This window comes from Astatotilapia calliptera, chromosome 7, assembly GCF_900246225.1.
Source record: "Astatotilapia calliptera chromosome 7, fAstCal1.2, whole genome shotgun sequence".
In the NCBI taxonomy this organism is placed as follows: Eukaryota; Metazoa; Chordata; class Actinopteri; order Cichliformes; family Cichlidae; genus Astatotilapia; species Astatotilapia calliptera.
The window spans coordinates 19,571,268-19,638,423 of record NC_039308.1 but is presented as its reverse complement, the minus strand read 5'-3'; the positions used below and the strand labels follow the sequence as shown (position 1 = coordinate 19,638,423).

Below are 67,156 nucleotides of genomic sequence, written 5' to 3'. Positions count from 1 at the left end.
AAAGATCTGTTGAAGCTCTTATTAAATTAAAAATGTGTTTTCCTAAGAGTTGCCAAAATCTATACTGAAACTACAAAACATCAATAAATACTTGGTAATACTTTAAAAACCAAACAAAATAAGGTGCTAAATGATTTTAGAGTTGGGCAAAGAAGGGACAATGTGCAGCAGACAATCATGTTTTCTGACACTGTTGTCATCTATAATGTATCAGGCCACATCTGGCACTCAGGGCTATATGGCTGATGGTTGACCACACGGATGACTTTGCACACTTGGGGACTAACTGACAAGACACTTCCCTGTCACGTATGCCACGTTCTATCTCAGCCTCGAGAAACAGAGCAGGTCTTTTACACTGTGGTTTTACGTAGCACGTTAGAAATGCGAAACATCAGGAAGACGAATTCTGCAAACAATACCTAGGAAAACAAAACGCAAGATAGGTGATCTAAGGTGACAAATACAAAAAAAATCCCCTGATGATAAATCATTCAGACTTGTGTCCATTTTAATAATTCAGCTGAGCGTAACTTTTGCCCCGTGGGATTTGAAGAGATGACAGTGGGAAACTGCTCGCTTAAAACCTGTCTCTCCAAGAGATCGCATTACTGCATTTAGACGATGAGAGCACCTGCTCCCCTTTATAGCTATTATCAGACACTGAGTGGAGGTCGGTGTTTATGATGCTAAATTAAAATGTGATGATTAATAATTACGTGTGCTGATGGAGGAAGAGCGTGAGATGAAGCTCTGACAGCAGATTGGAGGATATAAATCATTACAGTCTTACATTCTCTAATGACTGCAGCTACCAAAACAGCATCAATTTTCTCCCCTTGTAAAGATGAGTGAGTGAACCCTCCATGGTGTAAGTATATGTTAGGAGGGCTTTTGCATTCCTGCTGAGAGCTAGGAGGGATATTATTCTCATGCGTGTTAAATATGATGCTACAGAACATAGTGATGTGAAAATAACTGCATGCTATAACATTTGGTAATGTTCGTAGTGCTTATAGGGTGAATTATATGAACTCTATACTATACTAACTCTGAATTATAGCTGCTGCACTTTGTTTCTGCCGCATTTGTGAGGACAGAAACTGAGATACTAACCCTACACACCATTCGTTTGCATGTAAACATTACCATTGTACAAGGAATGCTACAATTCCTGTTCATTAACTATTTTTTTTTCTTTTGAAGGTTGATCTGTTGTTTGGCCTTTGTGATTTGGGTTTTTTTCTAGGTTTATTATGTAGTTTCTTTCTAGTTGCGTGTATCTAGCTTTTCCTTGTGCTTCCTAGTTTATTCATTTGTATTTCTAGCTCTTAGTTACTTGTTCATTTAGTCGGTTCCCTTTCGTATCCCGGCATTCTCGGTCTTGTCTGTGTTTTCCATCGCTTTGTGTCTCTGTGTTGTGTTTCCTGTTTTATTTTGGTAGTCTGTGTCTCACGTGCATTGTGTTCAGTTTTGCTTCGCTAGTCTCGTTATGCCTGATTTGTTCCTCTTGCTGCTCATCCTCTTGTTATCCTGTGTGAGTAAGTCCTCAGTCGCCCTCTGCGTGTTGTCCCCGTTTCCTGTGTTTTCATGTTTCCCTCGTCTCCCTCGTTAAGTTCTAGTGGTAAATTCCTGTTTGTTTTTTGCTTCAAGTTTCTTGTTTCTGAGTTTTGGTTTGTCAGTGCTCTTATGTTTAAGTAGTCACAAAAATAACACTGTTTCTTTCAGTTTATCCTTTTGTGTCTGAGTCCTGCGTTCGGGTCCTGCCTTGCCTGTCATACAGTTATACTTGACAGTGTAAACTTTACTCACTTCCTTAATCGGGTTCATAGCTTTCACACTAGTTTTCTGATTCCATACACATGCACTGACCCATGCCAAAGTAGGAATTAATGAGTTACAGTAACCATCCAACCAAGCTTAATGAGGTCTTTAAAGTCACACAAACTTTCTTCTGAAGGAGAGTCATAAAGTAGTGCCCGCCCACAAGTAATGCAACAGACACATGAAAAATGCAAAAAGTGGTCTACAGTTTGGGCAGCTGTCATGTCCGATCCATCACTGCACCAATGCCTGCTGCTCATATAAAGAGAGGGAAAAAAACAAAACAGCTTGACCACAAAGTTCCCATCAACCCACACAGGGAATGCTGTCCCAGCTCCCACACCATCTAGCCGATCCTTGATTCATAAAGAACATACCACTCTACATCCATACTCACCACAAGAAACCCTGGAGCACTTTGGCATCACATATCAAACAACTTCCAGATTAAGAGCAGGGTTAGGAAAGCCACAACAAGCGCGAGAATATTAAAAGCAGAGCTCGCTTCAGAGTGCCACACTCAGCAGAACCGACGATCGTCCAGAGTCACTATCACTGAGAATGGGAGACGCCCGCTCATGAAAAACAAAACAGTGACAAAACAGAGGTTTTATAATGCCTTATAAATAAGGAGAGAGAGGGCACAGAGTAACAAAACAAGTCTCTAATCTGTTTTCAATAGCTTTATTAATTATATGGATTTCCTGTCTGTCTGGGAATTCCAAAACAGGTTCCCAGGAAGCTGACAAAGCCCAGGTTTTATCTGCGTTAATCTAGTAAATAGAAAATCGTTGCTTATTTATCCTAAACAGAGCTCTGAAGGGTTCACAAAACAAGCAGCTGACAAACTGCGGAGGGGAATTTGGCACATTGTCCCACTTTTAGTTACTCGGAAGAACGAAAAACAAGGCATCGGTCCTGAGGATGGTGGGTGGCCTGGATAAAATCTCCATCTCACTCTCTGTGTTGCATTTTCTCTCACATTCAGGCTCTTGACCTCAGTTAAATAGGCCACGAAAAGGATAAGAAAGAAGGGCTTTGCTGTCTTGCTAAGCACCTGTCTTAGAGAGACCAGAAATTCCTGTCTGGTTTTTGTGTGTCTGGTAAGCCCCATCACAACAGGGATCACTGATTACTTGTCATTTGTTGATGTAACAGCCACAGGTGCAGGTTTTTCCTGCTCTATTACTCTTTTCAGAGGGGGCTCAGTGGAGGATTTGGGCCTTGAGTCTAACCAGTGACTGCAGTCAAGTCATCTCTTTCTCTCCTCAGTCTTCAGCTCATTTCCTCACACTCATTTGTGGGATGATTCAGGAATTTAATATATGGACAAATGGCAACTTTGGGTTTGGCAGTGTCATGTTGAAGAAACATAGCAATCTTTCTGTGGGGATTTTGTGAGACATTCCAGATGCACTGTTGGTTTTCTTTTATATTACACAGGACTGGGTCATAATTGGGCTGATATTCTGCACAACGAGCCCACCGCTGGTGGTTACTGGTTTGGAGTTATGCTCATTCATCACTGGATGATTAGCATTTCCATCTTCAAACGTTAGATAAATTAAAAACAGAGAGTAAACTTACATTTATATGTTTGAATGCATGTATTCTCCCTCTTACAAGATCAAAGTCCATTTCCCAAATTGAGAAAGTAGTTTTAATCAAGCGTTGCGACTGTGGTGTGTTAGAAGTTAATCGAAATGCTACAGCGGTTCATCAGCTCGCCCACAGAGCCATTACAAATGGGCCTTTATGCAAAACCTTCCAATCAATCTGCTTTGGCTTTGGAATTAAAATAAATAAATGGGCAAATGGCCGCATGTGTGCTAATGTTTTAGACATGATTATTATTTTTTAAAAAGTAAAGAAACCATGATATAAGATATAAGATGCAAATATGATGGAATACATGTCCAGTTCCATTTTAATAAATGCAAAAAATCAGGTTGAGGGTGATTAATGGGATCTTTATTGTTTCAAATAAGAGACGATCCTGAGTGATGAGACAAGAGACTTCTAAATCTTCCTATTGTGCAAACCTCAGCAGCGGATGAGGAGGAGGAAGATGACCCCGGTGGGCTGCAGACAGCATGATTAGGCAAGATGGAGAAAAACTTGTCCCTGATGCGGCCTTGGAGCATAACCGCCCATCGTTCCGTGTTTCACTTCACATCATCTGAAATAAGACGAAGTGAGCGCAGCAATAAACTGGATCGCTGTGGGACAGTTCTGATTGCTGTTCTAACACCGGGGAAACGCTGAATCAGAAAATGGGCTCTGTGCAATTATGCTGGCCTGCAGCAGTAATAGATGATATGAAGACTCAGAGACTGACTCTGCCGCTGGGAAGAGAGGGGTAAAAAATATCTCCTTAGTTGATTTTACACGTCGTGGATAAGGAAACACGCTGATGTTTTCATTATTTATTTCTAAACAAGGCTTTACTTTATTTAGTAGCAGCATGTGAATGACCCTGTAAATGGCTGAACAGATGTGATCCTTGTTTATTTATAATTAATTATATTTAAAAAATGCTTTGAATTTCAGCACCTAATTCTGAGGTTCTGCTGAAAAGTGCGATCTTGATGCCAGCACTGAGCAGTCACCCTGCATTCTTGCATGCTGCATCTGTGTCAGTGTTTATTATTATTTCACCCAGCCCTTCTGGGGTTGTTCTGTTTGGTCTGCAGTCCTCTTTTATACTTGACAACCTCACCCTCACACTTTAGAGCAGCAACTTAATGGGCTGTTTAAAAAGAACCTTGCAGTAAGGCAAAGTTTCCTCTAATGCACATGAGGCCAAGAGTGTTTTAATTGCTTAAATATTCAGTCTTAGAGCAGTGTGGACTTTGTATCATAAACATTTTGATGCATTGCAAAGTAATAAACTTGATTAACACCAAGTTCAGAATCCTTGGCAGCGAAAGGCTCGACATATGCACAGTGCACCTCAGACTAAACACTCAGATGGAAGGGTAAGCTAACGCTAGCATTCGTGAGTTTGGCAAAAACATAACTTAAAGCTGCTTTTTAGTATTTGTGACGCAGCATGGGAAAAGCAATCCACAGAAACAGACAAAGAATCCTGGCAGCTCAGTAAAGCACCCAAGCAATCATGCTGTCGTATGCAGCATTCTTATCTGAGCTTTATTGTCTACAATATCACTCAAAACTGTTGCCAAAAATTTAGTTTACTGATCATTTTCTGATATGCGAAACAGCAGAGAAAAACGCACTACTTTGCTCTGGATCCTCTTCCAGCAAACCTCGGGGCTTATGAGGGAAAACACTCCCGCTCAGTTTTTGTGAGTGTTTCTTTTTGTGACCGGTTCAAGTACTGCACAACAAAGAAGTATAACAGGAATGACTACTCGGCCATGGTGTCTCCAGCTGTCCGTGTCCATAACAGAGGATAATCGAAGCTTAGTGATGTTGGCGGCTTTTCTGTCTTTGGCATGTGGATTGTGATTGGTTGCTGGTTTCTTGTCAGCTTAATGCAGTTTTTAATTAGAAAATTATATCTTTATCTATTTTCATGGTTACTACACTAAATTAAATTAAGAAACAGGGTGGCGGTAGTCAGATGTTTGAGCCCCTGCTACTTTAGTTTGCATGCTGAATTATCCCTGCTGGTTTCCCCGAATTAAAGTTAGAGACAAGGTGCTTAGGTATATTAATGGGACTTTGTACTAAAAAGAATTTTAAGCGATCAGTTATAGTAGAAATTCACATTGGGCGTCACAGTGTATCCCTTCAAAAATGTGGCATTTTTGTGTAGTCACTGTTGTGGGACACATTACTATGGCAACCGTGGAAATGGAAGAGAAGCTTTGTTGCAGATGGGAAATGTTAGCTTTGTAACCCCCAAACTCAAAGGATGTAGTTTCGAAACTTAACAAAGTAGTTCATAGAAGTCATATCACACAATTCACACTCTGACTCTTGTTGTTTTCCATCAAATTCACAAATTTTACTTGGAAGTACCTCACATACTGGAAAAATATGCTGAAGAGATAAAGTTGTAATGTGACAAGAAGGAGTTCAGAGCTGTTGATTTAGCAGTGACCGTGTGCTGACTGCTATTTTTTTCTTTTATGGACAGATTTTCAGGATGAAATACTTAATGGGATGAACCTGTTGTGCAGTCCTTTCTGGTAGTATTAATTTACATTCTGATCACCCAGTCCTCACTGGTATAAAGACTAGACTCCTTTGTGCAATTAAAGGCCATTCAGCATGATGCAATGCAAGCTATTAAAGACAGGTCCAGTGATTGCATTGCTTATTTCAAATGCTGAAATCCGGCATTCATCTAATCACCCACAGATCAGTGTTTGCTCAGTTGCCGGAGGCTATATTACATGGAGAGCACCTATCAAACATCGTCGTCACTGTTTACTAGCTCATCAGGTATTGAATTCTGGCAAGTGGAGTTATCCTACACATGCAAAAACACCTTGTAAGACACATGCCATAAACTACCCTTTTCTTTGCAGATAGCTCTGTGTAGCAAGCTATCTGTCAGACGGTGGGGCAGCACACTCTCCCTTTCTCTGTGTCTAAATGGAAAGTGTAATGACTACTTTGTCGTGGACCATTTCCTTCAGTGGGAACGATGAGACCCACATTCCTTATTGATGCTGTCACCATCAAAGAGGAGAGACACATCAATCCAGCGAGTCCTTAAGGGTTGTAACCTTTGTTCCTTGATCCTGCTCTGAACAGGGAGGAAACAGATGCATCACCCCCCCACCCCCCCAATCCATCTCGCATGAAAAACAAGAATCAGGACATCTCCGGTTTTTGAGCTTTACATGTGATCCACATAACATGATCATGTGATCGCTTGAACACACGCACGCTTCAGCATTTGCCAGATGTTTTTATTCACTTTGCAGAGTCACATGAGAGAGAAGATGACCACAAGAGGCAAAATATGGTTAGCTTAGCACATCACAAAGGTCAGAAAGGGTGAGCAGAAATTCTGGTTTGCCATGCCAAGATTTTTGTTTCCCTTTTTAACAGATAGTTGTATTAGCTTTGCTAATATCCAGAAAAATCTTTATTGCTTGAAAGACGAACAACCTTCTGAACCATCTCACAGCTCTTATATAGTCATGCAGTTCAGACTTTTAAATCTCACAGGTTTGACCCTGAATGCTTTTGGAGGGCAACACCGGTGAATGTACTAGTTGTGTGTGTTTGTGCCTTTGTGTGTGTGTGTGTGTGTGTGTGTGTGTGTGTGCCTGTGTGTGTGTGTGTGTGTGTGTGTGTGTGTGTGTGTGTGAAGATGAATTATTCAGTTCTATAAGGACTTGTATAGATCATTTTGGAGCAGTGGGTGTAATGGAATCAAAACAAGTGTCTTCATTTGTATGCTTGTCAGTGTCTCTGTTTGCATGCGTGCTGTCTTCTATGTATGGATTTTGTGAGCTGGCAGGTGTTCATCGAGTGGCTCTTAGGGCTCCGCACACTGCATCTGTTTTCAGCTTGACTCTGTATTTGCAGCATTTTATCTAAGTGCCATCTGCGTTGTCAGATTAGTGAAGGTGTGCTCTTTATTCAGTGGTGCTTTGTTTTTGCTGAGGCACACTAACATCTCAGGGCCAACATAACTTAGAAATCAAACATAAAAAGGGAAAGGAAAAAGGAAAAGGTGAAATGTCCTATAATGCAGTAAATGTACATTTGCTACAATTTTTGCTGCTGCTATACTCAGAAGATAATTCCTGTGCTATACTTTATATACAAGAACTCCCACAAGATATGAATTTATAAAGCTATGCACTTCACGCTTGTCTTTTCTGTGTTTCCTTTACAACAGTGCAAAATATGGCAAGTTATTATCAGAGTAGACACTGTATCATTCAACTATTGTCTGTCTAAATGAGCCAAGATGTGCCCACTTCTCTGTCCCGACTCTCTTTTCTTACTGTTTTCCTTTTCTTTGTCTCGTAGTGATTCTTTTTCTGCCTGAACAGTGATTATTATTCTCTTCTTTTTTGCTGAAGGGTCAGTCTTTGTCCCACCAGTCCTCCCCCCCCCCCCCGCCACTCAATCTCCTGCATTTTTTCTCTCTTTTTCTCTTTCACCATCGGCTTTCTCCCCACTACAGTGTATTTTCCTCCATTTCTGGCCACAGTTTTCAAAGTTTCCATTTTTCCCTTTGTTTTAAATGATAGAAATGTTAGATTTGCCTAAAGCATTGCTCGAATACACAGGAAAACCTTCAGGATGTATGATGAACGTCTTTTTACAAGCTGCAGTTCTCCAAACAGTTCTCCAAATAGATTTTAATGTGATGTATTGTGAAGATATAGAAAAGTGCAATGCGTGTGAATCACACTTGTTGATGCTTGCTGGCCACATTGTAAAGCACGCATGGTTAATCTTTTCCCATACATTCAACCAGTGTGTGTCACTTTGAGGCAGCTATACAAAAGCCTTTTGTGTGCTTCCAGTAACCCCAAGCTTTGCTGGTCATCTTACTTAATTGGCTATGCTCTGTTTGTGGTATTGAGGGAAATGTGTCTGTGTGTGTGTCTGTGTGTTTGAATGGGGGTAAAGGATGTGCATCGGATTAGAGATTAGACATGTAAACAATGCTGTATGCTGGTCAGGAATATTTTAACAACGAAGATGCCCTTTATTCAGGACCAGACAACTTTTTGCACACAAATGTCTTCACAAACAAATTATTCAAACATTAATGTGGATTTTACCATCAAAATTTGGGGTAATGGACGGCACAGTGGTGCAGTGGCTGGCACCGCTGACTCACAGCAAGAAGGTCCTGGATTCGTATCCAGTCTGAGGCCTTTCTGTGTTTGCATGTTCTCCTTATGTCCGCATGGGTACTCTGGCTAGCATCTGCTAGCAACCTAACAACTCACAATAAGGTTTTTAGGAGAACCATCTGGTGAGACCCAGGAACCTCCAGCAACTATTCACCAAAGCATTTCTCCCTCGTGAGTGGATTTTACCAGTGGGTCAATGATCAATCTCAAGGCCTGTGTGATTGAGGCCTAATGTGCTGAACGATATTGCAATGAAAGAGTCAACATCATCATTGTATACTCTGTGTAAACAACATGCAAATAAAAAATCAGCTGAGGTTAGCTCTATGCATAATCATGATTTACACACTATTCTATCTCTAATTCTATCTCTAATTGTAAGACTACACAGTGGATGTGCTAGTTATGAAAAATGACTTTTTTTTATGTTAAACAGCACACAAAAAAACAACAACATGTAACCCAGGATATATAATCACATGCTCTTGGGACATTGAGGGTAATGCTGTGGATGTAAAAATAGACTGTAAAAAGAAATAGACAGTTTAAAAACCTACTGCTACTATACCCCTAACTATCCTCGTGTGTCTAAGTCCTAACACAGTAAATGTTGAAATGTGCATTTGTTTAACTCTACACGCAAACTTGAGCATGACAGATCTGCTACTTCAGGTTCTGTTTGCTGCTGTAGTGAGTGTATAATTACTGTGTAGAAAAAAAGGGTTATGCTAATCATCAGTTACTTTTAACCTCATTCAGCGTGGCATCTAGAACATCTCACACACACACACACACACACACACACACACACACACACACACACACACACACACACACACACACACACACACACACACACACACACCCACACACACACAAATCCTCATCTCCGGATGACAAAAATACCACTGTGTGACAGCCTTTCCATCTCTTTTCCTTAAGGAAGCATCACTACCAGCAGGACATCCTTAACTGCGAGTCTGCAGGTCCCTTCACTGATGAACTCACAGAACCGAAACATGCAGTTTCTCATTGCTTGGACAGCAGCCAGCCTGCCGCATGTGATTAATTCTTTCTCTAATTCACACAGACACACAGTGTAGCACTTTTCCTGGTGCTGATTAATCTTTGAATTATCTGAATGTGTGCCTGTGTGCATTATTATTTCCAAACTGCGACGCTGCACTTGCTGATTCCATTTGCGAGCTCGGAGCGCAGTCCTTTGTTTCCATCAGGCCTTTTTCTTTTTTTTGATGAGAAAAAACTTTTTGTGGGAAATATGATGAATTTTGGTCATAGCAGGGGGAAACTGCCAAGTCTTTTTCTGCAGATAGTGAAACAGTAAGCTCATTTAGAGTAGCGCACAAAAAGGGAAACAAAGCAAGCACTTCTTTGGTCATGAATCATGTTTCGCAATCATCAACTCACTCTCAGGTCAGTCAACTGATGCATATAGGCCTGTGACCATGCACTAATTTTGTGGTATTGTATTTTACAGTTGGTCCTTGTCTGTGGTCACTCTTGCTTATCGGTCTGACTTCCTGCTTTTGAGTTGGCAGTGGGAAGTGAAACAAAATCAGTAAGTGACCAACTTCCTGTCCATGTGACTCTGGCAGGTGACAGCTACTTCTCTCTCAGGTCGAGCCACATCACGATCTGAAGTCACACACTTCCCTCACTGTTTAAGAGTTTTCCAGTGATGTGGTGCCAGTGATCAATGCTTTACAGGAATGTGGAAGTGATAAGAAGGCAAATGACTGACACAGCAGACTCACCGGCAAGACATAAAGCCATAAAAGTCTATTGTGTATGAGCTGATTCACACGAATACTGACTTTTTTCTTCAGTGTTACTCATGACTTATACTGTATATGAGTAATCACATTTACAGCAAATTACTGTGAAAAATATTCCCAGGTACATTAATCTCAGAAGGAAAACACCCTAAAATCAACAAAAGTCACTTAGTATGTTGATTGTCAATTTATGCACTCAAATGAATGCAGTCAGAAAAGAATCTGTAAATCTACCGATTAAAAGGAGATTGTTGCAAGACTCAGAGTCAGCAGAAAGATGCACAGACAATGATTAAGAGGTCAGATGAAAAAAATGATGCATTTTGAGCTAATGCAATGTCAGCAAAAGTCCATCCATCCTCTTCCGCTTATCCAGTTCAGGGTCAAATGGGAGCTGGAGCCTATCCCAGCTGTCTTTGGGTGAGAGGCCTTGTACACCCTGAACAGGTCACCAGTCTGTTGCAGGGCTAACACATGGAGACAGACAACCATTTGCACTGACATTCACAGCTATGGGCAATTTGGAATCATCAGTTAACTGAACCTCACTAACTGCATGTCTTAGGACTATGGGAAGGCGCCAGAGTGCCAGGAGAGAACCACGCAAAAAGGGAAGAACACACAAACTCCAGACAGAAAGACTCCGGCCTGATGGTGTAATTGAAATCAGATCAGCTAAAGTCAAATGAACAAAAAGTCATTTTTGCAATACAGCATGTTTGGTGACCATCTACGGCAGGGGTGTCAAACTCAAATACACAGTGGGCCAAAATTCAAAACTGGAACAAAGTCGCGGGCTAACTTTAATATTTATTGAAAAAAAAATCTTCGTCCAGATATAAGAATGAATCTTTTCTTATGGACTCAAATAAGTTTTGCTGGAAAACTGAATATGGAACAAGCAAAGCTTAATACTAAACAATATATATATTAGCTGTATAATACCAGTAGGCCAGCTCTAATAGTAATTTGGTATGGCTTCGCGGGCCAAATGTAATTAGGCTGCGGGCCAAATTTGGCCCACGGGCCAGAGTTTGACACCTATGATCTACGGTATATCTCCTTATTCTGTCACTACAATGTTAATGATTTCGTCAATTTATCCCTGATTACTTTGGTTAATTTTTTTGTTTTAGTGGTTATATAAAAATATATCCATCCACCCATCTTCTTCCGCTTATCTGGGGCCGGGTCACGGGAACAGTAGCCCAAGCAGAGAAGCCCAGACCTCCCTCTCCCCAGCCACCTCCTCCAGCTTATCCGGGGGAACACTAAGGCGTTCCCAGGCCAGCCGAGAGATATAACCTCTCCAGCGTGGCCTCCTCCCGGTGGGACATGCCCGGCGCTCAGGAGGCATCCTTGTCAGATGCCCGAACAAGCTCAACTGGCTCCTTTCGATGTGGAGGAGCAGCGGCTCTACTCTGAGCCCCTCCTGGATGGCCGAACTTCTCACCGTATCTCTAAGGTCACTACCTACAGTTCGTGACCATAGGTGAGTGTAGGGACGTAGATCGACCGGTAAATTGAGAGCTTCGCTTTCACACTCATCTCTCTCTTCACCACAACAGACCGGTACAGCATCCTGCAGCTGCAGCACCAATCTGTCTGTCGATCTCCCGTCAGTCATGAGCAAGACCCCGAGATACTTAAACTCCTCCGCTTGGGGCAAGAACTCATCCCTGACCCGGAGTCGGCACGCCATCCTTTTCCGGCTGAGGACCATGGCCTCAGATTTGGAGGTGCTGATTCTCATTCCCACCGCTTCCCACTCAGCTGCAAACTGTTCCAAAGTAAACTGGAGGCCATCACTTGATGAAGCCAACAGAACCACATCATCCGTGAAAAGCAGAGATGAGATTCTGAGGCCACCCAAGTGGTTGGTATAAAAATATATTGGGATCTTAATGGTACCACTTAATAGTGCTTCATTCTACCCATCAGTTTTAACAGACGCACATCTAAGTTCACATTAGTAGGTGTAATTGGCACTGGATCAATATATAAAAATGGTGAACTTTTATTTATTTTGGCTGAGTGGATATACTGTCTTGAAGTTATGTTGTGCACGTAAGAAGAAGAAGAAGGCCAAGCAAGATAAGAAGAACTACAAGCATGCTCATGGTTGTAGTTCTTCCCAGTGTTCCATGCTGCACCCACCAGCATTCATAGTGGCCATATGATTGGTTTCAATATGTATGAATGATTTCAAATTGTGGTAAATTGCATGCTAAATGGTAAAAGAATAACGTGGATTGCACTTGATAGTGTAATGAGGTGGCTTTCAGCCCTTTGCTTGGTTGGTATTCTTTGAATGTTGAATATATAGCAGTGAGCTTATCTACCTCTCTTCTAATTGTAACTTTGTGAACCACTGTGCAATAACTAAAAGATATTTTTACTTTATTTCATCTAGGTGTTGGCTGGGCTTTGACAGGAGAAGAATGCACACGTGAGGAAAATCACTTTTGTCTTTCATACCAGTGACTTTAAGGCACAGCATGAGATTTACAGCTAACACTCTCCTGGATGAAGGCATGACTTGACACGTATACTTGTGCAGTAAACTACCACTGAAACCCGAGTGAAAAAACCCCATACACGCACTCATGAAAGGAATGGTTTCCCCTGAGACAAGCGCACATCTACACAAACATGCGCAGAAAAATGCAGCGCCCACTGAGCCGTCCTCAGCAAAGCCCAGGAGGCAACACCTGGTAAAAGTTTACGTCAAACCAGTATGACAGCCACAGCTGTCTTAGACACACACACATCCTGCCATCTGTCTCTTCATATCAGTGGTTTGATTAATAACCTCTGTGGTTTTGCTAGCTGCCTCTTTCTGTCCTGTGGCACAAAGTGCTTACATATGTCTGTGCGTGCTGTCTGTGTTGTCAACAAAGAAACAGGAAGTCCTACTGCCGCATGTTTGTGTTGCTTTAAGGTGCTGCTAGATAAGAAAACATCTTTTAGATGGCATAGAGCTGAAAGAAGATGAAGATGTGCTTGGTGTTACAGAGTGCTTTGACACTACTGAGATTCAACATCAGAATATGGAACAACATACTCATGTTACCAATCTCATCAAGTAAAAATGATTTGGCTATTTTTTTTTTCTTTTTAGATTTGTTGATTGTTTTTTATTCCCTGCATGTTTTTTTGTTGCTTCACTTCTGCATCGACCCAAGAGAAATTGATACAGAAATACAAAATGATCAGATTTCATGTCTAGACTAAATTATTTATTGCATCTGAAATAACAACACAGCCCGCTCCCTCCTGTCTTTGACCTTGCAAAGCCAGCAAATTTTGAAGGAGAGAGGCTTACCTGTTGTTTCCATTCAACCACAGACAGAGGCAGAGAAGTGAGAGAGGAATGTTCAAGGAGATGGAGAGAAAGAGCAGACAGAATAGGAGATCGAGAGGAAAGTCTGCAGATAAAAACCGAGTGGGGAATAAAAGAAGGTAGAGTGCTGATCGTGTGGAATGTGCTGTGGAGAAACAGACAGACAGTCTAAATAATTGTGTTTTTGATAAATGGATAATGAAAACATCACCAACAGGGGCAGAAGCAGTCAGTGCACTTTTCTGCACTGACTTCATATGCTCTGTGCACCAACTTTAACAGTGGATTGGTCTATTGATATTTTTTGGGAGCTGCAAATCTGCACAAAACCTGATCTCTCTATTTCTATAATACCTCTATGAATGGAGAAATAGTTAACAAAGATTATACCAGAGTCCTATTAGGGAAAACAGCAGTTGGAGACTGCCACATGACTAAAATTATTGCCGATGTGGGCAATGAACTTGCAATCTCATTGCCTTTGGTTCCTTTGAGAATGAAGACCCTGCAGTCAGTCCCCATATTCAAAGTGACTTTGGTGCATCATGACTGCAATAAAATGGCAATAAGATGGAGTCAGGCTGCTATCTGCTGTCAGTCTGTAATCGAATGGAGTTGAGTTGGCAATTACATGCAATATGTTTGTGGTAGGAGTCTCGCGGTCTTGTTTACGAGTGATGGGAGAAGGGAGCGGGAGATTGACAGACGGATTGGTGCAGCGGCTGCAGCGATGCGGACGCTGTACCGGTCTGTTGTGGTGAAGAAAGAGCTGAGCGTAAAAGCGAAGCTCTCAATTTACCGGTCGATCTACGCCCCTACCCTCACCTATGGTCACGAGCTGTGGGTAGTGACCGAAAGAACGAGATTGTGAATACAAGCGGCGGAAATGGGTTTCCTCCGAAGGGTGGCTGGCCTCTCCCTTAGAGACAGGGTGAGGAGTTCGGCCATTTGGGAGGGGCTCAGAGTAGAGCCGCTGCTCCTCCACATCGAAAGGAGCCAGTTGAGGTGGTTCGCGCATCTGACAAGGATGCCTCCTGGGTGAGGTTTTCCGGGCATGTCCCACCGGGAGGAGGCCACGGGGCAGACCCAGGACATGCTGGAGAGATTATATCTCTCGGCTGGCCTGGGAACGCCTTGGTGTTCCCCCGGATAAGCTGGAGGAGGTGGCTGGGGAGAGGGAGGTCTGGGCTTCTCTGCTTGGGCTGCTGCCCCTGCGACCCGGCCCCGGATAAGCGGAGGAAAATGGATGGATGGATGGATGGATGTGGTACTAAAATGATTAATTGGGATCACTTTCATTCAGAACCTCCGAGATTTGAAACAGTTCACAAATTCCTTTATAAAGAGTGACATAGTTGCTGCCGGATGATGATTTGACTCTAGAATGACATAGGCGCTCTGCAATCGACTTTTCTACTTTTTGTGACTGCAAAATAAATAAATAAAAATTCACTGCGATCACCACATTTTCTAGCCACAAGAAAGTTGCCTTCCTATTTTTACTCTACTAGTATAAGTGAGCCACTGGCTAGCAAGCATAACCCCTCCAGCTAGTTACATTTTGGATTTTTCGGTCACAATAAAGAGTTGTTTATGGAGCTGCAGTAAGATTAAAGAATTTTAAGGTTGTTGTCCCTTTTTTAATTTTTCCAAAGTAAAAAATACAATAGTAATGAATGGATTATATAAACACTAACACATACAGTGGCCAAGCAGAGGTTATGCATAATTACCCTAAAAGCCTTTTTAAAAGATACAGTTATGAAGTTAAAAATCAACTGTGAAAAAACAAAACCAAAACTGAAACTGTATATACAACCGAATGATGAATATGCTGAGGAGCCACGTGGGAACCTATTTTAAATTTGCTTACTACCACCTTGAAGGCTGTTACCTTGAGCACCTCTGGACTCCTTCCAGCACTCCAACGTGAAAGATTTTCTCCAATAAACTGACTCACTGACTCAGACTAGAAATGCTAGAGCCGAATAGTTAATTGGTTCGGCGATGCTCAGATACACTCGGATTATCTGGGGTGACCTCTCCGAAGGGCAGGACACACTTTACTGTCACAAACAGATAAAATAGATAAATAGATAAAAGTCCCTCTGTGATTACACTTAATCAGTGTTGCTAAGCAACAGCACCCAGACTTGAGCAAACTCATGAAATTTTCATGGTTCGCACAGCTAGCAAGCAAGGCCATATTGGGTCTTTTCAATGAACCTCACTTCCTGGTATTCATCCACTTCCTTCCTGACAGCCAATTAGAAGCGTACGTCTAAGTTTCTGGCCGGTCTGGTCCGCTCAGCTGCTTTTTAAGTGACACGGTTGACAGCCTTGACCTACTCTATGCTTCTCTCTATTGTTTAGATGCACTGAGTCGGCTGAATGTGGGAAGTAGTGTGAGGAAGAGCGAATCGAAGACGAACAGTACTGTTTTGACAGATGTGGAAAGACTTTTATTTAAGTCTATTTGACTTCATGTATATCCTCTTTGGACAGATAGAAAAAAACGCCACATGGTGACACAGCTAAAAACAACACCTGTTTACATTTCTAATCAAATTAGCTTTGTTTTTAAAGTTTAGATTCATTGTTGGACATGTGTGCAGTTATGTGGAGCCTCTGTACCATTCTAGTAATGTGATCCCTGTCACTAAGTGCTGTACAGTCCTATGAATATTGCCGTTATATAAAGAGTGCAGCCATGAGAACATAACTGCTCCCTGGGGAAACTCTGGAATAGATCTTTCTGGTAAGAGCTGATTCAGCACACTGCAAGTGACCTGACCACCCTCAATACCCCGCTACACACTCCACTGCCGTTCTTTCTTATCATCCCATCCTTTTTCCCACTATCTCTTCTAATAGTATTCCCTTTATCGAGCCTATCAGTCTGGGAACATGAAACAAGAGTAGGGCTCGGTGGTGGTGTGGCGTGAGATGGGGGGTTACGCAGGAACAGAGACTGATAGAGACCAGAAGGGAACTACAAAAAGAAAAAAAAAGCCCCAAAACCCAAGAAAATAATAAAATTAATAAAATCTTTCTTGTATATTTACAGAAGTGCAAAAACTGCCTCATCGCTTACGGTGTTATCTGAATTTGATCTTAATCTGCCTTCCAGAGAAAAGTTTGTGTGCATCTATCCACACATGCATATCAGCAGACCCACAGCATGCAATCTGTGCATCCTGTGAACCTCACAGACATGCTGGCAAAACATTCTCTGTTTTAGTTTGTTCTGGCTGCATCCTATTGCTGCAGTTTTGGACAATAAAGGAATGTATGCAGTGTAAACTATTCATGCACGCTAACTTCCCAGACATCCCTGCAATCCTCTCCAACATCCACCTGTAGGCTCCAGGGGAATCTTTACTCATCACTGCAAATTTCAGTATGTATAGAGGTTCCGAGCGCTAAACCCAAACCCACGTGGCGTTGCTGTAACAAATCGATTATTTCAAATGTGAGCTGTCTGACTGAAATGCTTTTGTGGCACTTTAAAACACTTCCTGGCATTTTCACATCAATAACAGGCCAGAGCCGAGGGCAGGCTCGCGCGCCAATATTTTCCGTCTGTGAACACATTAGTCCATTACTGAATGTTGGAAAGTGGGTCATAAAAATATAAAAGGGACACGTCACCTAGAGCAATAGTATGACTCGCTGATGTGTGAAAGTTTTACTGATGATTGCAACATTTTTGGAACTGAAATGAGCAACTGATGCACAGGAGATTGTGCTTTTTTCAAATCGAGTATTTCAAGGGGTTTGATTTTTTCATCAAACACTTGATGGCTGGGTATACTCTTGGGATGTAATAGTCTGTACATGCATCTATTCTGCATCTCTTATTAGAATGGCACATTTTGGGCACATTTTTCTTATATTTAGACATCTCTGGGGCTAGATGTGCAGTTAATTAAATTAATATGCTTTCACTTACAGAAAGGGCAGTTTCAACAGTCCAGTCCACTTAAGATCAAAATGGGTTGTGTGTGGCTCAGACATCCCAGACCTAGATGATTATCAAGGCTCTGTTTTCTTGGTTGCCTCAGCCCTACAGAGGAGTCTTTGTGGCCACACGTCTTAACATACTGTGTTAAGAAGCCTATTTTGTTTTTATTTTTTTTAAACAATTTCAGGTTTTACCTTGAAATTATGCTGGTACTGTGCTTGGATAAGCAGATGCCTCTGCACTCTAAAAATAAGTGTCTGCAGTTGTCATTTATAGACTTAAGAGTCAATTGTTACTGTTACTACAATCATAAACTCTGTGGCTGTGGACTGTATATTTATATCTTTTTATGAGAAAATATAATAAAGTCCTTTATTTTGATATACGGCCATAGATGTCTACTGCTGTGTGGCCTCTAACAAAATTTATCACGTGCTCTGTAAAGAGTCACCGGGCACATGCTAAATCAAAATGCCGTTACGGCACAGAAAGAGGCTCTTTTACAGTGCAGAATGAATTGGCTGGGCTCAAAGTGTGATGCATTCATCTCAGTGTTTTTCACTCCACAGTCTAAACTCGATGCTAAATACACTGAAGAAGTTTGCGCTGACATTACACGTGCATGGACTTGCATGCATGCATGCACGTGAATATGCCAGACACCTGCAGGGTATAAATCAGTTTCCCAGGGCACAGAGCTGCCCCTCTCTGGCAGCTGGTGCTGAGAAAGAAAGGGAGGGGATGGGTCCTTCTTCTCCTGCTCTGCTTCTTTGGCACTCCAATGTCTGGGGTGTCTGGTTTCAGCCCCCCCACCCCTCAGAAAAAACACTTCTGATATAAGCTGACAGTGGGAGCATTGGTGATGCTGCAGAGGGCCGAACGGTGCCTGTGCATGTGTGTGTGTTACGCATCAACACACAGAGCAAACCGTTGTCTTCCGTCACTACTCGTCTGGCAACAGGAGCCACATTGATAACATCTATTTTGCAGCCACACAGTTCAGGGCAGAGCTCCACGCTTGTGATTTTGGTTTAAATGGCGTCTCTAATGATAGCCAGATTATCCAGCCCCCTTTTTTAACGCATGTTGCTGCCCTCTTTGTAAATCTGCCGCCACTCTTTTAGCCTTTGTATCGAGCGGCAGCATGTTGAGTTTAGACACAACAATAAAAATACAGTGGTAACAGTGCACCATTAAATCCTCTCATCCAAATATCCTTTCTCTCACACACTCACTCACACAAAACCCATTTCCTTTCTAAACAACTTAATCTGTGAGAGAGTGTGTGAGTACGTGTGTCCGTCCCGGCATGGTCTTTAATAACATGTCTGGACATATCTCAGAGGAATGTGCGTTATGTCTCACAGCAGATAGAAAAGATATTTTCAGCAGTTCGACAACACACAGTCCAAAAGGTCTAAGGCCCTAAGCCCATCAAACTCCAGCCTTAACAGCTACCAGCACTACCCACAGCGTGGGAAAACCCCTCTGGAATGTCTTTAAGAGGCAAAAATGGCTCAAATAAACAAACTTCCTCTGCTTGCAGGTATGTACTGTGGGAGATAATGGGTGAAACTCGGCGTATCTGCATGCACACCTCTTGGCTCGCAAACACGCTTTGTGTAATATGCACATATTTGTGTTTAAGCCATTCCTCTTCGGTGAGCAGTGAGCACACACAGTAAGAGGTGGTAATCAGTACCAATTATCCTCAAACACGAGCAGAGTCAAGAGGAGCTTTCCCCCTCAGCACGACGACCGCTCAAGTCAGGCTTGATTAATCTAAGTGTCTGTCTGAAGCAGCACGGGGAATTAGAGTGTATGGAAAAAAGGAAATTAAGTTACTCTTAAAAGATGTAACTTGAAATGAAGCTGATTACACAGCTATGTTTTAATTATGTTGAGAAATATTGGAGCATGTTTTTTTTCTTTTTTTAAGGCAGGATTGCAATCAAGGGCTTATCATAAACATGTTTGTGTCAATCAAGACTGAGCTGAGGAAGTGCGGAAATGAATGAGTGCCCTTGACTGCCAGCTTTTGAGTGCTTCTGTTGGGACTTGGCTGGGATTTTAACACCGAGGGCCATATCTTTTCACTAGGTGTAAAAGATTGGTGATTTTCCCACAGCGCATCCTCGCACACACTGACACAAAAACAGCGTAGTTAAAGCTGTTTGAGGTCATCTTTGGTCTGATAAAAGCTGGTTGCTGAAGTGAAAGGGAACACTGATTACTGGATTATGGCATGCATCCCTCAAAGCGTGATGGTTGTGACAATGAATTGCTGTTACTAGAGTTCCAGGAAATCTTTGTTATTAATGATAAATTTGGCCACTAGATTTGCTTCAGATAGGACAGTGCCTTGACAAACACAAGAATTAATGTAGTTATATTTGACTACTCTAAAAAAGTTCAAGCTCTAAAAAAAGTGTGGAGATAACTCGGACTTTAAGATTGTTTGACTTTCCCCAAATATCATTTACATTCCCATTTGGCCGCACAGACCTTAGTAGCTAAGTCATGTTGTGTTTGTGTTGCACTGAGAGCTGATCAACTGTTGAGCTTGGCAGACAGGGCAATGGAAAAGAGACACTGAGACTGGTATAAACATATCATCCTGCCAGAGAGATGGCCTCCAGGCAACCAAGACAGTGCATCTCACTGTTAAATGCCATTAATTGCAGTTGTTAGTGTTCTGACTTCTTGTTTTGTGAGTAACTGTAAAATTATGAGGTGACAGATAATGAACAAAAGGTTAAGGAAAGCTAACCTATAGAAATACATTTTCAGTGGTTGTTTAAAACAAACCACAGATTCAGATTGAGATAATATTCAACTTATAAAATAGTTAATTTCATTACATGTCATTAACACTACCTGCTAACCAGCAGTGACTAAAGTTAATTATGACAACTGTATCCAGTAACTGGCTCTTATTGATGTTTAAAAATACCTTAAAGGGACTGAAAATTAAACTTGTGGTTAAAAAGTATTTAAGGAAACTTCAGTGTGCAGTCTGCTAACCCTGTTTTCCTTTATTCTGTCAGCAAACAAGAATGAAGCTTTGACAAAAAGATGTGTTTTTACAATTAACTGCATCCTTTGTGGACAGTACATTAGCTGGCATGAAAATTGAGACTTTCTAGACGATTTAGGACAATTTTATCCTTAAATAGTTATCCTTAAGGTTAACTGGGATTACTTTAAGGATCTGTCTGTCATGAGAACAACATGGCTTACATTCCTCTAGTGCAGTGTTGTGGATCATCTGCTGAACAAGTTAAAGGTCAGTGTTAGAGGTCAGCATGAGAGTCCTGGCCTGCCTAATGTCGCAGCCTCTTTCATGTCTGCTTTTGCTTTCACTCTTTTATTTATTATCAGAATTTTATGTTTTTTTGTTGGTTTTTTTGCCAAACCTGCATGAGTGGGTGTGGATAACCAAACACACAGACACACACATACACATACATGCAGATTTAGGAGAAGCCTTGTCCTACTTAATTCTATCTGACTAACACAAATAGTCATAGTTTCTGTTAACCTATTTCTCCACCCACCTCTCTAACCAGCTGTGTGGCATGTTTTTTTTTAACTAGAAGAGACAACACCCAGCTCGGTTGGTTTTCCTGAAATGATATGGTTTAATCTGGCTGCAGAGAGAAAATTGTGCATGTGCACGTTTATGATAGAGAGGAGGTTGTAGTTCACTCTCCACTCTTTTCCCTGTGGTGTATGCAGCAGTGAATTGTACTGGTGGACAAGCTAGAAAAGAAACAAAAGCTAAAGTGGACGGTCTGTTATTCTAAGTGCTGCATGGTATGGAAGATAGGAGCATTATCTTCTCTTCACTTCCTGGCTGTATGCAGATGGAACGGCTACATCCGGAGGGAGAAAGAGAAGGAAAATTGAGAAAGACTTAGCTACACTGTTTAAGCAGTCAGATCCTTCAATAAAAAGTAAAAGTACTAATACATCTACAACCAACAGTCCATAAATTGTGCTGAAAATTGTAACTCGGCAAGCAAATGCCCCATTTCACAGATATTGTGTGTATACTAGAATATATTATATGTACTGTATTATTGCGTGTTTAACAACTGGTCCAGATCAAGTGTGTTTTTGACAGTCAAACAGAAGATAAAAGGGTTTCTGCAATGAAATTATTATGAAACTATCACATCTCAAGCATGTTATGATTCAGATATTATATTGTGTTAATGGACTAAATCCAGTTGACTGACATGGCTTTTATTTCAATGTCTGTCCATCAATCGCAGATGTAACACCCTCCTCCAGCCTCATGACGAGTCTTTCCATTGTATTCTGAGGTGATCCAGTGGTGTAAGTTTTCCCCTTTAGTAATAATTTTCTCCAACTATCTTTAGTACAATAATTATTGTCAAAAATTCTTCTGTGTAATCAAAGAGGGAACTTTTAGGCAGAGTCTCGGGGTGTTTAGGCTAAGCCATCATTTGGTGCGCTCGTAATCAGAGACTAAAATCATCTGTTTATAACATGACTACTAATTTACCACAGAATGACGCCAGCCACACGACTCACTGCATCGTTGTGTGGTCAGGCTGACACAGATGGACACACACACAAGCACACCCACGTGCTTGGGGATGCTTTAGATAGAATTCAGTGCAATCGTGTGTGTGTGTGTGTGTGTGTGTGTGTGTGTATGTGTGTGTATTTGGCAGTGGAGAGCACTGTGGAAAGGTCTTGAGGGTGAGAGGTTTTTCCAACCAGACCCAGAGGCAGCCAATGTCCCACATACATCTAGTTCCCTAAGGCAGAAAGCAACAAGCTGACTCACTGATCCTATATGTACATTCAGTGTGCTGGAGACCACACACTCCTGTTGGTCATGGTTATCTGGATAATTTTAAGCACTTTTCAGTTAAAAACAAAACTCTCAAACTGGTTTCTTGAACATGGCAATGAGTTCGCTGTTCTCAGATGGCCTCCACAGTCAAGAGATCTCAATCAAATCAAGCACCTTTGGGATGTGAAATGCAGGATTCACTTCACTGATGTGCAGTCGACAAATCTGCTGCAACCGCCTGATGCTATCATTTATGGACCAAAATCTTAGAGAAATGTTTCCAGGACTTGTTGAAATGGCCGTTGTGTCTACATGTACAAACGGGTAGTTTTGTGGGAGAAATTCCTGCTTTCTTTAAACCATTTCTTCATTTTGGAAGAACTCTGACTGTGTCCCAGTTTATCCTAAAGGACATAAATTGAAGTGAGATGCTTAGACTGCACATATTATGGCTTCACTTTATGTTGCGTTCATAAGCTGCGGCTTACTAACTTGTCTATTTGCTGTTTGGTGTTTGAGAGACAAAGTACACTGGGTTTTCCCAAAACACCTGAAACCAGTGCTGATGAAAGTGATGAGTTAAATGGTGATTGTCTGTGGGTTTGTCACGAATCACTCTCACACTTTACATTATAACTTGACATGCAGCTTAACAGGAAGGGAAACAAAAACAGACCAAGGTTTAGCTGCTGTACAAGCAGGTGTAAAATACAAATTAGGTATTGAACTATTTTTAGAGGAATAACAGAATAAGACCTGCGGGTTAAAAAATGTTAACATTTGCCATGAACTGTACAAAGTGCAATCTATAAGTTTCCATAAGACCCAAACTATACCTAACATAAAAACAAAGAATATGTAAATCAGTGCACCTCTGGATTGTTCCGACAAAAGACCAAAAGAGAAATTTAGTCGATACAGGGCAAAATGGATGTTGCATTGCTGTAGCTCGTGGGGATTCCACTGAACCAAAGCTAGAAGTAAAAAGCAGTCTACATTTAAAAACGCTACCATATTTTAGAAAAACACATTTATCATGTTTCCTTAGATCTGTTACAAGCTGTAAAGTACAAAAGCTAGTTTTAAATCCTGTCTGTAAACATATTGTATCATGTCTCATTCAGTGATAAAGTACATTTCTAATATGAAGCCATTTAATTTTTAAAAGAAGTCCAAAACATATGTTTTACGAGTTCAAGCAAAAGGATTAAATCACTGTTAGTGTCTCATGGCTCTTGAGCAGTGTTTGCTTATAGTAAACTAAGTCATTTAGATCAATTATTGGATATAATTGCAAAAAAAGTGTTTCTATTCAGCTGATGAGGAGAAGGAGGAGAAGGAACGGTTTGGTATTACTTGCTGGAACAGATCCTGAACACCTCCTGACCTTTTTAGTCCTTCTGTTTTTATACAAACAGGGTGTTAAGGAGGAAGACAAGCCAGTCTTTGTGTAATCAGCTTCTTTGTGTCTGCCGAGGAACCTTGATCATGAGACTCATGGGAGTGAACGCGAGCTCCACAGTTTGTGACACGGCTGAAATAAATAAAGCATCCTCATGCGGCGCTGTGGCTGCTGCTTTGTGTTTCTCATTAGAGTTGTGTTACATTTTGTTCATTCTTCTTCTTCAGGGAAGACGACCCCAGCAGGAACTGTGTTTGTGTGTTCTTGAGAAGTAGATTCATTGGAAACAAACACAGCCAGGTAAACGTGCATAACTTCAAACAGCTGTAACCTTGCACGACTGGTTTTATGTTGCTGTCACTTGACATATTTAGCTAACCACAAAATGCCACTGGTTATTCTGAGGCATTTTGGGGTTAGTTTCCGTTTTAAGCTGTGTTGCTGGGGATTAATGTGTCAAGACATCGCTTCACAGCGCCTGAGTCATCAGGCCTGAGATAGAAGTTCCTGTAAACAAATCTCGTCGACATTGTTTACCTTGCGCTGGTGTTCAGAGCAGTTTTATGCTTATGTGAACTTGCAAAAACAAACAGCACCTGTTCTACACCCATGACTGATTTATGACGTTATCAAATTTTTAAGCATGGTCGCACAATTTTACTGGTTGTTAAGTGAAGCCGAGATGTTTTTTGTACTTTAAATACAGTTAAGTAGTTACAAGAACTTCTTCCCAAGTCTACAGCTTATTTAACTTTGAAGTTAACAAAAGACCAAAGTAGACCTTGTTCGAAGGGATCACAGGACAAGCAAAATTCATGGGCTTAATATGAAACATGGACATAAAGAGAAAAAGACTTCAATCAAAATTGTATTATCAGAAAAAATGAATGACTAAAAAAAAAAAACCCAAACAAATATTAAACAAAAAGAAACAACATCCACCTTCTAACACCAAACGTGTTAATCTTTGAATTCAGGTCTTTTCAATCCTATTGCTACAGGCGTATAAAATCAAGCACCTAGCCATGCAGTTTACCTTTATACACATTTGTGAAAGCATTGCTCATTCTAAAGAGACCACCGAATTCAAGCATGGTACTATGATAGGATGCAGAGCAGGTTGCAGAGTTCTGATGCACACTGTGCGTAAAAAGGGGCCGATGCTGACTCAATAACTGCTGAGCTTGAAAACTCCTCTGGCATTAACATCAGCACAAAAACTGTGCACCAGCTCTTGGTTCCAAGGCCAAGCAGCTCTTGCAGTGCTTTTGCCCATCTACTCTAGTTTGTACCTCCATTGGTGCGGTGCTAAACATGTTTGTTTAGGAAGTGAAAGGTTGCTGGCTCAATTCATGCATAAAATTCTACCTCATCAAACATGTGGAGCTACCTGCTGTGGCAACCCCGTTTGGAAAGGGATGAGCTGAAAGTAGCTTTAGTCTGTTTGGTGCAGGTTAAGAAGTCAAGCTTAGCCAGCATTCCTAGCAGATCACATGATCTTATTTCCAGACCACATCAGCTGACAACCAACTGACAACAAACTATACTGCATGGAGATGTTATTGCTGCTCTTCAAGAACAGAGATATGCTGCCAAATATATGGTACTACACATAAGAAACAACACATTCCTTGTGACTATAGTGATCCTGACTTAAATCCAAGACAGAACACCATCAATCTCTGACAATAGGGCATGTCTTTGAAGAATAATTGTTTTCAGAAATATAAGCCCAGACTTTAGGAAGATTAGAGTCTGAAGACATAATTAAAAGCCAAGTGAATGAATGATTCAGAGAGTTCAAGAATGCAAGGGGGAAGAAATCTGTCACAGCTGGGAAGGAATCTTGGAATGAGGCATCAGATGGCTTGGCTTGTTTCTGTCATTATTTGTTTTGTTTTTCTTTGTGTGTGTGTGTGTGTGTGTGGGGGGGGGGGGGGGGGGGTGTTAAACCGATTTTTGGTCATCCTGTGGAAGATTGGGATATTTGGACTTTTAATACGGCTCTTCTTTCTACAGAGAACTTCACCAAGATGAATTAAGCATTAACTTAAATGTACTTTCCTTATGACCTTAGCCGTTACCTGCCTTCTGTCTGTGAAACTGGAACAATCACACAGTGATGACTCCTCACTGAATTACTCCAATTCAAGCCAGAGTTTATTTCTAACCCACATTTAAAACAGGTCCAATGACACAAGCCACGTGACCTTTCCGGGTGTTGTGACCTTTCCGGGTGTACCATGACTGCGATGACTTCAGCCCACCCCATCCCCTACATGCTATACAAAATATACATTATATACATAATGTATATTTTGTATACATTATGTATACCAAAAAAAACACACAGTTTCTTTCTTTTAAATTTTGTTTTTACAGGAAGACAGACTGAATTAAAGTCATTTCCTGCAGAGATATACTTTCCCTACCGCCCAGCCACAAAGCCACAACTTGCCTGGGCCTAACCTTAAAACAAGTCTCTACGTAATGATTTGCATCATTTGGACTTGCTTTACACACACACACACACACACACACACACACACACACACACACACACGCACACACACGAAGAGATCCTCAGCAGTTCAGTGTGATTAATGGACTTATACACTGCCTCTTTCTCATCATACCAAAAAATTTGCTCTGTTGCTACATTAATACACAACAACATGCCCACTGGTTATGTTGTTTACAGCAAAGCACGTCATGAGTTCTGTGTTTTTGAAAAACATGTTGTGGACCAGTTTCCCAGTTGTGTATTTATGGCTATATTTTTCAGGTGCTTTGGATTTTAAAAGACCCACGGTTTAAGAACAGCTGCGAGGCATGTTTCAGGATTACTCAGTCTTCCTTTATGTCATCTTTCCTAAGGTGTGGCTTTTTACCTGTTTTCAACTTCTTCTTCCTTAAATTTCCTCTTTAAATAAAACTATAATCCAAACATCTGTGCTTGTTGTTTCATTAATTATGAGCCATTGTTTCTCTCCCTTTCAAATCAACACATCTTAGAAAAGCCAGACACCTTTCACTGCTCATCTGCTCAATAAGGAATAAACTAAGGCTATAGTTTACAGAGCTGCAAACCCTTAACTACACAGCAGCTACTAAAATATCCCAGAATGACTTCTAAGTGGCTGCAATCAACATTTTTACATTTGCTTTCCATTGAATCTTGCCTCAGCTCTCATCATCGTTTTAGCTTCTTTCAGCTCATTGTTTTGGTTTTAAGGCTCAGAAAGTTTCTCTTTTAGTTTACCCTCAGGCTTCAGTGGTTTCACTAGCATGGCCATCACAGATGAAATGCGGAATAAGTTTCCACATGCGTTCCGATGTAACTACAGTCACTGTAGTGTTGTTGGAGCATTTCGCAACTCAAAAATATTCAGCCCTCAAAACCAGTCGGAGAACTACATCCTCCCTTCCAATGTACAACAAATAGCTGAAAGAACTTACCAGGGTCTTTATACATTTATCCAAGCCCCATCCCTTTTTTTACCCTCACTATATATAAGCTTAGTTGAACTATACAGCTCCAGCTGCACTCAGAGTGACAGTAAGGTTGTTTCCACTTCCCAGGATTTCTCAAAAATCCACAATCTAAGGCAGAATCTCACCTGATAGGCTTGGAGACACTGCATCATGTTTCACCGAAGTTAAAATATTTTGCACAGATGTGTGTTTACCTCTCTTTGCTTTGATTCGCATCTTTAGCTCCTGTTTGGCTACAGACACAATCAGTTCCAGATGCACAAATAAATAAGCAAAAGCAGAAGTGATCAAAGAAACGACAGAAAGAAGGTAATGGCTGGTAAAGATAGTGGCCTGCTGAAGACAGCGGGGTACATGTTCTTTATAAACAGCATAGACTGATAAAAGGAATTTTTTTTTTAACCTATAATAGCAAACAGGGAAAAAATGTGGACCACACAAGAACATGTTTCTCCTTTTAAAATGAAACAAGCTGATTTTTTTCTTTTGTTCTTCTGGTAGGATGGGGAATTACAGGTGACTTAATTTAGCTAAAGCCTTTCCTAGAATGAGTTAGGCAGAAGTGAGAGGAATGGTTAAGGAAACATTGGACACATTTCATTATGAGTTAACAATAATGTTACTGTTGTAAAGTGAAACGATGGTTTACAAGAAAGTACAACTTTTACACACACAGCTGCCGGTAGAGCTTTACCCGACTACTAAGTCAACTATTTCTATTAAAAACAAATATTACACACTTCAGCCTCAACAGTTGTTTAACATGAATACAAGACTTACACGTCGATACAGTATATCTATTAGAAACCCATCTGACTTCACCCCCGCCTGACTTGCTCAACGAAGGCTTCATTAGGGGGGGCTTTGAACTGAGGAGTAACCCGCTGGTGACATGCTTGTCGGCCACAGACATAATTGAATAAAGATTCCAGTTGTTCTAAAAACCTCTGGATGTAGCCTCTGGGTCTTTGAGGTGGGCCCCAGAAATCTGAGGAATGAGAGGCTGTCCCAGGGCTCTAAGAGCTGAGGACATAGTTTAATCCCACACCACTGGGAGAATACTGATCAGAAGAGCTCAGACAGCAGGGGGGCTGAAGGGCGTGTGTGTGTGTGTGTGTGTGTGTGTGTGTGTGTGTGTGTGTGTGTGTGTGTGTGTGTGTGTGTGTGTAAAAAGCATCGGCAAGCACTGAGCCTTGAACCTGAAAGTCTCCTGTAACATACTAATGGGAAGTGTCCTGTCTTAAATGCTGTCTGTGGAAATCACCCACAGCTTCCAGTGATGACATAATGTAAAAGTCAGAGGTCTTACAAGATGGCACAGATCTGTGTTTGTTGATACCATCACAAACACAGGAGTGGTGTCAGGCAGTTTGCCTGTGAATGATGGTTTCAAGTGTATGATTACATAATCACCTTGCCATGTTACAGCAAGTACTGTCTTTAACATCTTCACTGGGGCTTTGTGATCACATCAGCTCCAGTGGGAGCTCCCATCATGGCTTTAAAAAGTGACATAAAAGCTTTTGTGATGCACAAACCGATATATATATATATATATTTTTTACGGGCCTCACTTCTGAGTTAGAAGTCCAACACCTCTCTGCATGAAGTGTGATCATTCACTTCTTTATTTATATTAATAACAGAACATGAAACCACACCTCATTACACTGCTACTGGTGACTGGGAGTATTTCAGTCGGTCAGGGGGCAGATGTCAGCAGGGAGATACGGCACTAGGTGTTTAACTGCTGTCACCTATTGGCCAAGAGTTCACATTACAGCTTCTTGCAAAAAAAAAAAAAAAAAAAAAAAAAAAAAAAAAAAAAATATATATATATATATATATATATATATATATATATATATATATATATATATATATATTTTACCTTTATTCACCTTTGTCACCAGTCATTTAGTATCACAAAATTAATGACCAATGTATGGTAAAATAGGTAAATATTATAATTTCTTGTAACAAAGAACAAACTTTTGAGCTAGAAAGAGACACTGTGATACCAGTGATTATAAACTATAAATTATTATATCTAATCATTTTATTTGTATTTATGTAATGAATGAATTCAGTTCAGGTCGGATAAATTGTATTTGTGTAGCTCAGTATCACATACTGAGGTTCAAAAGGCTTCCATATCCCTAAAACATATTAAGGCACAAAATACAGTGTTGTGAAAAAGTGTTTGCCCCCTTCTTGATTTTGTATTTTTTTTTGTATGTTTTTCACACTTAAACATTTCAGTTCAGAGAACAACTTTAAATAATATACAACGACAACACAAGTAAACACTAAATGCAGTTTCTAAATGAAGGCGTTTATTATTAAGGGGAAAGGTCCAAGCCAACATGGCCTTGTGTGAAAAAGTGATTGCCCCCTAAAACTAATAACTGGTTGGGCCATGCTTAGCAGCAACACCTGCAATCAAGCGTTTGTGATAACCAGCAATGAGTCTTTTACGCCGCTGTGGAGGAATTTTGGCCCACTCATCTTTGCAGAATTGTTGTAATTTAGGCATACTGGAGGGTTTTTGAGGACCTTTTTAAGGTCATGCCACAGCATCTCAATTGGAGTGATTTTGACTAAGCCACTCCAAAGGCTTCATTTTTTTAAGCCATTCAGAGGTGGACTTGCTGGTGTTTTAGATCATTGTTTTGCTGCAGAACCCAAGTGCGCTTCAGCTCAAGGTCACAAACAGATGGCCGGACATTCTCCTTCAGGATGTTTTGGTAGACAGCAGAAGTCTGTCTACTAAAACATCCCAAAGACTTGGGGATCATCAAGATGTTTCTGGCAGAAAGACAAGCCTTTATGTTCCTTTTGCTCAGCGGTGGTTTTCATCTTGGAACTATGCCATGCAGGCCATTTCTGCCCAGTCTCTTTTTATGGTCTTAACTGAGGCGAGTGAGGCCTGTGTTTTAATACTGATAAGTAAATCACACTGAGTTGCTTTGATCATCATCATGCAAAATGCAGGATTTATGTTGAAAACAGGTGTCTTTTACTCAAACTATAATAATTTCTCAAAACAAACCAAATTGTCTTGATAATTAAACATAACCAAACATCAGTGAACACAAACTAGTTCTTTTTTTTAAAATTTGATAAAAATCATTTTCAGCTGTTTGCAGATGGTTTACATACCAATTACTAATGAGTTTATTAAGTTGTATCAATTGTCATTCTTTGTTTGCTAACAGTGAAGCTATTAAAATGCAAATATTTACCATTTATTAACCATTGTTCTAATAAACAAGCTTTAACTCGTTTGACTAAAACTGTTACTCGTCCTGTTTTTATATGATTTGACTGTAGCACAGTGACAAGCTGACACTTGTCAGTGTCTCAGTGAGCCCCAAATTAATACATGTGATTCAGCAGTCAAACAAAAAAGCAAGCAAGAAAGCAAAAACGTTCCCACGTTGCTTGTCTGTGTTTATTGTGCTATGGTGTGTTGGCATTCCTGTATTATCCTTTTGTGTTACACATTTCGATGTTTTTTTCCTCGCTACCTAGCCTGACCTGTCTCCCCAATGTGATGTTTGTGTATTGTATGTACGGTCGGCAAGGTCTGTCATCTCGGTTGTGGGCAAAAGACCTGCAACTGACAAATAAAGGCTATCTCATCATCATCATCATCATCATCATCATCATCATCATCATCATCATCATCAAAAAAACAAACATAAGACTGGGAAACATTAACATGCAGTCACCACCAGGTGTCATGCTCCTGCCTGAACACTGTAATAGCAGTTAGTAACTTATAGCAAAAGGGGAAGGGTACAGCCTTGCAAAAGTTCACAAATAACCCACCAACCTGAAATTTCTCAGTTTTATATTACCCTCTGTAAGCTGGTTAATGTTTTATTAAGCACATGATTTAAACCTGTTTTCTTTCTTTACTTTCCCCCCCTTTTTGTTGTTGTTCTTGTTACTGCCACAGATGTGTGTCAGAAGATTGTGTGCAATTAAAGAGTGTGAATGTCCACACATTCTAACGCTGTTTAACTGAAGCGTTTTTACAGCTCATTGTAAAACCTGAATACTACTGTTCTTGGAACTGGTGGGTGGAGGCTCATGCTGCATGACAACAGGGTTCACGATTGTTATGTCGACACATTTTTAAAGCTTGCCCAATGAAGTTAACCCATGCAAAAACAACAGCATATAGGGATTTCTAGTATCATGCCTGCATCCTCTCACTTAGATAGTTTCTCTGATCTTTGATTTTAGAGTGCCAGGAGGTAAAGTAGACCTATCCTAAACATTTGGATACATTTATATATGGCTCTTTTTTTTGAAGTGCAGCCTGCTAATTTCTGAAACAGATAATAAATCACGTTTTGTAGGCTATTATGTCCAACTTTCAACAATAAAAGTGTGATATTATATTATAAGTAATAACAACAGAATAATTAGGTCACAAAGAGACACAAGGGCAGCTTTTACAAGAGGGGAATAGTCAACAGGGGTAATTTACACCTGACCTGACTTTTCATTATATGTTAATTTTCTACCCATCCAGCTGGCTATGCTATTTATTCTGATTACCGCTTGCCTTTCATGTAGCATCGATGTGGTGAAGTAGCTACTCCAATTTCGTTGTACTATTGTATAAAGTGTGACTGTGCAATGACAATAAAGAGTTAAAGTTAATATATACTGAGTAAAACAATACCAGTGGTTGAATATATTTCAAACTGACTACAGCATGTGTCATGACTACCTGTAAGCTCCACCTATTAAAGGCACAGGCAAACAAAAGGTACGTAAAGCGGTTTGTTTACTTTTACCCATCCCTGGTCGATCACCTCAGAAAGCCACACTCTGACAAGCGATTGGTTCGCGGTGCACTCTTTCCCCCAATCACCGAGCCTCTCTAGCTCCGCCCGCCACATCACTAGCATGGCGGCACGTAGAGCAGGAATTCCGCCTATGCGACGATGACAGCGTCGCTGAAGAGATAACAGCAGTAATGACTGTTGTACGATAGTGCAGGTCTGTTGCCCAGCAACATAAACCCCAGTTACTCTAAGGGTCAGCTAACCTGGTGCGAGCGGCTGGGCAGCAGCAGCCTCTCTGACAGACTTGACAAGACTGCGGATGAAGCCAAGTTTGTGCCCTGATGCTCTGAGCTGGACCGGTGCCTTTACTCCGCTTCAAGTCCTCGTCTGGAAGCTCATTCCTGCCGAATTGTTCTAGAAAGATGGATCTTCTCAGTGTGCTGCATTTCGACGAACTTTCTCATGGACTGGCAAACTTGTCCATGTTTCCTTTCTTTGACATGGCGCATTATATCGTCTCTGTCATGGCTCTGAGGGAGCAGCCAGGTGAGTGTTTACGGGACGTTGACGATTCTAGTTCCTGCCAAGTTTACTCTGTGAAGTGGCTTTTTTCTTTCTGTTAACTTTGTTTGGCTGAAGTTTGTAATATCAGGCCTCCAGCCATCCTGTTTAAAGTTTACCTGACTGCGTGGCACGTCGGTGGGGAATGGGGCTGTTTCGAAAAAGGAAAAGTTTTCCAGGTTCTTCACATTGAAAACAACGCACAAATAGCCCGCACGTGCTGCTTAAATGTGTTTATATAGCCTCGTTTCATAGGACTCATAAAATATTTACGATGTCATGTGCTTATTTGCATATTTCCTAGCTGAAGTGGTTCTTAATATGTCACTGGGTTCAGATCTGAGCCACTTCTAATTTTTTAAAGTGCTTCTTTGCTGTTTTTACTGGTAATATTTCACATTAAACTAAATAGTATTTTGTTATGCAAAATCAGACACGCTGTAGGCATCCGCTTTGCTTCTGCAAAGTTGCAAGCGTTTTTACAGATTATAAATTATTTATCAGTATTGTAAAACATAACAGCTGTTAATTTGTGGGTTAATTGGCACGCAGCATAATCTGAACCTTAATTGGATAAGTTTGCATATAAATAGTGCTGCCACATATAGAAGTGCACTGCATCCAATTGAATTGATAAATTATGCAGTTAATAAATTAAAAAAATTGCTATGGCTGAATTACTGGACCTTACTATTAACTTCTTTACATAGACTGATTGTTTTGGGCCAGACCAGGTGATGAGTTTGAACCATATCATGGTATGTTGTTCAGAAAATGCACAGATTAATGAATTCAAGCAAACTATAGCCAGAAGCATAATCAAACTCAGAACAGTCCGAGTTAGGCATGTGAAGAGCTTTGTTCAGTTTAAGTATTCAGATCTGTTAAGTTTAAGTAGTAATACTAATGGATAAATTCCACTCAAATAAACAAGGTCCTGCATTCAAAGGGACTGTCCAATCAGCTAACTTTACTGTCAGTGGCCTTTGCTGTTAGCAAGGGTGGAGCTACTTCATATTGTGTGGTCTTTTAATCTATGGACCCATATGCTGACTGAACATCAGCAACAGCCATTATCAGTCTTTCTGGCAAATATCAGCCTATTAGCACAAAGCTAATGTTCACAAATAGAGGCCTGTTTATATGCTGCGTCACATCAGCTTTTCATTGATTTTCAGCTACTTGCTTTAATGAGTACACTTGTTTTTCTAGATAATGAAGATTTCTTAGTTTCTGTCAAAAATCAATGATAAAAAATATTGGTATCAACTCAGAATTTCACAGTACGTCCACCCCTTTACCTGCTGGTTACCTCTCACTTTACCATACTCATTTAGCATACTGGTGTTCTGCGGATGCTTTGCAGCGCATATTCAGAGGATTTTAAACACAGCACAAAAGATTACTGGCTTTCCTTTTCCCTCACTGGAAGAGATTGCAAAAGCGAGATATATTTCAAGAAGCCTTAAAAATGAATAGGGACTCTTTTTCACCCTGGACCCTTGCTGTTTGACCTGTTGCCCTCTGGTAGACACTACAGAGTCATCAAAACAAGGGTAAACAGATTGCAGAGTGGTTTTTAGCCTAGTGCAATCACGGCTGTAAATCAAACATTTATTGCGGTGCATCATGGTACTTTTTATTTAACCCTTGACACCTTTATATTCATAATTATTTATTACCTTCTGCACCGTGAGAACAACTCTGTTTGATGGTGTGATTGGTTTGTTTTCATACTGTGTGGTATTTTTTTTTGAGGAACTTGGAAAAGTGGCAACTTACTTTTGGTGTTGGAGCCTCATGAGTCATTACTTGTTTATCTCAGGAAAGCAAAAGCAATTAAGCTCTCCCCACAGCCTCAGTATAAACCTTTTAGTTCTGTCGTCTGCAGTCTGTCATTGTAGCAGTAGTTAGAGATCATCGTCACAAAAGTTTAAAAGCCCAATGCTTTATCTGTGTCACAGCCTATTGTATGAGCTAAGACCAAGGTTGGACACGAGCCATGTTATGTCACCAAGATAGTGGCTATGGAGACAGGTGGACTTTAACTGCACAGAGAGTTGACTCAAGCACGTGGACAGTCCATTGTAGTCCCCCTGCTGTAGGTCTACGGGCTATTTTTGAACTTGCCTTGCAAAGCATCTGAGCTACTGTGACCTTTTTAACCCTGTGTCCTCTACTCCGGTCTGTTTGTCTCTGGCTGGACGAAAGAATCACAGGGAGCGACAGTGTTGACAACACCGTTTGCAAAATTCTCATGTCGGTCGTTGCTTGTTCGCTCACTTCATGTTAGTTTGGTGACAATCAGTGACTTGCTTAACAAACAAACAAAAGGTCACTGAGAGAATGGCCGAGAGCAGATTTAAATCTCTGGGTCATTTAAAAAGAAACAGTAAACTCTGTCAAGGCAGAAAAAAAAACAGAGGGCCCCCCAAAAAGGAAAGGAATGCCATAAACCATTCAACCCTCCTTCGCTAGCCTCTTTCCTCTTTTCTCTTTCCTCTATGTCAAATCCACCTTCGTGCTGTGCAGTGGTGGGGCGGCTCCAGATGTTCTCAACCGTTAGCAAGAAGAAAAACAAGTTTCAGTTCAGCTTAATTGCACGTTAGACACACATATTGTACAAACGAGTATTTTGAAGGCGCTTGTCTGTTCTACCCCCTGTGTTTATGCCATTACGGAGTTATTTTAAGCTCCTTTATAAACACTGCTGAGAGTGGAGTGTGAGGAAAACGGAAGGACGGGGACAAGGAAGGAGAGCAGTGGTTATATGTCAATCAGTGGGCCTCTCTTTAAGCCAGAGACAAGCAGAGGTGTTTTTTTTTTTTTGGTATTTAAAGCTAGCTATAATTATGCTGTCCACAGAGGGAGGAAGAAGAAGACTTGTAGATTTGCATATTAAGAGGAATGAAAAAAACAGTTTCCGTGTTAGATAATGCTGTGTTTGGTCTGTATATTTGTTAGATGTTATCCTGGTTAAAACGGAAAGACTTTTGTTAGACTGCTGCTGCGGAACAGGTGAACTGCAAGAGAGAAAAGAAGGAAGGAAGACATCTGCATTTCTCAAATTTGACTTGTAAATCCACTTCCTTCCAATGCAAAACCAGAGGAAGGCATTTTGCATGTCAGAGCACTCTAAGCAGTGCATTTATATTTCAGCGGAAATGGTATTTTTTTTCTGTTGTTTGCTTCTTCATCGACCTTTAGATGTCATCATGTTTTATGAATTGATCTCCCTCCATCTTTAATCTCTCTGCGACCCATCGGGAACACACACTGACTACAGCAGTTTGCTTTGCTGTGGAGCTAAAGGTGATGACAGTGCAACAGTGTTTACTGTGTAAGCAGTGTGGTGCATTGGTAAACTCTGCACTGTAACAACCACAACAACAAAAAGCAGTGTCGAGGGTTTAGGCTGGGGGCTATCACAGAGAACAGGATGTAAATAACTGTCACGATGTCAGACTTTTTTTTTTTTTTAAATTGCTGTTCCCCACTGAGATTTTTATTTACCCTCCCCAGCATCGTTTTAACCACATGAGGTGTGTTACATAAGATTTCTTGAGCGCAATCATGGAAAAAAGAAATCATAGTATTACACAGTGATGGCTGAAATCTGCTGACACTGAGCTGCAGCCACTTTATAGTGTATTCCTCACTCCATTTGTTTATTTGTCTGTGGCATGCTGGAACCCACACTTAGTTGTGAGGAAAAGTGAAGTTAACATACCTTTTTCCATCTGTTTTCTAATGCATGTGACTTTAACATGTTTAAGCATAAGATTACAACTGTGGTCAAAAATTTACATCCACTCATTGTGGGCACGAATGTCATTGTAATTTAGATTTATCTATTCCGAAACCAGCTCTGATTTGTGTTTAGAATCGTTGTTCTGTTGGAACACCCAATTGTGTCAAAGTTACAAGTTAAAGAATGTGAAGGTTATCCTTCTGTTCCATTATTCCAACCACTTTATGAAATGTACCAGTACCACTTGACTACCAGTACCACAGCCCAGAGTATGATGCTACTACAACCATGCTTGACAGCAGGTATGTTGTTCTTTTCACTCACAATTATTTCTCCAATCATACATCTTGTCATTGTGGCCAAAAAGCTCAATCTTTCTCCAGAACACATTTGGCTCATCAATGTGGGAAGCTGCAAATTTCAGTCAAGCTGAAAGGTTTCAGTTTTGTTGCCAAGGTTTCTTTCTTGGTCAGCATCCTCTCAGTTTATGGTGATGTAAAACTCACTTTGCAGTGATGCTGGTATTCCAGCAGTTTCCAGTTCATGGCAGGCTTCAGCCTCTGTGTTCATGTATTGTTCCCGAGCATCCTAACTAATTTCCTCCCATCTGAGGCTGACAGTTTGCGTCTTCTTTCAGACCTTGGCAAACTGGTGACGCATCTGAGCGACCGGATGACCATCCTGCAATCTGTAGTTTTTTTAGAAATGGTCCATAAAGATTCTTGAATGGCCTTCTATACTAAAAAGCTGGGGCTGTGCCAAGGAAAACAAGTCATTCATTAAAGTCATACATCTGTGTACCTGCTTGTTTTTTGTGACCACAAAACTAGTCAGAGGAGACAGTCCACCAACTATGCATCAGCCCAGGCAGTGGACCTCAAATAAGTATAATAGGATTGATCACTCGGCCGTCTGGTCTCCAGCTGTCTGTGTTTGCAACGGAGTATAATTTCAGTTTTATACAAAGACATATCAGTGAATAAGCTCCTTTAGTACTGGCTGCTTACCTGTTGTATCTTTATGCCAGGTGCGTTTCTATTCGTATATGTGATATCTCAGTGCAGGAGGAAGTCCAGGTGAAATTTAAAACTTACTGTATTCAGTGTTGAGTTTTACCCGTGACTCATGCAAGCAATTAGTGAGATGCTATCCTGCATTTACTAACAGGTTCATGTGTCTGCTACCAGACACATCAGCTTTCACATTTTCCTCCACTGCAAATTGTCTCATGTAGAAACTTTGAACTCATTTTAAAGTTTTTTTTTTTTTCTTTCTAAGGAACTGCCACTCTATAGAAAGTTAAACAGTGAACAACTCAGACGTGAGGCCGAGGGAGGCTACATAGGAAGCAGCTTTAAATCCTCCTGGTTTACCAATCTCACTCCAAGAGTCTTTAATCTTTCTGTAATCCCCAGATTACCATTTTGGTCCTGTGTTTGGCCACACTGACTAAGGGCAGGTAACACAAGGACTGACTAAGAGCTACCTGTCTTAATTTCAAAACATATGTATATTCCTTGGCAGCATTAATTTTGGTTGAGGCAGACAAGGCATTGCAGGATTGTATTAGAGTATGTCAGAAAAAGTACTGCATGAAATGTGTGTATCTCATTGATATTGTAGCATAAAAACATATTAGCAGTTCAGGCCACCCATGATGAAGTCCACCTTTTAAAAGAGAGATCTAATGACATCAGTGCCTACACTGATTGCTACGCTACTTAAGTTTAGCTCTCCACGCCACAACAGTGGATTTAAAAAAACAAGACAAACAAACAGTCAAGGTATGATTGAAGTGTACACTTGCAGCTTTAATTCAAGGGGTTTTAACAAACGTAGTGTATTAACACTTTAGGAATTACAGCCTTTTTATACAGCCTCCTATTTTCAGAAACTCAAAAGTAAATTGACAGTTGACTGACAAGTAGTTTCATGGCCAGGTGAGGCCTGTTCACTTTATTATTTCATGTCAAATTAAGGTAATGAATGAAATGGAATGGATTCCAAGTATTCAACTTGCATTTGGTATTGCTTCACTGAAACTCTCAATAATAGGTCCCAAGAAATGGTGACACAAGTAAAGGAGCCCATTATTAGACTGAAAGACCAAAATAAACCTATTAGAGAGATAACATTAGGAGTGGCCAAATCAGTAATCTGTGACTCCTTCTTTCCTCCTAAGAAAATTCCCCACATAGCATCTATACAAGTCCATAGTAGTATCGAGGAAGCAGGCGTATCATTGTTGTTTAAGTCGACAGTATAGAGACGCCCTCATGAATGTAAATGGAGAAGGTTTACAACAAGGTTACTGTGGTTGGCACAGAACATGGAACAGGAAGTTCTTTCAGATGTTTTCTAGACTTAGTCTAGAAAACATCTGAAAGAGGCTGTACATGTCTCAAAGAATTGTTTTGACAGATGAAACCAAGATGAACTTGTACCAGAATGATAGGAGGAGGAAAAAGAATGAGAAGGGGAGAAACAGCCCTTGATCTGAAGCATACACGTCATCTGTCAAAGTTATGGCATGTATTTCAACCAGTGGTTGATGATGTGACTGCTGATAGAAATAGCAGGATAAATTCTGAAGTCCACAGGGCTATACTCGCCGCTCACATTTAACCAAATGCTGCAAATATCAGCTCTTCACTTCATTTAATGGATAATGAGGCAAAGCATACCACAAGAGAAGCCCAAGAATTTTTCAAGGTAAAGAATTGTGATTCTTCAAGGTTAAGCCAGTCACCTGACCTCAGCCTAATAGAGCAGCTTTTCAATGATTAAATACAAAACTGCATGGAGACAGAACCACAAACAAGCAGCAACTACAGGCCGCTGCAGTAAAGGCCGGGCACATCTAAAGGCCACTACCGCTCGAATTAAAGCTGAAATCCTGCACTTGAATCATATTGATTGTTTGATTTTAAAATCCGCTGGTATAACAACATCTACACCTGAAGGTCTTAATAGAAAGCAGCTTCCTTGCTAATTCATGCTTAACAGTCCATTTTGTCTTTTGAGTCTTGGCCGATCCTGTCATGTAGATGTTGTGTAAATGGTTTCAGTCACTCATACTGCAGCTGTGATTGACAAATAGACTGAACAAAGAAAAGGAGCTATCTGTGAACCTCAAACAATGTCTATGAAAGAGTATCAAACTCCATTATGTTCCAGTTATCTGTTATCTTCAAATTGAACTGGTTTATGTATCAAGTTAAGCCCAGTGTAAACGACATCTTACTCATTCACAGTGCTAGTCTCTTTATTCTAAGAACCTGCCCAATAATAGTGATCATTTATGTTTATTGTTCTTTATTATTCATTTTTGCTGTTGTGCAGGAGCTCTCGAGGTGTCCAGAGTCAGCCCCTTAGCCTGCTGGTTCAGCTCCATGCTCTTCTGTTTTGGGGGAGCGGTGCTGTCGGGGATCATGCTGGCAGAGCCACCAGTCGCTCCTTTGTCCAACAGCACCGGTGTTCTCCTTGCTTCAGTCATATGGTAAATATCTGATGGTTGAAATATCTAAAGCTGAAAAATAAGGTGTGTAGATTGTAGTAAAGAAAGAGGCAGAGGGGTTTGAATTAGTGAATAATAGATAAATAAAGTCATTATCCAAGTTTTCCAAATGTGGAAGAAATAGAGACGTTTTCAAAGAGTGTATGTATCTAAATAAGTCTTTGGCCCCCTCTGCTGGTGGCTTGTATTATTACACCTGTCTCACAAACAATTTACAACACCCCCTGCTGGTGAATGTAGGTACTTGACAAAGACCTGAGGGTAATGCTGTCAAAATCACCTTGAGCCTTGTTTAGTGGCCATGTCATTGAAATGTGCATGTGTCCACGTGTTAAATGAGCCTTGTGTGTCTCTATTAGGTACTTGGTGTTTTACTGCCCCATGGACCTGGTGTATGCATGTGCATCGCCGCTGCCCCTCAGACTGGTGCTGTCAGGGATGAAGGAAGTGACGAGGACGTGGAAGGTCCTTGGAGGGGTGACTCAGGCTCACAGCAAATACAAGGACGGCCTTCTTGTTATGATTGCCATCGGATGGGCTAGAGGTCAGTAGGTATGAGTGTGACGGGGCTTCTTTTTTTTTTTTTTTTTTTTGCATGTTAGGGCTTTCAACTAACCATAAAATATTTGAATATTTAACACACACATTTTACATATTAATGCGTAGCAACCATATATCTCTTTACTCTCCCTACCAGGTGCTGGAGGTGGTCTGATAAGTAATTTTGAGCAGCTTGTTCGAGGAGTGTGGAAACCAGAGACAAATGAGCTCCTCAAAATGTCTTAGTAAGCCTCACACAGACTCTCGAATATCGATTTTATGATATTTTTGTGGTCATAAAATGTAATTTTTAATGCACATTAAGTATATTGTCCTATCTTGACTGTAATTTGTTATATTAATGCTATACTATATACCAGGCAAGCAATTTTTTTTTTCATGGTCCCTTGTAGCTTTTCAACAAGTCATACAGAAATTAAAGTGGCATCAATCCCTCTCACTTTACCCGCAGTAATAACATAAACATGAGCATAAACATGAGGGTAATTTCCAGACTTTCCACACTATTCAACCATGCTGAAGATGCAGTTTATGCAACTGGAAGCCTGACACATCTAAAGTTAACAACATGCCCTGGTTTATTTGTGCATACAAGATGTGATTTATTTCAGTTGTATGTATATACTTATCTTCTATTTTTCAGTTTTTGTTAGGATTTATCTTTTTTCTTTGCTTTTCTCTTTAGTCCCACAAAGATTACCCTGATCGGGGCGGTGTTGTTCGCTCTGCAGCAGACACACTACCTGCCTCTCCAGAAGCACCACCTGATGTTCATTTACACCGTCTTTATTGTTGTCAACAAGGTCAGTCTGGTGCCAAACCTGGACTCCAAACCTGAACCTATGAGTAGGCTATAACTCAAGATTGTAGTAATTTGGAAAATTCCAAAGAAAGGAGGTCTATTTTTGATCAGTTTAGCTTGACTACTTGCAGCAAAAGAAATGAATAAATGCCACTCTTGTTATTAAGTTAAAACTTGGGTATAGCAAAGGTTTTAGTGCCACAGCTTCCTCCCAAATCGGTGCTATCGTGTCTTCTAAATGACCTTTCTCGCTCTGCTTTTTTTGAAGTTTTCGCCGTGGTGACTCACATTAGTACGGTATTACCCGTAGGGCTGGGGCTTTTGCATCATTTTCATCAGCTTGCATCATCCACTTTTCTCTACTCTGGGAAACTTGTGCTCTTGACTGAGACACAGATAAATCTAAGACGTCTTCTTTCAACTCTCATTCTGTTAGCTCCCTCTGACTCTGTCAAATTAACAGCAAACAGTTTCATCACGTTTAAGAGCTGTGTCCAGGCCTGCTGTTTGTTATTTTGGGTTCTCGGTGTTGCGGATGTTCGCTTTTATTCCCAAATGAAAAGTAAATGCTCATAAATTTACTTTGTGTGAGATGGACTACAGTTGTTCAGCTTTCTATGAAAGGTGACAATTTGTTGTCTATAATAAGCTGAAATCTTTTCTTTCTTCTTATTTGCTTTTTGATTTGACCTCATTGGTGCAACGCTGCAGTCACGAGCAGTGGTCAGAGACCACACCAGCATTGTTGTGACTGTGTGATGAACTTGCTAGCTTGTTATCTTTTGAAATGGTTACTTTGAAGATGGGGATCAGTTCTGCTGCGACCGCTTGCACTCAGTTGCCATCTTCAAAGTGGCTTTGGTGCGGTAATACCTAACTTGACCTCATAATTTTGAAACAGAAGTTAAAACACCTTCATAAATATGTGCTCTGCAACATTGGTTTTATATATGAATATAACCAGCATGCAATGACAGATCATAGACAGGTTATGCTCATCGGGGCTGCTGAGCGTAACTGGACCAACTCAGCTTCTAAATTAGACGGCAGCTGTTTGCAAACCTTGTCTCAGAGTGATTGCAGTCACTATCAGTCAGACTACAGTTGGAGGACATGTGCAATCAGCTTGCAAATTGATCACTCACATGTGCGCCTTTCCCACTAACACCCACTCAGCTTGGCTCAACGTGGTTTTCATTTACAATTAAGTGCCACCTCAATGTGGGTGGGGTTGTTAGAACAAGGCAGCCCAAATTTCCTGTAACGTTATTTGTATGATGCAAACACGACACAACAATGAAGGGCATTGAGGCGATGGTATACCTACCGCTAAACCGATGTTACAGGTACGCAGTAGGTCATTGGACCACGATGTTGATTTGTGTGTGGGCATTTCCTTCGTTGTCAGGTCACTTGGACACCAGGCTGAGTAGGTATTTAAAAAAAAAAAAAAAAGAAGTATCTGGTACCAGGCACTACTACCTAATGGGAAACCCCAAGACTGAGTTAAGCCAAGTAGGTACAAGTGAAAAAGAGGCTAAGGTCACCGCTACTACTTGCAGTCAGTCTCTGACAGCAAAGGAAATCAATATTTATACATATGTTTAAAAATGTGTATACATGTGGGCTTTTGATCTCTATATTTGCCAACTAGTAACGCCCTGTTACTAGTTGGTGTGCCTATTGGGTGGTGCAGAAATTAACACTGTTTCTTGATATGAGACCAAGGCGGAGACACATGACAGTAATGGGGGAGCATTTGTAAATAGGAGGTTTGTGTAATGATGCCGATTGGCATATCTGTCCCACACTAGATATGTCAATCCATCCATTATGGCAAGCTCTGAAAATACAGGAGCAACCGAGAGTACCAAGCTAGCTGGGGAGCATAGAGAAGTTCCTGCTGTGGCTGAGGGAACTATAAGAGCAAGGTTTCAAGTAAAGCGATAGAAGTAGCCATGTGATCCATTCATTATTTTAAAAAATGGTCATTATAGCTGATTTCAGGACATCTGCTCTGTTGAAGGACAATTTATTCTCTCCCAAATGTCATTAAATGTCTCATCCTTTTCTAAATTTTTCACACATGTATTGACGCATGTATGTTTTGCTCTGTAGTCAAGGATGATGCTGACGGGCTCCTCCACCTCACCCTTTGCCACCATCGAGTCAGCCCTCTATAAGACCCTCTTCGCTGGCTACTCGCCTTATGCCGCCCTCACCAGTGAGGTGAAGAGCGCTTGCATCGATAATAGCAGCATGAACAAGACAACCACCGCCACCAAAGAGTCCGGTGAGAATGGATCGTCGGGGCAGCAAACCCCAACTTCTCCAGCCACGGGACAGAGCAGCTCGCTCGAAGCCAAAGAGGAGTCACCGAACGCCGCGGCAACAAACTGCAAGAAGACCAACTAGTCAGCCTTCGCCCTGTAGCGCCTTTTCACCTCTAAGCAGGGCTGGAGTCATTTATGATTCACACATTTCAAGTCAGGAGTTCACTTTAACTTTATTTTTCCATTTTGTCTTTTTTGCAGGGACACGCTTATTGTTCTTCAGGCTAAAAGGCCATGTTTCTTTTTCTCTAAACGATTTCTTTTGCATTTCTTAGAAAGTGATTTCAAGCTGGCTGCTGAAAAGGAATTTCAATAAAAGCCAACTCCAGCAAAAGCCCTGCACCTTATATTCTGGGATAATCACCACATCCTTAAAGTACTGTAATGCTTTTCCTGCTGTTGGATATGAACATCAAACTATCTCTGGGCTGTAGCTTAATTTTTGAAATATATATTTATAATGGGAACAATCAATTTCAGGGGTTTTGGGGACCAGTGCTGTGCACCTGCTGATCTACGAATGTACTTCATTCCTCTCTGTATATATTCTGCTTCGTGTAAATGCTAAATTTCTTACTCTGAAGTGGTTACATTTTTTTAAGGAAAAAAGAAAAGAAATTCTATTCTATGAGATCCAGAGATTTTATTTATACATAATGATTTCACTCTTGAATGTGTAACATTTTGAAATGGAGGACCGTTTTATTCAGTCACTCTGGCGAATGCTTTGAATGGTGATTGAAAGCATGAGAATAAACAGGTTTGAATGCATGTGATTTCCTGCCTATGGTGTTATTGTACTGCTCAGTGAACACGAGTGCACTTGGGTTTAAATTGCCAAACATATCAGTAGTTACATTTTAAAATGTGTCTATCCTTGAAAGAATCTTCTCCTTATTAATGCAGCTCTCTTAGCTACATTTGTTCAGCTTCATGTGTCAAAGGAAAAAAAATTAATGACTACTTTTAGCTTCTTGTAAGTTGATACAAAGCAGCGCAACGTCTAGAAGTAACCTCCACTATAGGCTGAAACATTGCATCAGTTTATCATCAGCACCTGATTGATACCTCAGCCTCTTTAAAAAGCTGCTGGAGAGAGATTCCCCCCCACCCCCCGAAATCCCCGCCTCCCAAAGTTCTCATCTATGTAACCTCAGACAGCAAAGAACCCCCCTGTGAATACAAATTAAAAACAGAGGGTGGGTGTCAAAGAGAAAAGAGAAGCTGTTCAAAGGCGATCAAAAGCGATACTGGTTGAGATGATGTACCTGCCTTTAAAAAAACGCCTCAAGTCCACTGATGTCAGACGTGTGCGTGTCAATTACGGGCTCGTAGCTTGCGGTGTTTGTTGCAAAAAACCTGCTTTGTGTTGCTTTCTGACTCTAATGGTGAACTGCGTGACCTGGAAAACGGAAAGACATGTTAATAAGCCTCTGTTATTCCCTGTGATGGCTGTTATGGTAAGAAGGCAGGTGACACGGCAACAGCTCAGAGCCTGAATGGTCCCAGACAATTCTCTTAATGAGGTCCAGACCTGTATGACCCTCCCCCCCACCCACCACATTTACTCACTGAACTGAGCAGGCCCTCCTCTACTCCCAAGCCCCGACTTATTTCTCCACGACCCTTCGCACCGTTTTCTCCACCTGCCTCCAATCTGCCTCTATTTAATGTGTCAGGTGCAGGAAATTAATCCTTAAACGGTTTCCTACAGGCTGTCTTCCACACACACACACACACACTGTGTACATATTGACCTTCATGACTCATGAACCTGAATGCGATAAGGATTCAGCGCACTATACCTCAGAAATATTTTCTTTCTAAATGCGCTACAGAAACACGATTATGTAACAAGACGCAATGTGAGGATACTGTAAGCCCAAACATTCCTATACACATTTGATTTTGAGGAACAGTCCAAGGCCACGGGGCACACACAAAGACCTAAATGTCTTTCTATTATTTCATTTTGATATAAAACAGTATGCTGAGATTTTTAGTTTTTAGGTTACTTGGCACCTTTAAATAACTCTTCACTCTTGTATTTCCTGGACTCCCCTCTTTAGAATTTATTCTTTGCTTTTTTCTTTTTTTAATGGATCTAACCTCCATCCTAACTTATAGTTACTCACACAATAGTGGATTTATAAAAAGTGTAATGGTACCACTGTAATTAACATTATAAAGACCCTTTTATTTGTAGCATGTGTCTCCAACCCCCATGAAGGCTTTATAAGCACTCAACATTACATTACAGCCTTTTGGATGAAAGGTGCAGGACGAGGTAGTGAACACTTGGTGGCGTGAGGAGGCGTCATCTCTGATGGCTTGATGCCTGGGAACTGACAGGTTGGCCAGCAGCTGCAGGCAAGAAAGGATAGGGACAGGAGGGAACCCTCTTTGCAGAGCCAATGGTGGCTGCTTGCATGTGAGGGTGTGTGGTCTGGTTTAGCCGTGCTTGTGAGGAACATGAGTAGATGGTTCACTAATCTTTTGGGGACATTTTGTATGCTGGGGACATTGTGGATCGACAAAAACGCTAAATCCAAAGACATCGTCTGTTGGATGACCCAAGTCTTCAAAATTATTTTCTCGGTGTTTTTAAGGTCAAATGAGATTTTCAGAGAAATGTCCTCTCATGTGTAACAAACCAGCTGACTTGCATTCACAGCATGTGTGTGTGTGTGTGTGTGTGTGACATGTGGAGTGGCAACAAAGGCTGAGTCCATCAAAAAAAAAAAAAAGGCACAAAGAGCTTTAGGGCACAAACACTCACACACGTGCATACCTAAAAACACACACACACACAAGCACCCATCCACACAGAAACACACACTTACCAAACCCCTTCAATGTCCAGGATTCTTTGTTTTTCTTTCTTTCTCCACAGAAAATAACATAACCCACATACACACACACACAATCACAACTCTGCTGTCAGTGCGAGTGCATAGTCCAAATTTTAGTCACTTTGTTATAGGGCCTAAATACTGGGCAGGGCCTTCTTTAGCTCTCAAACATCTCTTCACGGCATGTATTCCAAAGAGACAGTCACCCTACTACAACGAAAGCGTTCCTGAAAATTGGTTGGCTGCATGTTCATGCAATGAATCCCACAGGTGTGCTATTGGATTCAGATCTGGTGAGTGGAGAAGTTCCTGAAGCACACTGAACGCGTTGTTGTGTTCATTAAACTGACTCTTGCTTTGCATTTGGTGCATTTTCACAGTGGAAGTAACCAGAACTGCAGGCCATAACATAGTCAGCAACAATGTGAGCCTGTAGCATCTGATCACTGGGTGGTCCAAAGTATGCAGAGAAAACATACCAACCTCAACTATTGACACAAGGTTAGCTGGGTCCATAGATTTATATTGTTCATGTCAAATTCTGAGGCTACCATCTACATGCCTGAGTAGAAAGATTCCTCAGCCCGAGCTACCTTTTTTTATTTTTTTTTCATCTTCAACTGTCCAGTAAGGTTAAGCTTATTCCCACTGAAGCCTCAGATTTCTGTTTTTGGCTGACCGCAGAGGAACCCAGTGTTGTCTTTTGCTGTTGCAGCTGTGCTGCGCTGCAATGCTGTCCTGTTCACCAGAGTTTAAAAAAAAAGTAGTTATCTAGAGGCTTTCTGTTAGCTGTTAGCGTCGGCCATTCTCCTGTGACTCCTCTCATCAAAAAAGTATTTCCTTCTGCAGAACTGGAGGTTTTTTTCTTTTGTTTGTTTGGTTTGACTCATTTGGTGATTGGACAGTTAAATAATTTAATAGGTATAGAGGTGTTCTAGATTTCTGAGATAGCAATTAATGGGTATTGTGCTCTAAAATAGGTGTGAAAGTGCTAAACTTGTGCCTGCCTTTTGGCTTATGGCTGTGCACCTGCTCCGACTCGGTGGTGCCTTAATCTGTTGTTACACGCTGCAGATTGTTTGGCCTCTCAGTCTCGCACTGATATGATTGTGTTCGTGCATTTATATAGGTGCTTCATAGCAGCAAAGACATTAATTAGTTTTCACTGACATCTTCTTTCTCTTGGGATTTTCCTTCTTAAGCAATCAAAGTCAGAGTTCTTAAAACCAAAGTTTTAAAGACAAATTACTCGGCGGGTGATGCAATCAAACTCATTATCTCTTCAGATGAGATGAGATGAAAGTAGGGAGAGAAGTGTTTGGGACCACACAGGAAAAGACTCAGGGAAAGAAAGAGAAAGGCATATAGAAGGCAAGAAATTAATAAGTAAAGAAGGAGGAAGATGTGTGGACTGTATAGAAATGAGGCGTCACATCATGAGATCTCTTTTTTTCTGCTTCTCTCTCTCTCACACGGACACACTCACAAGCAAACAGAGAGGTCTCTTCATGGCGCTCTCACTGAACGCCAAACGGCCTATGTCTACAGCTATTCAAGATCTGACTTGTAAAGAACAGCTGCAAGGAGAATGCCAAAAAATGAAGCTACTGTAATGTGACTAGCATGCTGGCTCTGTGTGTGTGTGTGTGTGTGTGTTTGTGTGTAACACAGTGAAAAACAGAAACATCTGAGACAGGGTTACTTTATTAAGCTGATCGTTTATTTTTATTTATTTTTTGGCATATAAGTATAATGAAAGCAATGCTGAGATTAGCATTTTAAAAGTTTAAAGTTTATACCCTATTTATGCTGCACTAACCTCATTTGCCCCCTTCTGTTTTAGCATTTCAATGTATTACAACAAACACGAACGAACGGTATTAACATTTTTTCTATAAAATATTGGTGCATAGTCCAAACAATATTCTCAAGAATCCAGATTTTAAGCTTTATATAATTGGTATAGTTGGTAATATCTTTGGTGTGACCACCTTTATTCTACATCACAGTTTGAACTCTCTGAGGCAAGCTTTCTTGTAATTTCTTTAAGTAGTCTTCAGGAGTAGCTCTCCAGGCTTCTTGATGACAGTCAAAGCTTTTCTTTGGATGTTGGCTGCTTTTTGTTGTTGTTCTGCTCTTTGTCAAGATAATGCAACACTGCTACAATAACATTAAGGTCTGGGCTCTGGATAGGCAAGTACATGACTGATAGTGTTTAGTTGTGTGTTTTTATGTCCAGGTGTGCTGGATTGGCAGCGTGTTTGCGATCACTGTCATGCTGAAAAATGAAGCTAATGCCAGTTGGATGGTTTCCAAATGGTATTGCATCATGCATAAAAAATCTGACTCTACTTTCTTCATTTATAGTTAACTTCAAGTCTGACAAGACATTTAACTCCAGTGGCCGACATGTAGACCCAAACCATGACAGAGTCTCCACCGTGTTTCACACATGACTGCAGACACTCACTGTTTGTGCCTCTCTCCTGACTTTCTCCACACATGTTGATGGCACTTTGAACAAAAGATTTAAATTATCATTTGCATTCATCGCTCCATAAGACCTGTTGCCATATCTCAAACTTTTCTCCCTGTTTGTTTTTTCCTCAGGAATATCTTCTTGACAGCCACTCTTCCACTGAGACCATTTCTGTCGAAACTTTGGCAAACAGACGAATCAACTCAGGGCCAGATGCCTCTCTCAGGTCACTTGTTTTAGTATTTTGGAATGAAAACAGTCTGCTGACACTGAAAGAGAAGTTTTTGTTACGTTTTGTGGCCACATCTGATGCTTCTAAGAAAATAATTTTGACACCTCCCAGTTGACTTGTGCCAGCTTTGTTTCATGAATTTGTGATAAAGTAGTATGGCCATATTCTGGAGGACAGTTTGATGTGAAGTTAAAGTACCTGCTCTGACTGGTATTTCATTTCCAACTTGGTTTTTCTGTTGGAACCTTTGCTCCCATATTGGTTCCTTTTCCTGTTTGGCAACGAGGTGAGCTCGGGGTATACAGTCTTCTTTTGTTCTCCTCTGTATTTCTGTTCACATAAGCACGGCCAGTAGTTGGTACATGGTGAGCTTCAGTCACTCCCCCTCCTCTGTCTTACCTCCTCCTCTTCTTTTCTTCTTTCACCGAGGAAGCAGATGGCGTTTACTGTTGGTTATTTTCCCTTTCATAAAGGACCTACTAGATATTCTTAGCTCAGGGTCTGTTTGGGGTAAATGTGACCTTGCTAGGAAAATGACAGTGGAGTTACCATTGGACAAGTACAACCTGGAGCAGTGTCTTTTGCTTTTTGTTTTTGTTACTGCAGAACAGATCTCCATAAGAGTGTCACCTCACAAAAAAAGAATGACATTTTGTGGTCCAGGTGACGGGATATGTTCATGTCTCATAAAAAAAACACACAAAAAAAAACAAATCCCAAACATTTCTCTGGGTTCCCCTTTTACTTCAACATTGTGCATTATTTTCTTCTTCTAATCTGTTGTTAGTCCTCCTCCCTCCTTCCCATCTTCTCTCTCCCTCAACCGCTCTCTCACATCCTGGGGGACCCTCATTTCAACATCATTGCCCCTCCCCTGCTCACCATTTGGTCCCTCCTGTATGCAAAGCAGGTGTCAGCCAGGACAAGGAGGACAGCGACTACCTCACAAAGAAGGCGACAGGGTCTTGGGGGCAAAAATACACACCCATACACACTCTTAACGTGTGCATTCTCCTTCTCTGTCTCTACTTTGCTCGCTCTAGGTCTACATGCATATGCACTTCACACATATGAGCTCCTTTTCTTTCACTTACACTTTCACACACACCAGCACACGCACATGGACGCACACATCTCCTGTGGGCTGGGCTGTGTTGGGACTGGGGACAGGGAGAGCTGGAGCTGTCTGTCTGTCTGTCATTAGTATTCCAGCAGGAGGCTCCTGGCCCGGCCAGACATCTGAGCAGAGCAGCCGCAGCAGATAAAGAAGAAGCCATTAATCCACGGAAGATTACCAGGACTGATACTTTATCCCACCGTAATACAGCAATGCAACCAGACTCATTCCATTTACAATGCCGTCAGTGGAAGAAAGAGGGAAGGAGGAGGTAGAAAGGCTATAGGCATGTTCACCTTGTGGATGGAAAGATGGCAAGACACACAGTCAGCCAGTGTCCCTTCTCAAGTCTCATGATTTGAATTTCCTCTTTGATCGGGAAGGGGCTGGACAAATGTGGCAGTGTGTGTGTGTGTGTGTGTGTGTGTGTGTGTGTGTGTGTGTGTGTGTGTGGTCTTGCATTTGATTCGTGAATGTTTCAAATTCAGAATGGGTCACCCCCTCGATCGGTGTGCCGCAGATGGTCACAGTTTCAGAAATCTAAGTTGGTCCAGAGAACAGCTGGCTTTCTATCCTACACCATGCTGTGCCTCTTTAAATCTAATATCCTTAATAAGTGTGTTTGTATGAGTCCGTGTGTGTGTGTGTGTGCTCAGAAAAAAGCACCAGTGGCCAACTCAGCCACACTGAGTGGCCTTACATCCAAACAGGCTGTCACCTTTTTTTTAAGGTGAAAGTTCATATTCACAGTTGAAGCTGCAAGTCATGTGATAAGACTATCAGCACAGTCTTGAGAATATGATAGAAGAAAGGCCAGCCAGTGAAGATACAGTGAAACAGAGGAGAGAGGAACAATACAACAGCAGATGCAGGAGATAAGATTGAAGTTAGATTTATACATGCTAACTGATAAAGCCCAGTCATGGTTGGGATTTCCGGATGATAGAACAAAACTAGGCGGAGGAAGAGAAGGGACTGTTGACTCAACAAGCAGTGCTGACAGATGAGCTGAGGAGAGGAGGAGCCAGATAAAGGAGACAAAGAGATCCTGGGCCAGCGAGGAGAAAGCAATGAAACATTCAATAGAGGCAGAAAGAAAGATGAAGGTGCAGGAGGAAAGGAGAGAAATAGTGGGAGCAGAGTGTCCACCATTGGTAGTGTGCTGAGCTCATGTGTCCTGTAAAAATCCAATCCTTCAGACTTGGCAGATAGTGTTACCATGAGAACAGCAGTGGGGTTATTGTGAAGAGAGAGAGAGAAGGAGGAAGTGAAAGAGAGAGAGAGCAAGAGAGACGGGGAAAGGCCAGACTTGCTCCAGCAACCATCTGTTACTCCAGCTTACGCTGGCACCGAGACCGACCTGCCTCTGGAAAGGAATGTAGAAGTCCAACCATGAGAAAGGCTGGAGCAACAAAAAAGCCCAGCACCATGTGGGAGTATTCTTTTATGTGTGAATTAACAAAGATAACTTTCTTTATTTTTTATTTTTATTTATTTTTTTGTTCTTCAACCTTTTTTACAGAACGTGTTAGAACATAAGTGCTTCAGAGTAAGCACAGTCTGTATCTGCAGTAAAAATGTTTTTCCTCTGAAAGTTTTAGCATTTTACTGAAGATGGAGGTTTTTTCTTTTCTTGCAGTTTTGCTAGTTTTCTCAATCAGTGAGCAACGGCATTGACAAAAGGAGTTTTTATTATTTGGCATCACAAAAACATGCTATGTCACGATGACAAGTGCATAATAAGGTGCTAATAAGCCACATGTGTTTCCTGCATAAAGGGCTTGTGGTCCGCAGCTGCTGGATGCTTAAGCTCCAGAGCTAGTAGATATGGCCCCAACGTGGCATCAACACAACACACTCTCTGAATGGCTTGTTTTTACTGTTAAAGATTCATCACTCCATAGGACCCGTTGCCACTCATGTTCAGTTCAGATCTTGTGTGGTCTGGTGTATCTCAGCCTTTTCCCTCTGTGTTTTTTTCTCCTTAGGAATATCTTCTTGACAGCCACCTTTCCACTGAAACCATTTCTGTTGATACTTTGGCAAACAGATGAATCAACTCAGGGCCAGATGCCTCTCTCTGGTCATTTGTTTTAGTAAGTTTTTGTTACGTTTCGTGGCCCTAGTTTTATAACGTTAAAGGGAGTTCCTCTATGGCTGGAAGAAGTTTTGACAACAGCCACACCAACCAACGTGCACAGATCTGATGCTTCTAAGAAAATTATTTTGACACCTCTTAGTTTCATGAACTTGTGATAAAGTACTACACCCACATGCTATTTTTTCTATGAAAAGTGCATAAGAAGGTGCTAATAAGCAACATGTCTTTGCTGCTTAAGCATGCAGTTGTTGCATTACTGCAAATATGACCCCAATGTGGCACCAACACCACAGACTCTCTTGAGCGGCTTGTGCTTACTAATAAAGATTGTAGAGAATAAAGATAGTACGACAGCTTCTTCTTCTTCTTCTTGAGAAATCCACCAAAGGCCTATACTCTTATTGCTTGGAAAAAATGGTGATGGCATCTAGATGCTAATAATGATTGGGCCCCTGTTTTTACCAAATAAAATGCTCATACACTTAAGGTACTTGTCTTTTGTGAATTTTAATCTGCTTCTTAAGTCTGATACTATTAACACTTTCCAGGTCTCGCAGGTATTAAATTAAACATCCAGGCATCCACAAAAAAGAGAATTTACAGTGTCTAGCAGAGTTATAAGGAGCTTTAGCATGCTAGCTTCCAACTAAAGATGATGTACCGAGTTCTGTCTTAACTATTTCAAAAATACTGAAATATATAGCTTTGCTGCCACAGAAAACTGAACAGCAATGATGTTTGGAGGGTTACTAAATTTGGGATTGATGACATATAATTGTTTGCTATCTGGTGGCTAGCTATCAAGCTATGGTTAGTCTAATATAAACACATTAGCATAGGAAAGGTATAAAATGAGGGCAAAATTGTTCCTAAAAAAATTCATGTTGAGACTCTATGATGGGGAAAGACAAACGCCATCTCAAAACAGATCAAATGTCAAGAGAAAGTCCAAAAACATCCCACCACTTAGCAAATAAACTTATACAATGTGAGAATGTAATCAAACTATTTATTTTTAGAGGGAAACTTGTAGGAAACACTTGTTTTTATTAAATAAAACAAGAGAGAAATATTAGAACAGGTTAAAAAGACAATTGCCTCAGTTAGTGCAGTAGGAGCTTGGATGTGGAAACAGGACACATTTTTACATCCAAATAAACAGAAAATATTGAAAAGACTAAATTTAATGTGACTGCTCCATTCTACGTCTTTGTAAGTCTAAAGCAGAAGAGCTTCCTTTTCAAAAAAAGATGAACTGCTGGTTATAACTAGTGTTGTGACTGCCAAATGGATCGACAGTGTCTCCTTGGCATGCCCATAAAGGAATAGAGGTCAGCGCTTCTTTTTAAGTCATTAAGCACTCAATAAATATCTGATGTGCCTTGAATTAAAAGTTACTACCTAGACAAATGTCAAGTGCTGTAACCCTTTAATTTCACCTCAAGGATGACTTACATTAATATTCTTAAAGCGGCACAAAAAAACCTTCACTTTTCTTTTAACTTCAAAGAAGATGAGTGGTAATGATAGAGCCCAGAAACTCCAGCGTGATTTCAGTTCTTCCAAGCTCCTGTATTTATAGTCGCGTATTTCCCAGTGGTATATTTCTCACTTTCTCCCACTTGTTTTCAATCATTAATCCTGACTATCTTGGGAACAGATTTTTGCTCATGAGTCACTTCATTTTGTTGCTCTCCCCAGTATCAATATAGAGCCAGACAGCTTATGCATGCAAATACCAACTTGATCCAGATAAGATCAAGTAAAAATGATGATGATTACATGCTTTAAGAAAAAAGCATACCCAGTAGTATCTCACAAGACAGAATGAGTTTGCATGGATATCTTTTATTTGAGTGAAATGTGATTTTAAATCAGCTTCATCAATCAGAATTATCTGTCAGAATTGTGTTTGTTTCTTTTTATAATTCTGAATTTTATTAAATAAAATGTGTCGTCTAATGTAGTGTTGTAGCAGGGATATATCCGTCTTCAGTTCAGTTTCCTATGTAGGGAAAAATAAACAAGAGTTGTTGAAAAGAAATGGTGCTATAGAAATAAAATTCTGATCTGTTCACCTAGAAGTCAAAAGGCCACTGGATGTGAAAAATGAAAAAGAAGTACACTCGTTTTTACTCTACGGTTTTACTTATCAGGACATGACAACAAAAATCATGTCAGCTGGCTTTAAAATGATTTAAACACAACCTCTGATGAACATAATAATAAAACAAGAGAATAGAAACTTTATTTCAACCTAAATTTTAATTCTAATCCAGATAGATTGGAAATCCATCATGTGGAAAACAAGCAGAGAAAAACAAAAGGATTTTTCTAAAGGTTGTTGGTCTGGACTTTGACTGGGGTCATTGCAGCACGTTGACTCTTTGTTATCAGCCATTCTGCTGGTTTAGCCCACCTTTGGCTGTCAGACAGATGGCTTCACATTTGAATCCAGTATGCACTGGTTTACAGAGGAGTTGATGGTCAGCCTAATCACTGCAAGGTCCCCTGGCTCCAAAACCAGTCCAAACTCTTTACCCCTCCACCACTGTGTTTGACAGTTGGTATGACATGTTTGTGCTGATTGGGCTGGTTTTGTGCAATTGGCCTGTCACATGTTTTCACATGTTATACATGTTAACTGAGGCCTGCAGAATCTATAGCTCTTGGGTTTTTGCTGATTGTGTGAGCATTGCACGGTCTGGCCTTGGTGTGAATTTGCTAGGACAGCCGCTCCTGGGAAGATTGGCAATACTGTACAAAGATGGACTACAAATTGTTGGGAAATGGCCATTTAACCCTTCCCAGATTGATGGGCAGCAACGTTTTTTTGTTTTGCTTTTTTAAGATCACTGCTCATGTCTTTCATCTTTGGCATTGTGTTAACACACAGCTGAACACCCTTGGACAGCAAACGGCCAAAACTTCTACTTCGACAGAGATGGTCACGATCGTTCAATTAAGATTAATCAGTTGTATTTAATTGCCAGCACTTAGCTGTTACATACGCTCTTAATTCCTGTGGAAACACTAAGAGTGTCCTAAATTTTCACTTCTTCTGCATTTTGGCTCAGTTTTTGCTAAATAAATAATGACACAGCGTAACACAATATGTTATGTTAACATTTTTAAAATTATATTCTGATGCATAAAATGTTAAAATTGAAAGGTGTGCTTCAAAGGTCACATGAAATAAAAAATGCCACTGTAAAGATATAAACAACAGGAAGTTTACTTTTAATACATGTTGTGGTCAACTGGGATAGAGGTTCAGGAAAAATAGAATCGGATAATTTGGTTACTATGGAATTTTTAAGCGATCCCTTTCCCACCTGCTAGATTCTTTTGAGAGGCAACATAGAATTCCTTCCACTTCTATGTGGGTGCCTTAATTTTCTGGTCCATATTGCAAAAATGTCACCAAGAAAAAGCTAATATCGTGAAATCAAGGCCCAAACTGCTGATCACATGACCAGCCCACAATACGCAATAATTTTAATACATATTTCAAACAATCAGATATAAGACATAAGTAAATATTACGGTTGTAAATTTCCAAATTAGAAAAGGATAAAAATAAATGTAAGTGAACAGCTTCATTTAAAGAAATTTCAGTTTTGTTTGGTTAAATTAATTCAAGTTGATGTAATTATATTAGACCTTTTTACAGCTGTCTTGTTAAATATGATTGTAAGGTAACGACCGTATATTATATATACTAGGAATAACGTCTCATCTCTGTTAGTTGCTCGTTCTTCTTACATTTACCATAATGGAACTCATTCATTTAATCCCAATTTGCAAATCACCACATGATCTTCCACAAAGGACGAAGCCATGGTCACCATCAATCCTTATTATTACAGCAATATTTTATTTCAGACAATACAGTCTCCTTTTCAGTGATCTAGTTTTTGAGGTCTCCAAGGAAGAAGTTCAATTCCCCATCCATCTGTGACCTCCACAATTAACTCAGCGACCAATCATATTAGAGTGATGGAAGTGGATGTGAGCCATTCAGAACTCTTGAGACTGTGGGCCTTTAATACTTTATCATCACTGTCATTATGAGACTTCAATACTCGGTGTTACCGGGTAGAACTGACGCTTAAAGTATTAGAAGGGAAAAAAGGGGTTTCTTCACATCTCGCCTTCATTTGAATGATTATTATTATATTGATGCTATCATCAGCAGTCATGTAGTGACTGCATTGTAGTACTGTATTAATTATCCACCATGAGCCCTGAAAGAAAAGATTTTCCCTTTATATTATGATGGCAGTGAAGCTGTGTTGGTGTGGAAGGATTGATATTTTTTATCTACTCTTGTAAGCCTCATACTGGTTTTGATCATCTCTTGATTTCTGTTACTCTGTTTTTAATGAAGTATCTGTGACAAATATTAGATAATATACAAATCACTGCTGGTGTTTTTATTCAGAAAGAGGAAAGTGCTACACATAACCCGAGGTGCACTGTCCTATGATTTATGCTACAATTCCACACACTGAGACTCCTTATGAGGACACACGCAACGTCTTCCTTCTGAGTGTTTAGCAGAAAGCCCACAGCCCAAGGAGCACTTCCGAACGACTGCCAAAAGAATCCTACTTCAGAAAAAAGGAAGGGTAGAAATGGAGACTATTTTTGCTACCTGTTGAAGATCAGGCTCTGGCTGCTTGGCTGGGGTCACATAGCTTAGGGAAATTAGAAAAAAGAAGCTAACAAACAAAGAAACAAAGAACTGACATCCTGCTCGAAGGTTTCAAAACTCTTCTTATTTTGCTGTCCTCTGTGGCCCCCTTGAACACTGACAGCACAGCGGATGCTGCATCCTGTTGACAGTTTGTTCAGGACCGGTTAATCCTTCAATTTCAGCCAACTACACTGCTCAAAAATAAAATAAAAGAAGTCTAAAATAAAATAAAGTACGATAAAATAAAATAATAAGTTAAATTAAATAATAAGTTCACAGATGAAAGCAGGTTCACCCTGAGCACATGTGACAGATGTGAAAAGGTCTGGAAAAGTTGTGGAAAAGGTTATACTGTCTGTAACATCATTCAGCACGACTGGTTTGGTGGTAGTCAGGGATGATGTGGTGATATGGGGAGGCATATCCATGGAGCCATGTACAGACCTCTACAGGCTAGGCTGTGGCAACATTAAGTTTTGGGATTAAATCCTTGGACCCACTGTCAGACACTCTGTTGGAGCAAGGGGTCCAGGGTTGTTCCTGGTGCACAATAATCCAACTATGTATGGCCTCACATGACGAGAGTATGAATGGAATTCCTGCATTGACTGGCCTCCACGCTCACCTGACCTGAATCCTCTGGGATGATTCAGTCCATCTGACAGCTTGCACCTGAGACCGTCCAGGTGCTCGGTAATGTCTTGGTCCAGATCTGGGAGGAGGTCTGCTGGGATCATCCAGATCATTTTTCCACTTTGATTTTCAGGGTCTCTTTAGCCTTCCTTACGTTGATAATCTTCATTTCCATCGAACAATGTAGCATCCTTTCATTTCTAACATATTACGCAGTTCATATCAGTGTAGATATGCAGCATGGTTTTATTTCCTATTGAAATTTAGGAAGTTCAATGCATCCCATGGAATTTGTTTTTAATGAGATGGATCTATTTATTTATTTCTATTTGCATGTCTATTTCAGCATTTTGACATGTCTTCTTGTGATTTATAACTTTGCACATTGCCACAGGACAGTTCAGCTGTACTAATCCACCTTTTATTTTGAACATAGTTCTGTCTACTAGTGAAAAAACACTTCTTTGGATCTTGACCTCGTGTCTTTGAAACATTTCCTGCATTATCGTGGAACCAGAGCAAATGTTATATCTCCTCCCTACCTCGTTTAACATCATCTGCCAGTGGCTCCTTATTTAGTGGGCTGTGAAGTGGATTGTGGCATATCTCCACCTCCCACAGAAGGTCATTGATTTCTTCTTGGGAAATACTTCTTGAGTGAGTGTGTATGTGTGTATCTCTGTGGGGGTGGGGGCGCACGGTTTCATCAGGAAATTGCCAGGGTGCAGCAGTGTGCAGTGCTTATTTTTGTTTTTTTCTCTTATAGGTGGACAACATAATGCTGCTATTTTGCGAGTGTTTTCTGTGTATGAAGATACCCAAGACGTAGAGAACTACTACACTTTGCCTAAACGGATATGGTTTCTGTGGGTACCTACAGGATGTGGTTTGGTGGCTTTGTTTAGGGGCAGAATGCAAAGAATTTCTTTCTGACTTTCAGATTTCTTTCTCTAAACGCAAAATTTTGCATGCCTTCCCCAGTGAAAATCATGATTTGGTTGTTACTTTCTTTTCTAAATTTGCTAATGATGAGGCAATTTAAGTCTTATTTGGTATTGTTCAACTTCTCTACAACTGTTTGGTGGAGAGAGGATTAATAAGGTCATGACTGAACTCATATATATCCTTTGAAGTACATTATGGAGCTATGATTTTGGCATTTTGGCTGTAAACCAGCTAGTTTTGTTAGCAAGAAGAATTCAAGTGGATTGAAGCACCATTTAAAACACACCTCCAGGCTGTGGTAGGGCTGTATGACCAAGAAGCAGAGTAATGAAGTGCTGCACCTGGCCTCCACAGTCACTAAAGACCCATATCCAGTTGAGATGGTTTGGAATGACAGAGTGAAGGAAAAGCAGCCAACAAGTGCTGGGAACTGCTTCAAGGAGAGCATTCCAGGGAATGACCTCAAGCTGCTTGACAGAATGAAGAGTGAGCAAAGCTACTCTGAAACATCTTATACAACCGTTTCAGTTTATCGTGTTTACTGTACTTGTTGTTGATGCAGTTGTCAGATTATGTCTACAGTAGATTGTTTTAATATATATGCAGCACTATACAAATAAGTATGTTGCGTTCAGAAATGTTGAGGTGCTGCATGTATACAGTACACTCATGGGTCACTTTATTAGGCCTATCTAACTGTTGTTGCTGACCCTTTATGATCCAGCAGGATAACGCACCATGTCACTATGCTCAGATCATCTCACTGTTTTTTTTAACATGACAGTGAGCCCATTGTACTCAAATAGCTTCCATAGTCACCAGATCTGAAACCAATAGAGCACCCTTCGGATGTGGTAGAATGGGAGATTCACATCATAGTTGTGCAGCTAACGAATCTGCAGCAACTGTGTGATGCTGTCAAATCTCTGAGGAATGTCTCCAGCACCTTTTTGAATCTATATCACAAAGAATTGAAGAAGGTCTGAAGGCAAAAAGGGGGCTGACCCTGAAAGGTGTAACTGATGAAGTGGCTGCTGGGTGTAGATATTAAAATGCCCTTTCCTTTGTCTTTATTGGTTTCAGTATTTGATATATTGTGTTCTAATGCCAATTAAATAACGTTTAAGTTATTTGCAAATCACTGGTCTTGTTTGTTTGGGTTTTTTTTTTTAAATTTTTTAAATTCTTTTGCATTTTACATCCCTTCCCAGGCTGTGTAAACATGGTTGTACCTAGCTCATCTGACTCAAGCATACATTTGTTTAATCTTCAAAGGTGATAGTGCGGGTGGCAGACAGGTGTACAAGTGCTTGGAAAAGGCAGACTGCGTTTCTGGCCAATGGGCATGTTTGCAGATATGGCTTGGGTATGCAAATACTCTGACTTCTATTTTAATAGATAAATGAAAACTTTTACTTTGGGAAGTCTAGTTTGCATTTTTCACGCTCTGTTTTGTCTGTGTCCCAGCAAAGAAGAGCAGTGCTTTCCTTTGCATCACAATTCAAACTAGGATTCTTCGGCGATGGCTTCAGAAAAAAAATGTCTGCCAGAGCAGCCTTCTCACAAATAGAGATGCACACGCGCGCTCCTTAATAACACCACCTGCGGTCAGCACATCTTTTGATTCTGAGCCCGATTTTCTCTTCTCACCCCATAATCTCATCTTTGTCCCACAATGCTCTTCCTGCCTCTTCACCTCATCCTGTTTCCTTTAAGCCGAGAACATCTCAGACTTGCTTTGAAATCAGGAAATGAAAGAAAGTCTCAGTATTTGGCAGAGTGAGGAACCATTCTTCCATAAACACTGTATGATAAAGGTTACAGAGTCACAGTAAGAGATAGAGCATCACTGTTTTTCAAGAAAGGGCTTATTCCCATTGGTGGATGGCTTTCTCCCACCGAGTAAAGCTCCCGGTGAATGATACGGCCTGTCTGTGTTGACAGGGTGCAGATAAGGAAGTGCCCTCAGGTATTAGTTGTCATTCCTTTTCACCAGGAAAGGAGCTGAGAGTAGCTACCTTATTTCTCCCCCCCCCCCTTCTCCTCGGCGGAGCACCTTTTCCTCCTCTTTTTGGATGAAAAGAGAAATTCACAACAACAAAGCCTTCCACTCTCATTAAGTCAGCGGCAAAGCCAAGCACCACCAAGGAGCACAATATCTGAGGCAGATGAGTAATCCCCCCGCTCAATCTAGAAGCTGGCACAGAATTTCAAATGTCCATAATAACTGCCGGAGAAGGAAGTGAGGGACGTAGACACACAGACACACACGTACTGTGATGAAAATAAATGTGTTATTGACCATTAGCCCACTGCAGCAGAGCAGAACTAAAATGTCCTTCATTTCAGAATGTCACACTGGGAGTGTGAGTATGCGAATATTTGTGCTTCACCGAGGCCTCAAAACCCATATCTTCAAAGACACAGACCTTCACTACTGTCAGATTTTTGACCATTTTAGCGGTCAGAGCTTTTAAGATGACATTTTAATAAACGATCGGGTCAGGCTGCTTGGACAGAATTAACTGCAGCGTAAAGAGATGACTCTGCCAGTATGGCTTCTTCTCACACAGTGTAGCGATGCATTTCGATACTCATTTTCCTAATTTTGCATATGGAACAGCAGACGGCAGCTATAGCCGGTGAGAGGACGGGGCTATTGGTAAAGCCATTTAGCTTCTGCACACTTTGGAAATATGGAGCTGGAATGCAGCGATGAGTCAGCTGTTTTCTTGCTGGAGGAATGAATCATTCATCATGGCCGCCAGCACGGTCCAGGACTGGGATGCAGGGTCGGTGGGGTGGGCGGGGGAGTTGAAGGGAGGACCTGATGGCAAGTTCCTCTGCTGACTCTACATGCAGCCTTTGAGGATGGTAGCAGTAACTGATGGCTCCTGAATGCAGCAGCTCTGGATGGTTCAGTGATAAAGAAGGAAGCTGAATCCAAGATTGAGGTTGTTTTTGTTTCATAGTGTTTGGTATTTGCACCTTTTTACCCCAGTTTTATGAGCAAAGGTAAATGTTTTCTGACTTACCACTCTTGATTTATAGAAAAAAAATCTAATTAATGATTACTAAAATAAAATATTTCAATCCTGGGAAATTAGCTAATTCCACCTCTAATGATGAGGATCAGGCACCAGTAGCCTTGAGGAAATTTAGGAAAATTAATTCCTGCATGAAATTTAAATGGATCAGCTCCATCATCCAGACCAGCACACACTTTTCACCTTGCTAATCTAAGGTCATACTGCATCCTTATTTGGCACTAAAGCTTTTGCATTGAATGTAAATCATTGCATAAATATTCAATATGAGCATGATTTACAGGAATATTAGAATTTTAACTTCAATTTTTTTTAGCACCAATTAACAGCAACAGTTGCCTGAAGGTGTTTGGGTAAGGTGAAAACCATATTTGAGGAAAAAAAACAACAAAGAGGCAATATGCAAATGAGCAAACCCTTGATGAAGAGAGAAGGGAAGACCTCGGACGACCTCCAGCTGAACCAGGCTCAGGCAGTGACCAATAAGAGGGTGATGGGAAAGAGAAAAGAAAAACAGGACAGGAAAGAGAAACCAGGACAAAACGCAAACTATGGAAGAGAGAAGAGAAATGGCACAAAAACCCCCAAACACATGGGGGGATGAAAAGACAGAAGTGTAGAAGAAATGCTCAGAGCATAATGGAACACCCCCCTCAGTGAACTGAGCCTAAAGCAGGATAACTAAGGACAGTTTCAACTGATGTAAGCCTAAATATAAGCTTTATCAAAAAGTAAAGTTTTAAGTCTAATTTTAAAAATAGAAATGTCTCCTGAATCCAAACCAGGAGCTGGTTGCAGGGCAGAGAGACCTGATAGCTAAAAGCTCAACCACAAACAAGCATACAATCTGAGAGCAACTCTATTAGAACAATAAGGCACTATGAGGTCTTTGAGATGTGACAGGGCCTGATTAAGACTTCAAGACTTCCTATCTGAAGCAAAGGATTTTAATTCAATTTTAAAATTAAAGGAGCGAATGAACCGAAGCTAAAATGGGAGAAGTATGATCTTTCTTTCGAGTCCCTATTACTACTCTCTTTATACCGTGTAACTGCACTGTTAAAAAAAACATCTTAAAAAAACGGTAATATTCCGGCAGCTGGGGCGCCAAAAAAATACTAGCGTAAAATAACAGAAAACAACTTTCTCATGAAAATACAGTTATTTTGAGTAATGAAAATAGAGTTTGTTGCGCTAATTTTACATGGGATTCTGCCTTTTCCAAGTGCTTTTAGACATTAAATTAGGAACATTTTAACGTGATCAAACAATGAAATTACCTATAAACAAGGTCAATGAATGTGGCAATATGAATCATAATACATAAATGTACAGAAATATACAGTTAATTTAAATAATAATGGATTGCACGCCCTGGGACAGAGGCAAGGCTGCTATATCGCACCATCGGCCCCTCTGGCCATCACCAGTAGGTGAAAGGTCTGGACCACGGACACAATACCGAGAGTGTCCGAGCCGGGGCTCGAACCGGCAACCTTCTGATCACAAGGCAAACTGCCAATTCTCGAGCCACGATCGCCCTAAATAGCAATGATAATAATACTTATGTGATGTAACACAAGCTTATAGGAATCATGTTATATACTTTTCCACACACTCATCCCCCCCCTTTCCAAACGCCTTCGATGCTTATTCCCTTCCGATGCTGACGGTGGATCAAGGAGACCAGCGCACAGGCTGCAGGCCCGGATGTACTGTCTGAATCGGCTGTCTCTCACCCTTTACCCACCCCTGTTGTTGCTTGTCATGTGTTTCTTTGGTGTATTAAGAGTTTTTTTCATGTGCTATGTGCAGAGGTGTTTTTTTCTGTTCTCAAACTGATCTCCCTGTTGGAGCTCAGTCTGGGGAGAGTTATTTTTTCTCCTTATCTTTCCTCTTGTGGTGCATTTTCCATTGTTATACCTCTCTCACCTGTCTTCCCCATGTGATGTTTTGTGTAATGTATGTATGGTCGGAGGGTAAGATGGCGCCGCCATTGCGTGCAATAGGTCGGCAGCCTTATGAAATTTCCCCTTGTGGGACTAATAAAGGTATATCAAATCAAATCAAATCCATAGCATTACATTTGAATTCAACAGTTCAATCTTTCAAATAACGGACAGATTTTTGTGAAATCATGATACATTTGTGAATGTATTTTTACAATCTAAATATGCATATGTACAAAAAAATATATTTAAAAAACAAGTAAATTGTGTTTTACTATATGTACAGTGATGTTATGTTATTTTACCTTTGACATGTAAAATCACAGTCTACTTATGTAAATTTAATGATATTCTTAGAAAGACAGTACAAAACTGTAAAATATACAGTAAGATACTTTGACATTACTATTTTTTGGAACAGTGTGGACTGGCATGCACAGAGTCTGAAACCTTAATCTCCTTTAACACTTTTACAATGAATGGGAACAATCCAGGCTTTAAAAATCAAAATTATCACCTGACATCAACTCACCAATGAAACTCTGACTGCAGGTCAATTGCGAGTCATCACATCTGAACAGAAGCTACAGTAATGCTTGAAAGTTTGTCAATCCTTTGGTATTTTCTACATTTTTTACATAAATGTGAGATTGGATCAGATTGGTTACTGTGTAGCTAAGCTTAATTAACTAAGCTAAACTTAATTATTTACTTGTTGAACCATTATGATTAGCATTTTGGTTAAATAAGTGTTTTTTTAAATTTCATTTGATATGCATGGATCAGTGAAAATCCGACCATCACAATGCGCTTGTGAAAGTGTGTCATTGCATGGAAAAAGCGCACATTTAAAGAGCTGGAAATGCTCATGAATCCATGTCCAAAAGTCCAAAAATCTAAGAGCAACACTGGTGTACGTGGCAGGTGTTTCAGTTCAGTTTGTTTACTAAATTGTAAAAGATCTACCAGTTGATATTAAATTAATCTGTTTCTTTCACAGAGTATATATTTAAATATTATTTCTTACCGCTGTCATTAGCCTAAAAGTAAACATTTGAATTGCTTTAGGACTAAAATTAACAAAACATTTTTATTTACTGTAGATTAACTGTAAAATCAAATTTTTACATATCAAATAACAGAAAAGTTCATTTTGTTTTTGACTCTAGACTCAGTGTTAATTAATAAAAACATGTCTATTTTTGAAACTGCAGTTTGTTTAAGCACATATGTTGTTCATATGTTCTGTTGGTGAAACATGGCGGCGGTAGTATCATGGTTTTAGTCTATTTGCTTTATTGGGGAGAGGACAACTTGGATTAATTGACTGATTAAACAATGATTTCTGAATTCTAGTCGCAATTTCTAAAGGTAAATGTCAAGACATCTGTCCATTACCTGAATCCCAAGAGACACTATATCGCAGTAAGACAGAAAGATATTTGTGATAGATTGGTTAGCAACCTGGACCGGGCCTTTCTGTGAGCAGTTTGCACATCTGCCTTTGTTTATGTGGCAGCTGAGATAAGCTCCAGCCTGCAGATGACCTTGAACTGGAGAACCGGAAGGAAATGAACCGATATTTGTAATAATGTGGCCAGTTGAAAGTCCTGACCTTATAAGCTGAAAGTCCTGAAGGGAGCAATTTCTCCCAGATCCCAGAATGAATGAAAAGTGTGCAAGTTAACAGTTATCAGAAATATTTAATTGCAGTTTTTGCTGCACACGGGGTCACACGAGTTACCAAAAGCTTTGTAAAAAGTGTACATACTCCTTTCTATCACACATATGCAATACTGATTGGTTTCCATTATAAATATTTTTGCCTTAATTGTTAATTAGGTTGTCTTGACCTAAAATCTGATTATACTTTGAGCAGAAATACAAAAGTAGATTCACAAACTTTCACTTACCATTGTATTTCCGTATCATCTTAGTGGTCATGGAACTAAAATGAGATCTCAAATCTCTTTTAGTAATGTAGTGTAGCCTGACGTCAATAATTTACAGCACAATATGGAAGTCTTTCAGCGTGTTCATGAATCACATCGTCCTCAGAAGAACCTGCCTGCTGCTATGTGCTTCATATCAGCTCCTTCTTTTCTCCTGAGAGAGAGAGAGAGGACAACATCACCCAGAGGGCTGAGGAGGGGAGTAAACCAAAAAAAAAAGGGAAAGGAAAGCAGAAGAAAGGAGACATTGGAACACAGCATATTAGGGAATATGAGGAGAGCAAAAGAGAGCCGAGTCGAGCTTAGGAGAGGCATCAAGTGACCTCCTCCCTCTCCATTGTTAAGGAACATAAGAGTGAGGCTGGCTAGAGGCCACCAAAGGGGTAGAATAAATCAGAAGGCAGAAAGAGAAAAGGAAAAACTGAGTGAGGCAGAAGTACAGAGAGCCAGTGCTTTTCATGTAGTAACAGCAAACATCAGCAAATACTGGCTGAGCTAATGCTTTTTACAAAGCCATTCAGGATCAGCTCTGTAATTGCAGCATAGGCCGAGCTGATTGTAAACTAGCGTGTGTGTCTTCAAAGGGAAGAGATTTGCTGAGGGAGGAAATGGACAGCGATGAAGAATGAGGATTAGATTTTTGAGAACAGGAAGAGGAAGTACCTCATGACAGTGGAGGAAATGCCTGGAGAGGACGGGAAACAGGTGGCAGCACCATGCGATGGAGGATGATCAACGCGTGGAGATCGGGCTCTGAGGAATTATGCTTCCAGTATCGACATGACTTAGATTACTATAGTATTATCTTCTCAATCCAGCAGTCTGGGCTTTTCCACCTGACTCTTCGTTTACTGAAACCTGAGGAAGATGAATGGCCTCAATTGATTTTCGGTTTTCTTGTTTCTCTCCTCCATACTCTATAAAAATTCAGTATTGGACAACTTTGGATCTCACAAATCTATCCTTGCAGGGTATGTTTTTTGCATGTAGCAGAGCAGAAGTGAAGGCTTTTTCTTGCATTCACAGACCTGCAAATAATAACGGATCAACTGTAATCCTGGCTATCCTCTAATGTTAACTACATGACACGCTAGGGAGATGCTATTTATTTGATCTTACTGTAAATAATGATATTAAGCAAAGGAAGTTGATGTTGACGCCTTTTAATGCTTTTACGTCCTAAATCTTAAAGTGTTTGTGAATGTGTGCAGTTGTGTGACCCCGTCTGTACCTATATCTATGACAAAAATATATACCACATTTTAATCCTGATGTAGTCTCCACACAGCAGAAAGCGTTTCTAAAATTGTTTGATCTATATTCTTATTAGATGACAGGACTCCCAAACCCTAACCAGAATCTGTTGCC

The 67,156-nt window shown here is 40.6% G+C and overlaps 1 protein-coding gene across 1 annotated transcript; it reads left to right on the top strand.

Moving 5' to 3' along the window:
• The first annotated feature begins 32,291 nt into the window (after positions 1 to 32,291).
• On the top strand, positions 32,292 to 44,391 carry tmem38b (transmembrane protein 38B). Its single transcript, XM_026173644.1, has 6 exons — positions 32,292 to 32,803; positions 39,912 to 40,068; positions 40,446 to 40,630; positions 40,784 to 40,871; positions 41,333 to 41,450; positions 43,568 to 44,391. Exons 1-6 carry the CDS (start codon positions 32,680 to 32,682, stop codon positions 43,862 to 43,864), a joined length of 969 nt encoding a protein of 322 aa, XP_026029429.1. The 5' UTR covers positions 32,292 to 32,679; the 3' UTR covers positions 43,865 to 44,391.
• The last annotated feature ends 22,765 nt before the right edge of the window (positions 44,392 to 67,156 follow it).

Coding starts and splice junctions, on each gene's coding strand:
- tmem38b (XM_026173644.1), top strand. CDS start 32,680: ATGGATCTTCTCAGTGTGCTGCATTTCGACGAACTTTCTCATGGACTG. Junction 32,804..39,911: donor GGCTCTGAGGGAGCAGCCAG/GTGAGTGTTTAC, acceptor GCTGTTGTGCAG/GAGCTCTCGAGGTGTCCAGA. Junction 41,451..43,567: donor TCTTTATTGTTGTCAACAAG/GTCAGTCTGGTG, acceptor TTTGCTCTGTAG/TCAAGGATGATGCTGACGGG.